Source organism: Gossypium hirsutum, chromosome D06, assembly GCF_007990345.1.
Source record: "Gossypium hirsutum isolate 1008001.06 chromosome D06, Gossypium_hirsutum_v2.1, whole genome shotgun sequence".
Lineage (NCBI taxonomy): Eukaryota > Viridiplantae > Streptophyta > Magnoliopsida > Malvales > Malvaceae > Gossypium > Gossypium hirsutum.
The window spans coordinates 2,734,997-2,789,212 of NC_053442.1; the positions used below are offsets into that span (position 1 = coordinate 2,734,997).

Sequence of the window (54,216 nt, forward strand, 5' to 3'; positions counted from 1 at the left end):
CAAATTAGACATGTACTTTCATCTTATTTTTGTAATTTTATTAATTAATTTAAATAATTAATATAGTTAATTTTTTAAATTAAAATATTACATGATTATACATAATTTGAAATCGGATTTTTAAATTCAAAAAGTTAGAAAGATTAAATTCCAAATGTACAAAGTATAAAGATTTAAAGTCATGGTTGTTTAAACCGATTCAATCGGTAGAGGTACCAATCTAGAGAGAGGCATCAAACTTATTGACTTGCAAACTGGTACGAGCTGGTAGAACTAGACTAAAAAACCGATTGAACCGGTAGAGGTACCAATCCAGAGAGAGACATCAAACTTATTGACTTGCAAGCTGGTACGAGCTAGTAGAACTAGACTAAAAAATCGATTGAACGCAATTTTTATTTTTTAAAAATATTTTTATTTTTATGTTTTTAATGATTCATTTAATTGAACCATACGAACCAGTGGTTTGACCAGTTCGATCAACATTTTGGTTCTAAAAACTTTGCTTAAAGTATATTTACTCTTTAAATTTTTACTCCATAATTTAACATAAACAAAAAATCAACCCAACACGAAGCATGAGTGGATCATACTAATTATAAATAAAATATATGTACAAAAGACATAAATTAACACAAAATACAATACAATTACACATTGATATGTATATCCTAATTACACATTCATCACAAATCTCTACCTTAACCATTAATTATATAGACTGAAGTATAATTGGCTAATAATTGTGGCTTAGCATTATCTTTAACACTTGCTTAAGCAACCAATTAAGACTTAATTACAAGAATCCAAAGCGATCAACTTTTTTTTCAAATTGGGTGCTTTTTTTTTTCTTTCTAATTTTTAAAAATGTTCCAATAATGTGTAACGTGGAATCATATAGAACACATACACTTAGATTCGATAGGTAGACATAATTAACATAATGAATAATAATATTAAAATTTGTCATGTGAACTGTTAAATTAGCAATTTTAAATAAAAATTAAGAATTGAATTTTATTTAATAATTTCATTATAGATATCAATAATTTCATTATAGATTTTGATCGTATCTGTTCTTTTTTGACACAATGTTTAAAATTACCCATAGTTCCTCCCCAACCTATAAATTGGAAGATAACACGCTTCAGCGCACTTAAACCCACGTCCTCCTGCATTGACAACAATACTCATACCAATTGAATTAAAATTCAATCGGGAAATAACATTTTATTTAAAATAATGTAATGCAACTGTCATTTTTGCTTTTTTTAGATAAACATTCCACCTTTACGTCTATTAATCAAATTAATTTGGATTCTTTAACAAGGGAAAAAAAAGATTAGGATCGCTGTTATATTTTGAGAAATTATCATCTTTTTTTTTATTCCGAACTTAATTTTAAGTAACTTGTCAAACAAATTTTATTAATTAAATTCCGTATTAACACTTGTTTTTTTAATTTATCAAATAACACCTTAAATAAAAAATTTCAAACATAAATTTCTATTTAAATCTAAAATCTCAAAAATTTCAAAATTTCGATTTTACTATTAATTCGATTCACTGCACTTTTGACTAATTTTTTAATGCTTATCATGATCATAATAGTAATAACACAATAATTAAATTGGTGATGTCAATAGGCATTAGTCACAGCAAATCCAAACATATGCATATATACTTTTATTATCCAAACAATAATATTCTATAATAGAATACCCACTCAATCTTTACAAATTTTCTTCTAATCCCTTTTGAATATGCTTTTGCCATTCTTGGCAAATGGCAATACTAATAATGGCACATAAGTATTCCTTGATTTGACTAATTAATTCCAAAAAGTTGAAGAGAATAATGTACTCTTTGTTTTAATTTATTGAGTTGGAATATAAAAATTTATTGTTTAGCTGATAAAATGTAAAATTATTTTAAAAATTAAATGTAATGAGAAATATTATTATAATTTATCGGTACGATGCGTATAGATATTGATGGAATTTTTTATTGATATCTATATTTAATAAAGTAATAATTTTTTTAATTATTATCTTAAAGATGTCGTCTGTTTTTTATCGTGTTATATCATACAATTCATGAAAGTTATCATTTTTATATGCCAAATTTGGTTTAACATCAATTATATTATTAGTTTCCGCATCATTTTCTTTTTGTTTGATAGAATATTAATAGAGTTTAACAAAATGTTTAGACGTACGATAGATACGTGATAAATAGCTTTTCATACCATATTGATGACATAAATTTTCTCAATTCATTGAAGGATTCTCTTTATAATTTTTGTTCTTCTCTTGTTTATCTTCATTTTTCACTTTTGGTGGTGAAAAGAGTTATTATGATTAACTTTTTTACGGTTACTACGTACATATCCACAATTGCATCTTTCAAATTTATTATATATTGTTTCATTTGCTTCAAGAAATAGAGCATATCTAATAGGACGTGCTTAATGATTTTTCATTAATAAATTATTAATTTGTTCAACTATAATTTTTATTAATAAATTATTAAACAAAGACCACTAACATTTAATTATCTTATTAAAATTAATTTATTTCTTTAAATATAAAAAATCAACCTAAATCCCTAATAATTTTTTGAAAACAACATTTTTTTTAAATTTACCCTAGAAATAAATATACATTATTTATTCATGAATAAAATATTTATAATGCTTTTTCGAAATTTATATTTATTAATATAATTATATATAATTATGTATTTAATAAATATTAAAATCCTAAAATATTCACTTTATAATAAAAATTAATTATTAAAAATATAAGTTAAAAGTTAGGCAAATAGAGTAGAAAACAGAAAAGACAGGAGACAGCAAATTACAGAGACAAGACATAAGAGCAAGACAGAAATACTTCACTTCACTTCCCTTTTTCTTTCTTTCTAAAAGAATTAAAAAAATAAAGCTTCTCAAAAAACAACAGTAACTCAGTCAGCCTTCAATCTTGAGTCTTTCACTGAGTCAAGTTTTTTTTTGAATGTGATACTGACACATTTAACTCACAACTACCAGTTAATTAAGCTCAAAGCTGAACAAACTGTGAGATCACTCGGAGTCTCACTCAGTCTCTCACCCACTCGTCCCCCTGCTCTGCTCCTTTGGGTCCCATTTACTGCCTCTCCTTTCTGTGAGTGGCGCGCGAAAGCAGCGCGGGAGCTGTTTCCCGATGCACTCCTCCGCCAGTCCCACCGCCCTTTGCCAACGATTCTTCTTTTATTATTTATATCTTTCTGTATTCATTTTGATTAAATTTAAAATCTAACGTATCTAAACAAAAGATAATTTTAATATTATCAAAATCGGATTAGATTGATGGGTTGAATTGAGGATAAGAAATTAGATCAGTTTAATCGATGTTACGTAATTATGAATTGAGAAAATTTTTGAATTAAATTGACAAAAAAAGAATAAATTAATTTTAAAAATATTATATAATTAAGCGTATTTAAACTCACGTTTCCATAGTTACAATAACTGGCAAATAAAAAATAAGATTCAATCCACAAAATGTGTTTTTGGTTTTTGTAATTTTGGCTCATTTTTATTGCTCAAGTTATAATTTTAAGTTATTGTCGAATCAGTAGTTTAATCAATTTAGTTAATACTATATAATTAGGAATAGACGAAAAATCGGAACTAAAAACCTAGCAAAAAAGATATAAAGTATAAACCCATTTTAAAATGTAAAATTATTTGGTACACTGCTACGAAGCTTTTTAAACACTACAAGCAGAATCAGGGATTGGCAAGTGTCCTATAGATATATAGTAAGATATTAAAATATATATTTAAAAAAGAGACACGTGTGAATATTTTAAAACTATTTATAGAATAATAAAAAATATACTGCGAGCATACCAAATACTCAATCTTTTAAAATATATTTTGTTTTTATACAATTTTTATTTTTATTATAATCTTCCGCATACCCTTAAATTTTTATTTTGTTTTTATATAAAAAAATTTAACAAAATTTAGACTCCTAAATTTAGTTGGGCCCTAAAAGATTTGGAAAAAATTAATTAGCTCCTAAAACTTTTATCAATTCTCATTAAGTTTTAATAAAATCTATCAAAATTTTTAAATATTCTCATTAAATCCTTCAATTAATTTTTGAAATTTTTAATTAAACCCTTTAGATCTTAACGTCAAGACTCGCTATTGCATGTCTAAACTCACATTCTCATCATTACAATAATAATGATGTCAATTAAACTGAGATTCAATCAACAAAATATATATATATTTTTTAAAAAAATTCTTATTTAACTATCTTTAAATTAATTGCTTAATCGATTCAATAATTTAATTGATTTAATCACTTATCATATTTTTTAGAATAATAAGATTCTTTTAATATTATTTTTTTATTATTCACAAAATTCAAACCCATAATTTAAAAATATCAAAAATTTTACCACTATTCTTAACCTACTTTGTGGAGTCTGCAATATCCAATCACATCAAAACTGTAAAACTCCTTTCTTTCTTTTTTCTTTTATAAAATTTGACAGACACCCAATTTTTCCCATTAATCCATGAGGATTGAAGAAAGTAGGATTCTTTTTACAAAAGGGAAAGAGACTAACGTGCGCTAGGGAAGGAGATGGTAACCTACACTATACACACCCATGTGGGAAAATGGGGTCCACTGGAGCCAAGTATTTAGTAACAGGGGGATGACACTATTTTTGGGTCTAATCAAACACACCCCTAACCTATCATAACCCACTTTACAATCTCATTAATTCACAAAACCCAACACTTAATTTTTTAAATTCAATTAATCAAAATAAATAGTAAAAAGTTCTTTGAAATTTAAAAAGTTTAAATTTATGAAGAGTATAAAAATTTATGAGATATTTTGACCTTAAATTTATTTCATCTAAATTGATTTAAAAAGTTAAAAAAATTAAATTTGTTCAATTCAAACTCGAAAATTATTTGAACTTTAAATGACCTAAAAATGTAATTTGAACTAACTTGAATTTTAAAAAAAATTAGTAGACTAAAATAATAGCATTGTAATGAACTTGTATTTGACGAAATAATTTTAACAGTGTTAATAGTTAGACTTAAATTTTAATATTTGAAAAATAAAAAAGATTAAATTTATGAAAATAAAAGTGTAGAGACTAAACTCTAAGCTTGTGAACAATATAAGAAATTATGACATATTTTAACCTTAAACTTATTCCATCTAAATTGAGTATAAAAAAAAAGTTTTTAAAACATCAAACTTGTTCACCTCAAAGTCGAAAAATTATTTGAATTTATAATGACCCAAAGAAGTAATTTGATGAAAAACTCATCTAGTAAGGTTAAATGACATCAATCTAAAATAATTTAAACCTAACAGTGGTCAGGCACAATAAATTCTGAATGAGAGAAAATAAGCTTGAACGTTGAAGATAATATTGTTGAAATGAACAGTTACAAACCTTGAACATAAACAATAAAACGAGCATAAAAAAATACCAAAACAAATTAAACCCATAATTAATTTAAATTCAAAATAACTAAAAAAATTAAAATCTAAATTAATTAACCTACATTAATCCAATTCAATCTAACACAATACACCAAAAAGACAATTCCACTTTAAAATCAACTCAAGGTGGACAAAAGTATTTATATATATGACTATAATGAAGTTGTACATGATTTGATGCGGAGAAATTTCATTAATGCACTATGTAAACTCATAAAATTATGTAAAAAAAGAGTGTCTTTTAATGTGAACCGACGGGTAACTTTTGGATAATAAAGTGTAGTACAATAACAATAATTAATGGTGGTAGTCTAGTAGGAAAGTAGATGGTGAGAGGGGCATAAATTGGATGGTAAAATTGCAATTGGGGGTCCTTTTTTGTTTAATTAATCCTAGTAAATTTGCTGTTTTCTCGTATATGCCCAAAAGTTCAATATTTGTACTGTTGACAAGAGAAAATCATTAATAAATGATACCTATTTGGGAAAATAAAACATGATGTTGATTTTTACTCTATTTAAGTTGGAATTATTGTGGGTTTAAAACTGTGTTTTGATTTGGAGGGGAAATAGGTAAATTCTGTTATTAGTCCTTGTATTTTGTGTAAGTTGTGGATTTAATCTTTGTACTTAAATTTGGTTAATTTTAGTCTTTGTACTCTTCAATTAGTCCCTACACTTTTTTAATTTTGAAATTTCAATCTTGACCCAAACTATAATTACCATATGTAAATTTATAGATTTAGTCCATGTTCTGCAATTGGATCATTTTGAGTCCCTATACTTTTCAAATTTTAAAATTGCAGTCTTAAAGCAAGCGACAATTATTAAATTCATTAACTGATTTTTTGTTAGTAATATGTGAAAATAGAAAGCTAACATAACATTACACATCTAATAATGCTTATAGTATCCGATTTTGGAAATAACATAATTTAAGTCAATAAATTTAATAGTTATCGTCGGGTCAGGATTATAATTTTAAAATTCAAAAAATATAAAGACTAAAAATAATCAAATTAAAGTAAAAGAACTATATCAAAAACTTGAACATAGTATAGGGACTAATAGCAAAAGTTTTTTTTTTTTACTTGGTGGTAGAATCCAATAAAAGAAAATGGTAAAAATTAGGCTAAGAACTTTCATTTCTCCCACCAAACATTTTTTTTTCTATTTTTAAATAATAAAAGATGAGAATTATTCAAAAATTAAACTCAAAATCCATGTCTCGATCACAAATATTTTGTCACTTCACTTAATCACTAAAACCTAGTACTTCTGTTTATGTCTGAACCTTTGGGCCTTCTTTAGACATGTTGCAGCTTGAACAATGATAGACTTTAATCGCTAAAACCTAGTACTTCTGTTTATGTCTGATCCCTTGGGCCTTCTTTAGACATGCTGCAGCTTGAACAATGATAGAATTGGGCTATTGTGGGTTCTTTATTTATATATAGGTTAAATTCGATTACTAGTTTTCGTACTTTACAAAAACTATGGATTTAATCCCTATACTTTAATCGTTTTTAATCCTTTCTTAATTTTAAAATTTTAGTCTTCACTAAACAATAATTTTTAAATTCATTAAGTTTTGTTAATTCCAAAAAATTGATGCACAAAACATATCTGCTTATTATTTTCACTTATTACTCGTTAAAAATTCAATTAATAGATTAACAGTTGTTGTTTGCATCAAGATTGAAGTTTCAAAATTCGTAAAGTATAGAGACTTTGAACGATCCAATTGGAGAATATGAATTAAATCTACAACTGTACACATAATACAAGATTAGTAATTGAATTTAACCAAGCAAATTTAATTGTTATTGTTTGGGCCCGGACTAAAATTTCAAATTCTAAAAAGTATAGAGATTAAATCCATAACTCTCGTAAAGTACAGGGACTAATAACAGAATTTAACCTTATATATACATAGCAGAATTAACTGGCATTGGAGATAGAGTTAGTTAAATAACTGAAAAAAGAAACATGCTTTTATTTCTTCACCTTTTTATGTTACAATGGAAACAATCAAACTTTTGCAAACAAACAACCCATGCATTTGATAATCACAAGCATTTGTATGATGTGTGTGTGTATATACACGTATGTACGCATATACGCGTGTGTGTATGTATGTATGGTTTTATGGAAATAATGGATGATCCATGAGGAGAGATCTCATTACCTCCTTTGTTAGGTTTGTAGGGAATTCATAATTCAACGGGAACAACCAGTGGGGTATCACCCTTGTCGACGACGAAAGTTTTCACGATCTTCTTAGAGGGAGTATCGATTTCCACGGCATACTTCCCATGAAAGCCTCGGAAATTGAATTGTCCTTGTACATCTACTTGTCCATGAGCATGAGACAACCACTCGTGTTTAAGAGCAAGAAACCTTTTACCGGTTTCATTAACATCGCCTTCGGCATTCACCAAGTGTGCATTATCCCGGCTCATGAACAGTTCCCAAAATCCCCACAGCATTACACCCTCCACGGCCGGATGTGCGAAAGCTTCTCTAAGCATAACTTCTAAATCTTCCCCTCTCACGTGTTCGTTGATTGAAGACACATCGAGCTCCGTAAACCAGATAGGAAGGCCGAGAATGCCTAACTTATCAAGAGCAGTACACACAACTGGTCCTACAGGGTTATCTATATGTCCTTGAATTCCGATTCCTCCAACGGGTGCACCTTGTTCTTGCAAATCAAGAATGTGTTCAATATACCTTTCGGGGCATGATCTAGTGTCGCATCCGTCTTCAATGTGATAATCATTCACGAATAATGTGGCAGATGGATCAAGCTGATTTGCAGTCTTAAACATGTTTGCTCTGATATCTTTGCCTAATCTGTCTTGATAATACGATCCGTGCAACATCTCATTGTTCACATCGTAGTGTTTGAACTTACCTTTGTAACGGGTGAGAAGGTCGGTTAAACGGTTTTGAACAGCTTTCATTAAGTCGTCTTTGTTCAATGCTTGAATCCATTGTTGGACCGTGGCTTGTACTTCCCAGAAAATACAATGACCTCGGGTTTCTATGTTGTGTTTTTGGCACAAAGCTACCATATCATCGGCATCTTTGTAGTTTAAGTTTCCTTGTTGCGGTTCGGTCCAATACCACTTCAATTCATTCCCGAACACTGCCCAGTTGAAGTTTTTCACAAAGAAATTAATGAAATCTTCGTTGTCTATATTCGTTCTGCTCATGCACGACCCAATAGGAAAACTGTTTTGCGTTTGCACGACTTTAACATTGGTCCCTGACAAACTGCTAGAACCAGCTCCCGAGAATTTGAGAACAATGTCACGCTTTCGGATCTGTATTCGAGCCAAAGACATTCATTACAAGTAAAATTTCAGCTAGGACTAATAGTTCGAAGATAAGTTTATCTGTTAGTTTCCGACTTTTTCATGATAAATGGTAACAATTCTCTGCTTATATAGGGTTCAAAAAAATTCGATTTCTGTTTTCTATAGTCTGCATATTTCGATATAAGTAAATACTAAAGAAACCTGAGTACCTTATCAGCTTGATGCCTCAGATATTTGAACCTTGCTTCTCGATTAACCGGGAAAATCTGAACTCCAGCGACCATTAAATCGACACCTGCACCTGGACCTTGGATATAAACCATAACCTTGGATGGTTGCTTCTCGATTCTAAAGGAACCACCAATTTCGTGCCATCTATCATCGTTAATCTCAACTTGTCCACCATTAACCCACTGGTTGTCCACACCGAGAGCAACGTTTACGTTTTGAGGACCATTTGCTCCGGAACCAATTCGAACCCAAGCTGATACTTGGTATGTCAAGAAAAGTTTCACCTTATCGGTGATCATCTGAGCTGGGCCCATCCAAGTTTGCGTGCGGTTTTTCACATGGATATAACGGCCACTTAAAGGTTCATGAACGCCAAGGGAAGCTCTGGCCATTGGAGGGAGTATATGTGGCGAGCCTGACCCGACACTCAAATTGCAGTTGCCAAGAGGAAACCATCCATTCGTACTGTCATCCAGTTGGCTATTGGTAATTATATTAACTCCGAAATCAGGATTCTACAAAAAGTAAAAACATATCAGTAAACTGTCCCATAAGTATATGTCACCCGGACTAGAAGGTGAGAGTCGGATGGAGGTATATGCCCAATACATATATGTTCAATGTTTTGTAAGTTTTTCTGTATGTTTGGAGGATCATACTCCGTACTAATATCCAAATACGTGCTGGACACAAGTACTATATTAAAAGCAATACCGGATTCCACAATGAAATTATAGAACTCACCTCGATAACTGGTGCAGGTGAAGGAGGAGTTTTCTCAGCATGCTTTACAACTAAGGAATTGACGAGAAGGTCGGTACCGGGAGGTGGACCTTCTAAATAGATGACTACTTTCGATGGGGAACCATTTAGAAGGAACTTTCCTTGCAATTGCACCCAATCCTTGTCGGTTGCCTGCACACTTTTAGATCAAAAGAAAAAATGATCAAGACGCGAACATGAACACCACGGGCAACCAAAGGTTAAAGCTTCACAGATTCCACACAAAACAATTAGAACAAATAAAGAACTTACTTGGCAATTCCGACGTACTGATCATTGCGACCTGGTGTTTGGACCCATAGTGTAGCTTGTACAGTAGCGGCAGTGACATTGTTACCAAATATCCGTACTACAGCTGCCACACTATAAGCAAGCTTTCGTTGCACTCTTCCAGTGATCTCCTGCTGGATTCCATTCCAGTTCTGCGTACGCTCAGTTGCAGAAGCAAAAGCTTTCCCGGATTGCGGAACTATCTTCCCATCTGCCATAGAATCATGTAAAGCAACCTTGCAGCCTCTTCCGGACCAGTTATTGAGGCCATCTTCGAATTTCGGGTTTATGATGATGTTATCATCTCCAGCTCCTATGCTTGCACTCTTTCAAAATAAAAAACAATGCCAAAAATATCAAACTAGGTAACGTAAGACAACGGATGAAAATGATGAAAACGAACATAACATAATGGATGTTACCTCGGATTCGCTTGAACTAGGACAGCTAATAACCACTGAATCGATAAGCAACTCAACACCGGGAGAAGGCCCTTCCAGATAAAATACAAGCCGTTCAGGCACGGCCAATAACGAGAATGTACCTTCAACAATTTCCCACTTCTCCTTTGACACAGAGGTTCTACAATCACAAATATCATTAAGCAAAAAGGTTCGAGTCTTACATACAAAGAAATGTAATGCAATGAAAGTAAAAGAAACATTACTTTCCAATTAACATATAGCTAGTAGCCGAGCCATGGTTTTCAAGCTTCAAAGTCGCCAACACATCAGTAGACCCTGAAAGTGGTCCCGACACTCCAACACAAGCAGAAACCGAGTACGTAGAACCCGGCAAAACTCTGCTCGTGATATCTTGTTCCAAACCCTGCCAACATTTGGTTCGATTCGTGACAACTGCATAATTACCACTGGACCTCAATGACGACAACGGTTTGCCTCGGTCACCACACTCGGCCGAAACAACAAAGCCGTTGCAACAATTTGTATGCCAAGAGTGCAGTCCATTAGAAAAATCATGATTCACTATTATATTAGCAGCTTGGTTCAAATTCTGCCAAAAGAAAATAAAAGAATCAACATGAAAAATACTTCCAAACCACACAATTAATCATTAAACAGCAAACCAGTCCTTTTTTTTAAGGTTTAATCCATTTCTATTATTAAAATCTGGTCTATGTACGCAAACAGGCACGAATTTGCACATACTTTTAGCCAATTAGTCTCATTTTAAAGCCAAAATCAAGGAGAATAATATGAAAAATGGATACCCTTTTAAGCCAAAAACAAAAAGAACAAAAGAAACCCACCTCAGAGCAGCCACTGTTAGACATCAATTGTGGGTTCTCCATGGTTTCTTCGGATCTCTAATAACAAACACCAAAAAAGGGGAAATGAGATGAAATGAGAATCAAATAAAAACAATTGAAAATTATAGAAAAAAACCTTGGAGGGATGCTTATGTTGTCGACTAATGAAGCAGCAAATGGGAAGACCCTTCATTTATAGAGGCGCTGGTGATTCAAAACCCTTTGAAAGTGGAGTCTAAGAAAAGGGCGGGACCTAACTAACTCGACCAATCAAAGTTATCGAACCACTTTACTCTTCGGTCAGAAAAAAAAAAGAAAAAGAAACAGGATAGGGCCCGTTGACAAGTGACTCACTTCAGTTTTGTCTGGTTTTTTTTATGGTCTTTCTTTGTCTTGCAGACTGGGTAACATTGCAATTTGCATGGTGAATTGGAGTAGAAGGTTTTAAAGGAAATAGGAAGTGGTTTTGTTCTGTTCATTGATTTTAATGTTTTTTATTGAATAAAAATGGAGTCTTTGATTATAAGGGAAATGCTTTTTGATGCTTGAGAAATTAGGTGGGGAAGATGGGATTTCACTGACTTTTATTAGATTAATATGTTGTTGTCCAATGATTTTGAGTTTCAAAGTTTAAACCATTGATTATTTCATTTCTGAAATTTAAAGTTTTGATTTAAGTTATTAAGATGTTAAAAATTTAAAATTAATGTTATATGAATTTTTTTATTTCTATTGTCTTTTTAACCGTTCAGTTTTTTTAAATAAAATAGTTTTAAATATTATGAATCTGTGAATAAAAATTTAAATATTTTTTTTTGATCTCCGACAATAATCGTCAAATCAATTTGGATCTAAAATATGTTCTTCTACTTACCTTACCAATTGTTGAATTGTCGTTTAAAACTCGCTAGTGAAACTTTATTTTTTTAAAAAAAAACCCTTAATAGCCCGTCACTTAGTTTAGTGATTTAAATGAAATTTTTTGAATAATTTAGTGATTAAATTGTAACTTTTTTCAGTTAAGTGACCAAAATAAAAATATACCTACAGTTTGTTAATTAATGGTGTAGTTTACCCAAAATAAAAATAAACAAAAAAATCTAATTATTTTGTTAGAAAATTTAAAAGATAATAAAAAATGTTAAAATATTATTTAAGGCTATGTTCTTTTTGTTCGTTTGAAATTTAATCATTTTGCTTTTATTTTCTCTCTATTTTTCAAATTTCAAAATTCAAGTTAAATTGTTAAATAAAAAAATTACTCATTTGATATTCATGTAATAAGAAAAAAAATTTAACGTTGTTAACAATTCGACTAGCAATTTGTATTCTGAAAAGGATAGGGACTACATTCCTTAAAATAATAAAATAGGGAGACTAAATTTCAAATGTAAGAAAAGTATAAGGATTTAAAATATATTTTAACCTAATTTTTTTAAATAAAAGAAACGTTTTTCTATCGTTATCATCTTAGGATTTACCTTAGAATTTTAAATGTATTCACAATAGTAGAAGATAACAGATATTTATTTATTTTCATTTATTTTAAAATCTTAATATTATCGTTCATATTCGAGTTTCGTAACAGTTTCATTCAATAATGTCTTTCAAGAGTATTATTATTATTAAAAATAGATTTGTGTTCACCTTTTGATAACGATAAAGCAAAATATCTCATAAAATTAATTTACAAAACAATAATAACAATTAAAAATCTTATCACACGTGTATATATATGTAGAAACCACATATTTAGAAGATAAGTGTGTTTAAAAATAACATAAATTCTCAAATGATGGAAGTAATGGAGCGTGCATAACAAAGTTAAAATGTATAAATAAATTAAAATAAAATTTTAATTGAGCGGTACACTTTAAATGTTTCATTGTAATTGATATGGATTCAAATCCCATCTTATGCATATTTTTATTTTTTTTTAAAGTTAAAAATATTAAGATACTCTCAAATAATATAACTTGTTTTTAATATGGAAAGTCAACCGGAGATCAACTCAATCAGTAATTTTATTAACAATATAGATACATAAATTTGGTGAGAGAAAATATTTTATATTAATAAATCCATTAAACATGGATTCAATTCTTAAACATGTTAATCTAACAAAATAATACCAATATTTTTAACAATTTTATTTACTAGTTAGCTAGTTTGGATGGGCGGTGTGTTTACCTCCGGTGAGGTTAAAAACAGCGGTGGCGGTGAGATTGGATACTGTAGCGGTGAGATTAGAAACAATAGTGGAGTGTGTGTTTGGATTCAAACGCAGCTGTAGCGGTGAGGTGAGAATAAAAAATGACTATTAAGGACATCAGATTAGAATTTATATATAATAGAATTTTTTAAAATTATTTTACATTTTAAAAATTATTAAAATATGTGAATTTATAAATACATTTAATAAAATATTAAAATGTATCTTTCAATATTTTAATGAATTATATAATCAATTTAAATTATTTATTAGATAAAATGATAATTATTTTTTATTTTTTATAGTTAAATATTTTTTATAACAATGATAAATATTATTTTCACAAATAGTAACATTATACTTTGATCAAATTTTAAAGTATCTAAACGAATAATTTTTAATAAAAAAATATAGTAACATAAGACATAACAAGTTTCATTATTACTAGAAATTAGGTTATGATACAAAATATTTTTACAAATATGAATTCATTAAACTAGTTGCAATGGTTTCCCTTAACATCGTGATTTCAATGTCACTTTCTCTATTAGAAGAACTCGATTCGCCTCTATCAAAATGGCCTAAAGAGACTGGCATGTCGGGTATATTCTCAAATTCTCGAAAATCCTCATCATTTGACCAAGCATGTCTTCGAATGTAATTATGCAAAACTATTGTTGCAATAACTATTAAAACTTGCTTGTTGAATGAATAACTTGGAATATCTATTAATATTGGCCATTTTTTTTCCACACTCCAAATGTTCGTTTAATCACAGAGCGTAACGAAGAATGAGCATGATTAAAGATTTCTTTTTTTTCCAGATACTTGATGATTACCTCGACGAAAATCTGGTAAATGATATCATTCCCCCCTATATGGACCTAGAAAACCTGCCATTTGTGGATATATTGAATCCACAAGATAATATTTTCCTACAAAAAAGTAAAACATAATATCAAGTTTAAAAATAAATTAAAAATTTTAATATTTTTTATGTAAAAATTAATTAAAAAATTAAAGTTCAACCTGATGGAGGGTGTGGAAACTTTAACTCTTGTTTTCTAAGTGCTTGCAAAAAAATTCTACTATCATGTGCTGTTCCTTCCCAACCATGAAATGCAAAAATAAAGCACATGTTGAAGTCACAAACTGCCATAATATTTTGAGTTGGTTCATCTTTCCGTCCGATATAAGGTATTTGACAAGAAGGCGAAATGCATGCTTTTATGTGTGTTCCATCTATGGCCCCAATACAATCCTTTAAAATAAATACGAGTAATGAGATAAAAGTTAGAAATAATTTATATTTTAAAAATATAAAGATTGTGTAAATTTTACCTTAAAGTGAGGTCAATATCTTGTATCATGTCGAATATGGTTCGATACTTCCTCGAATTAACATTCAGTGGGTTTAATTGTGTTTATTCTCATTCGAGCAAATATATGCAATATATCAGTAAAAATTCGACTAACAATTTTCCCAGATCGTTGAAATCGCTCTATTGCATTTGAATTTGATTCTCTATTTCTAAGAATGTACAATATTGATAATGCTAACTTTTCCATCGCCGATACTTTCCCATTCTTTAAGCCATAATTTGTTTACAAATCATGCAACAAGCTGTGAATTATATTTTTTGGCATCCTAAAACTATTTATGCAACGATCATCGTGCCAATTTAATACTTTGTCCACCCACATTTGACCTGTATAATTTGAATCCAAACGCGGTTGCATAGTGAAATAAGTTTCATGGTGTACCAATACACTGCTTAACACATATTCTTCCTCTTCATGATAATTGTTGTGCTCAACTTGGGTAACAATTGTGACTATTCTTCGTTGAGCTTTTGCACTTAATTCAGGGGTATCACAATTCATATCAAAACTATTATACATATTGTTAAATTCATCCATAACCTGAAAAAGTAATCAAATAAAAATAAATTAATATTTCGTGGCATTCTATACAACGCAGAAACTTGATTAAAAGCATAGCATAAAAATACCAAACATAAAAAGTATCATACATTAGTTTTACATATAAAAAAAATAGTATAGTTATATTACAATAATAATTTTAAGGAGCTTATGGTGGAGGTGGTTGATGGTATGGTTGGAAGGGAAATGAGGATGTTGCTACCAAGGATGAAAATGATGCAATTGGATTTTGTTCAGTATACTCACGTCGAAGCCACCAAACCCTATCATCTAGATCTAAGTTCAAAAACACTTCTCGTTTTGGAACATTTTGGTGGCAAAATAGTACAGTTTATCTTTTTTTTGGAATTTCATCTCCCAAAGCACGCAAAGCATCCATTGCATTTGAAATAGTATATTGAGAGTGAGGAAAAATAATTTCATTCACTAACTTCCTTGGACTAGTCATACTCTCATACAATTTCTCAATTTGAGTAGTTAATGTATTTCTTGATGATTTTCTACTTGAACTTGATTTTTTTCCTTTACCGTGTACAGCCCCAAGTGTTTGCTTTCTTCGATTAGGAATTTCATGAGAAGGGTTTGATGGTACCTCATCAGGAGGAATACATTCATTCTCGTTACTACATTCATCTGAATCACCAAATCCCTCATTAGTTGCATCATCTCCCATAGGAACCCCACTTGAAAGAACACCAGATGAAGGTGCCCATGCGTTCTCTCCAGTGGCTACAATGCCAGCAAACATTTGCCACATTAACTCATTCAATCGTGGTTCAATTCCTTTCTTCTTAAATCCTTTAAAGTTAGGATTTTCCTACATAACATGTTAAATGTTAAATGTTATACTAAGATTTTTATAATTGTAAATTATTAATTTCAATAAACTTTATGCATTAAAATAATGATAAAGTTAACACTAACCTGTATTTTTGCAGCCCACCATTCTTCGGTAGCATCGACCGTCTTTTTAGATGGACACCATCTAATACCTGTAGATTCCTTAAGCAACTCACTCCATAATCTCCATTCCTTTTTTAATGTATCCCACTTATTTTTCAATTGAGGTTTTCCATATTTTTTTTGTGTTTTTGCTTGAAAAAGAGCAATGACATTTTCCCATCCTTTTGAGTTTAGATGAGTTGTCGGTCTATTACCAGCATTGACTTCATTCACGCAAAGCTCACAAAATATCAACGTCAGCTCATCACCCCAAACAGCTTTTGTTGCTAAGATACTATCTCCCTCCACAAAATTTCGTGTATTTACCATCTATTATTATTTTGATTTTAAATGTCAACCGACATAAAACCATAAATATATAATTAGATATAATAATATAATTTCATAAAAAATAAGAATAATACACCATGAATAGATGAAAGCCATAAGATGAACACTAAAGAAAAAATTCTCAAAGATCCATGGTAAACAATAACGAAGATATAGAAAGGATAATTTTTTTATTTTTTGGTTGTGTTTATTTTTTATTTTTTGCTTAAAAATAGAGTCTTTGATTCAACTGGTTCAAGTTCTCTGCACATTTGGGGTTGTTCTATATCTTCACAATAAAGTTAATTCCCTAATTTGTTTCACAAATCCCATAATTTTTTATTATCATGATTTAAGTTCAAAATTAGTATCTTTCAAGAAAAATATTGCATCTTCATGCTTCAAATAATTCGAATAAACCGAATATAAACTATATTTTTTATTTTTAAAATACACTACATATATTTTTTTATTTTTAAAATACACTACATATATTTTTTTATTTTTAAAATACACTAATACAGTGCAATTTCCCCATTCCCATTTCCCCTCTTCCACCGATCAAAGTCTCAAACCCCGTGCCCTCCTCCCATTTCCCATTCCCATTTCCCCTCTTCCACCGATCAAATTCCCAATCCACCTCCACCGATCAAAGTCCTGATCAGAGGTTAGAGGCAAAACGGTCTACCTACAATATTCTAACAGGCAAGAGATTGTAAACAACAAAACCACGGTGAATATCGCCGGAAATGTTCTTTTGGTAACAATCGAAGGTCAAGATGCGCGGCTTGTTTCCATTGATGTTTTGCATCTGGTAAGGAAGATCTTTGGTCTTTCTTGCTTTTTTTTGAGGGGTTAAGAATTTCTAAGTTTGATCTGAGTTTATGTAATTACTAGGATTTGTGTGGCTTCTGTCATGCTCTATAGAAAAAAAAAAGCTTTCTGTTGTTTTGACATGAATATGAATGAATTAGCAGGATCATGTCAAGAGAATTATCTCCAATGGCAGCTTAGTGCATCCGGAGAAAGAGCACATGTGTGTTTGTCTCCTTTCTCCTTTCCTTAACACTACCTCTCTTCCCTACTCTTCCTTACCTCCAAATTCTGCCTTTTAGTGTTGGGCATGGGTACTCCTGATTCCTGATTTAATAACCATTCATTAATGTTATTAGCATTATTTTTTGTTTGTTGATGCCTGTTATTCAAGATTGAATGAGTGGGCTAATCAATAATAGCCTGTGAAGATGAAAAAACCCTCTGTTCCTTCTGTGCTCATGCAGTTGTACTTATCTCTTTCCATTTTGGAATTAAACACTATTTGTAGTTGTTAATGTAGTTGTGAAATCACGTAGCAATAGTTTAAGGGACTAATCGTTACAATCTAAATGTTGTTCTCTAAGATCTAGACAACTATATCTGCTTTTGGGAAGTAAGCTGGTAATTTTCATTGATACTATTCTACTAGAGAAGAGTACTTATTTTTCTTGGGAACAATGTAATCTACAAAGTATAATCTTCATAGTTCTTGCATTTGTAGTTTACTTCGCTTCAATTTACTTGAAGCAGCTAAAGCTTTATGTTTTACCTTTAAAAGAATAGTGATTGTATCTGATTTTTACTCAGAAGATGGCACAGTTATTTATCACATAATACTTGATAAAATTGAAATTTGAGCAGCCTGAAGTGTAGCTTTTGTTTTTTTTAAGATTTGAGGATTCTTAGCACATATAGGTCAATTTTTTCATCCTTTTTCTTTTTATGCTTTACTTCATTCTAGTACTTCGGCAAAATCATAGATTTTACATGTTCTATAATTTTTGTTAACATCATTAGAAAATCTGAAATGATGCAATTGTTAAGGTGTATTCTGTTAATATGTTCTATTATTTCTGTCTTGATGCTTAAGACCTGGTATGTTGAAGTTATCTCCATTCCTTATTTTCTGGCAGATTTGTTAGTGGAAATTATAGGTTGTAATGACTTTTTAGAGTCCTTTTACTTGATTTATTTTCCATTCATCTTTCTAAATGAGTTAATAATGCAGGTATTTTTAGCTTTTGGATTTGTGCATAAGATTACTATCTTTGAGAAGACAGCTGGATTTCAGGTCAATGAATTAAATCTCCTTCTTCCTAGATTTATTGGTTTGCAATTTTTATCATTTATAGCTTGTTTGCAGTTTTTGATCTGTTTAATTACTTGACTTGTGTTCTTTGTTTATATATAGTCAGGGATATATATATTGAATGGGGACTGATGCTATTGAAGCAGGGGAGACTCCGTTTGACTCTTATCCTAGTTCCTTTGAGGTACAATTTTCGAGTTCCTTTCACTTTTTTCTGTTCTAACTTTGAATCTACTGTATAATTTGATTGTTGTCGGGAACAATTACATGCATTTGTTTGTGTTTTTTTTTGCTTAAGCAAGTGTTGAAAGCCTTGGAAATTCGGTTTGTGCCCTACAAGCTTTAAGTTATAATGTTTTTGAGTTTACATGTTTAGGAAATTTCATTGTGTATGACTTAAAATTATAGTTAGTAATAATATTACTAAATAGTGTGTAAAGCATGCTAAATGATAGGTCCAAATATCAAAAGATAAAATGTTGCTACCTATAGGATAAGGTCAGTATATCATTTAGAACCAGACTACTCAAAAGAAAAGCAATAACAATAACAATAACAGTGAGTGACAACAAACCATCTCACCCTAAAGGAAGAACAACACTTTTTAATCAACCATCCAATGTTGCAAACAATCTGCACAAAGCCATTGCTTCCAATTAGGTCAAAACATCCATCCTTTTACTTTTAACAAAGAATTTAACTTCGAGGAAAAACTGTTTTAAAGAATAAATATACCTTGCATCACTATATAGATTACTATCTGAGAGTGCAGTATTTAATGTAGACTTCCCCTGTTAATTGAGAAAAAGGGTAAATGTTGAGCATGAGAAAATAGAGGGAAAAAACACAAGATATCTCTAACTTGTTAGTCTGATTGAAGAAACAGAATATCCTAAGCTCCCACAACCAAGAACAAAGCAAAAAAGAGGGGAGAAACCATCAAGAACAAGGGAGAAACCAGCAAGAACGAGGGGAGAAACTGCTGTTTTGTTCCCAAATCTGAAAACAAATAAGATTGGGAAAGAAATTAGTTTAACATCTAAGGATAAAATGGTAAAATAACAAATTAAAGTATGGGTATTTTTGTCTTCTAAAAATACCTACTGCCCTAGCTAGAACTGACTGGAGCTTTTAGCACCAGTGGAGATAAGGTTGTCCAGTGCAACAGAAACGTCTCACTGTGCTGGAAGCCAAGACATCCAAACAGCCAAACAATTCACTGTGGTGCAGTGAGATTGAAAATCAAGCTAAAAAATTTTAACGCACCGTATTGTGTTTGAATCCAAAGGAAGCCTAACCCATCTTGAGATATGTATTTAAAATTTTATCCAAACCCACCCATATTTATAAATGGATAAGTCAAGCCCATTTTAGGCTAGCCTATATTTTTAAAATTTTTTAATTTAAAATTTTATATATTTATATTTTTCATTTATTAAAACTTTATATGTATATGCAATTTAATATTTTTATTCTTTATATTTTAATATTATTTATTATTATAAATTTAATTTTTATGTGCTATAAATTACTAATATATAAAAATAACACACTCTGATATATTGGAAAATGGGTTGAGCTCGAGACTTGAATCTTCAAACTCAACCTTATCCTATATTTAATTTTTTTTCTCAAGCCTAGTATTTTTGTCTAAACCCTTCCAAAATTTGATCAAGCTTTCGAGCTTGGACGATTAGCTCGGTCCTTGAACATGTCCATTTTGATCTAATGTGTTAAAAAACGGCATAAAGATAAATTTAGCCCCTAACATTTACTCGTTTCTTTTTTATTTTGGCCTTTATTTTTTGAGGGGTCAATTTGACCCTTAACCTCTAAATTTTAGTCAAATTGCTTGTTTTTGGACGGAAAAACTAACTGAACTGTTAAAATTTTAACGGCATTGATGTGGCCATTAGTGTGGTAGTGCATGTAATTCATAAAAATTTAAAATAAATAAATAAAAATTTAAAAATCAACAAATTCCAAAAAAGTTCATAAAAAATTTTAGAAAATTTATCCATGTTAACGGTGAAGTACATGTAAATTGTCACATGAGTTGTCACGTCAATACCATTGTAATTTTAACTGTTCAATCAAATTTTCCATCAAAAACCAAGCAAATTGACTAAATTTTAAAAATTGGAGGCCAAAATGATAAAATGAATAAACATTAGGGACTAAAGTTATCTTTATGCCTTAAAAATATCAAGGACTATTCTTTTTATTTTAACATGTTAATCCAAGTCATTTATGTGGTAAACACATTTGGTATTTAGCTTATATATCTTCAACATGCTCCACGCTAAATTTATAAACGTTCAAACATTAACACAATTGATGGAATGACTTAATTAACATGATACAAATATTTTTATTTTAAAGACTAATTTAAAATCTGGGTCAGAAGATTTTGAAGTTCAAAATGCATTCATAATTCTTAAGAATGATTAGATGATTGAATGAAATTAGGGCATAGCGTGTGGCAAAGAACAAAGAAGCATCCTCATGAATGATGGTCTAATTGACCTTTTTGTAACCAAATTCGGATAAACCCTCAAAAGAAAACGTATCGGCATTACTAAATTACGGCACCAGCTTCCTTTTAACGAGTTAAGTTTTTTATAATCAGACAGGATTGCCTTTTTCATTTCCGACCAATTTCGTAGACTCAAAAAGATATTATTTCTGTCAATTGAGTTTTAGTTCGATTAACATCGGTATTATTGTTGTGCAAGAAGACGTGGGTTTAAATGCACTGAAGCGCATTATCTTTCTATTTAAGGGTTGGGGAGGGGTTATGGATAGTTCTAAACATTGAATTAAAAAGAGCAGATATGATAAAAACCTATAATAAGATTAAAATACAAAAAAAAAATATTGTTCCTGTATCAAGTTGTTAATGCCAACAACCCATTTTGTTTTGTTGATGGAAAAATTTATTATACAAGACCAGACAAAATTGGCTGCATAATCTTCTCTTTGTTTCGGTTTTAAATTGATACCAAATAATTTAAATTCCGTTTATCTATTGTTTTGATCTTAAATTGAAACCAAATTTCAGTAACTTCAATGGTTTTCAGCCAAAACTAAGTTGTATTAATCTTGTAACGTATACAAAGGATGGTTGTGCTAGTTATAAATAAGGCCATACTCCAATACTAACAAGTCAAGTCAAGTAAGGGTGAAGTTAGAAATTTTTTTAGAGGGTCGAGATTAAATTATATATTATTGTAAGAGTTAAAATGTAATTTAATCCTTTTATTGACTTATATTTTTATAGTTTCCAAAAGGACTAAATAGAAATTCTAACATTTTGAGAAGATCAAACTATAATTTTACCATATATATAAGTTTAAGATTTTATAAATTTTGAGATTTAAAGCTCCAATTTTTCATTTTAGAGGACAAAAGCCCTTACTTCCCCTTGCTTAACCACTGAAGGCAAGGCCCAAGAAAAGCCTAAACAAACTTATCATTAAGCAAATCTAGCAAACTAGCACACCAAGGCTAGACACTAGACAGAAGCCAATGGCCGTGCGTCGAGCAAATCTTGATTTATGGGTTTTTATTAATTTTGGGTAATAAGTATTAGGTCAAAATATATTGTTAGTGAGTAGTAATTATATTTTGATAAAATTTAAGATTTAACTCCTGTATTTTAAAAAATTAAAAAAATTCAATTTTCTTACATTTTCAAAATAAAAATTTTAGTCTAATCATTATTATCGTTAAGAGTTTCAGTTAAAATTTGTCAAATTAATATGTTTATTTCTCGTCAATTATATGCATTGTCATATGAGAGTAGTCTAATCAACATGTTAAATTGACAAATTAAATCAAGAAAGTATGAAGAAATAATTTTTAACTTTTTAATATAAAGATTAAATCTCAAAATTTATCAAAGTATAAGCACTAACAACATATTTTAACTTACGTATTACCATGGAGTTTTTACCAATTTTCCCCTAAAATAGAAAATTCATTAACAAATTAAAGTGATGAAGAGCTAAAACTTCAACATAAGAGAAATGTGAAAGTATATCATGCTGGTACATACAATTATTTGTAATTTGGTTCACGTCAGCCATCATTAAGTCATATTATTCCATTTGTTTTCAAGACCAATAAACTTTTTAATTTAATTTAATGTCATGTTATTCAAAAGGCTCCTAGCCAGTCGCCATTAACACATAGCAGAAGGTAGAATCTCATATATGTATATATATATATGTGTTTTTATAGACACATAAGTATGGATAGAATTATGGTAGGATACCTACTAGTGTTGTAAACGATAGTTATGTGGGGGCTGGACTTTGGCCCAATGTCTCGCTGCCATTGTTTCTGCTGTCTCAGTGCTGTATAATGCACGTAAACCATAATGCTGGTGATCAATAATGGAGATAGATGCTGATGTTACTGTATGCAATAATGGAGAAATAATCAAAAAGGGTTTCAGTATCAGAATTCAGAGTTAAAAAAAAAGAGCTACAAAAATGTCATTTTTGAGGTTAAAATATTGAACGTACAATACATTTAATTTATGGAAAGTTTGCATGAAAATTTGTTCTCAAAACTTTTTTATGGCAAAAATTTCCAACCCGAATTATAAGCTTTAATTTGTCTTGTTAGTATTTGAGTTATGAGTTTGTTAGCTCGAGTTGGATTAAATAAAATATTTTTATGGTGTGATCACGATAGTAAATTTATTCGAAGATTTTTGTATTAAGAGTCGAATTATTTTTATCTTTTTTATTAAAAAAACTAGATAAATTAGTCTTTGTACATAGATCAAAGAGCAAACTGGTTTTTCTGTTAAAAATGTTATCTATTTCTACTATATTCAAAACTTATCTCTGTATGTTGGCACAAGGTACACATGGCACGTAACGTGTAATTGTCTAGTTATTCCGTCAGTTACGCCGGTTTTGTAACAGTAAAAATGGACGAATTTTATAACATAAAGAAACAATTTCTTCTTTGATCTATCGTACAAAAATTAATTTATACATTATTTAGTAAATGGGTAAAATGTAATTTGATTTTTAATATAAAGGTCTCCATAATACTTTTACCATCACAATCAATAGTTTCTATACATGAATTAATGAATTAATTTGTGGTATGAAATATAAACATCCATAAATACTATAATGTACATTCATGAATTAGGTTGATCATAAGAATAATTTTACCTTTTAAGTATCAAAAGTAGAATCAAGGGCGAAGATAAGAGTAAGTCTCTCTATTTATATTATTACAAGTTGGCATGACTAAAAGAATAACTAGATAGTGATATTTGACGTGATTCGTATATCTCATATTAATGTATAATGATTAATTTCAACAGTGAAAATTGATGAAAATTTTAATTTATTCTTTGATCTAAGGTACGAGAGTTTATTTATCTATTTAAGTAAAATGCAATTTGATTTCAAATGCAAAACTTCCATGATATTTTTACCTCGTACTCTCCTAAATCAGAATCAGTCCTTAAAATTTCTGAATATGGAGCTGAATCTCATTGTGTAACAACATTGAAAAAACACTAAAACATAAAAGGATATTAGTTTTTATGTTTTTGGATGAAGAAATGGTATCATAAAACAGTGGTGTAATTGGTAGGCATAAGCAGTTAGGATTATTGCAGAACACATACAGATACAGTGTTTTTTTTTTTGTGTGTGTTAAAAGACAGGGAGCTTCAGTCCCAAGAACCATGGGCGACCTTACTGCTGCTTATAGGAACGTCTGTAAAGCAAACACAAATAACTCTATTTTTTCAATAACTAATCTTCTATATTCGGTCGGCTTATTAAGAGATAGATCTGATCACGAATTTTAAAGCTGGTTCCATAACGATAAATGGTTAAAGTAAGAGTGATAAATAGAGAAGCGGGGATTTTGCCTTTGGGCATGTTGGAGTGGAACTGGTGAAGACTCACGAGTCACCGACTCTGTCAACTGAGTCAGAATCCAAAAAACCCAAAGTGCTTTCTGGAATGTAAACGTGGCAGATTGAAAAGAATAGGGAAAACATTGACATTACATAAACCCCATTTGGTTAAATCTCCTTTCTATTTTCTGTCATTTGGTTTGTAAAAGGATCTTTCTTGTTACTGTTTTTGTTTTGGGATAAAATACCAATTAGTCCTTAATTTTGATATATATTTTTTAATTTGGTCCCTAAACTTCTTTTGAACTACATGATGACTTTTCTCGTACTAGTCCTAAAAATTGATAACTTTTCCCAATTTTAGTTCATGTGATAACGTAGCACTCTAATATTATTTCACATTATTACATAAAAATTAGGCTTAATTTATCATTTGGTATCCAAGTTTAATATTTTTTTAATGTGATACCTACGTTATTTTTTGGTCAAATCTGATATTTGTATTTGACAAAAGCTATATATTTTAGTACCCAAAAGTAATGGTGTTAACCTTTTGATATTTAATTTGGGTTTTAAGATTGATTTGATGAAAGTTAATCGCTAATGTTATTGAGTTTGAAGTTTTCATGATTTTGTTAATAGAATAAATTAGATTTACTTGTGAATTTGTCAAACTCAAATACCATATTAGAAAAAAAATGTCAAACTCAGATACTAAATTATGTGTTCAATCTAAAAATATAATTTTTTTCTAAACTTTGACGTGGCACAATTTTAAAGCACCACATCATTACAAGAGCTAGAGTTGGATAGTAATGGTGCCTAAAGACCAAAATTTTTGGAAATTTTCTTTACTCCCTTGAATTTTTTTGAAAATTTTAATTTGGCCCTCTAAATTTTTGAAAAATCTCATTATTCCTTTTTTGAAAAATTTAATTAAAATCTCCTCTTTTTTTTGGAAATTCTTATCGATCTCATAAGTTTTTTAAACACTTTAATTCAACCCCCTAATTTAATTTTTTTAAAAATTCTCATTAAACTTTTAAAATTTAGGAAAATTTTAATCAACCTTCGGAACTTAATCCCAAGATCCACCACTAAGAGTGACCAAAATTGAGAAAAATTACTGAATTTAAAGACTAATGTGAACCAAAAAAATTCAGAGACCAAATTAAAAAAACTTATCAAATCCAGAGACTAAATATTGAATTATCCCTTTTGTTTTCACTTACACCATTTTCATTTGTCTCGCCATTTTCATTTTTTTCACCTTAGTTTTGTTTATTTGGTGGCTCATGAAACGAGGTTGAAGTCCTCTCCCACACCCCCCCCAGTTTGCTTTTAGCCCTCATTACAGTCCTCCTTTTTGCCCTTCCACGTTCCATCCTTCGGACATATATATATAGCATTACACAGATTCATCTTTTGTTTTGTTTGTTTCCATTGCCAATGCCACCTATATTAGATTTCCTTGCTTTGAGGTCTTCATTAATATCCCATATCTCTCCTCTTTAAAAATCTCTCTTAATGACCAAAATGAACAGTTCTTCAAGCAATAAACACAGACACTTCATTATTTCCTTGCTGTTCCTCATGGCTACATTCATGGCTGCTCAAGGTAAAATCTTTGTTCCTTTTATTCTCAAAAAAGGAAAAAAAGAAACCCAATTTTTATTCATGTCTTAAAATTTTTATATTTCACTCCATTTCCAGGAAGATCACTTTCCATCAAAGTTGCTAATGAGGTATATATTCATGAACTCAATTCTTTTTCTTTTCTTTCTTTTTTTTATTTTCTCGGCATCCAAACAGAAATGACAGAGATTTTCTAAAACAGATAGGGAATGAACAAGACAAGGCATTAATGATGAGGAATCTAATAGGATCAAGACCACCAAAGTGTCAAAAAAGATGCAGTTCATGTCCACAATGTGAAGCAATTCAAGTTCCAATCACAACACGATCAGTACAAAACACAGCTACTGTAATATTTCCATTTGCTTATTCTAAAGGCAATGATATGTCAAACTATAAACCAATGTGTTGGAAATGTAAATGTGGGAACATGATTTTCAATCCTTGAATTAATTTCTTCATATTCAAGTAATTAAAACCCAGTTTTTGTTTTGTTTTTTTGTGGATAAAAATTAATATTCTTTGTCGTTTTTTTTTAACTTGGATTTTCTCTTGCATGGTAGCCATATGTGTTTTTCTACAATGCACAGTATTTTATTTAGTTACAGTTAAAATTTTCTTTCATTAATAATGGCAAATGACGACATGGGTGATTTCGTGTGTTACAAGAATTTTTTTTTTCTGTCTGTAATAACATCAGTAGAGAAAGCTGAGAACCTGTTTTTGCTGCAGATTTTTTTTTCAGACAGGGTTGCCTCGAAGGGATAAATCCTTAACGACCCTTCATCATTTATTTTTGGTTATATTATTCTATTAGTCCTTGTACTTTACGAATATTGTCGATTTAATTTGATATTTTTTTAGTCTTGTGCTTTTCAATTTTTTGAAATTTCAATTCTCACCTTGATTTAAGTTCTTTTTGTTCTAAGAGGTGGAATAGAATAATCGGGTTGAAATGTAATGATCATACGCTTGTCTTTAAATTCATTAAGTTATGTTATTTACTGATGCGTCAAACATATTATTTTATATATAGTACTATTTCAGTTTGTTATTTCCACAAATTACCCGAAATACTATTGCATCAAGACTGAAATTTCAAATTTTGAAAAGTTTAGAGGACTTAGAATGATGTGATTGGAGAATATGGACTAAATCTACAACTATATGCATAGTACAAGACTAGTAATTTAGTTTAATCAAATGGATTTAAGCATTACTATTTTGGGTTAGGACTAAAATTTCAAATTTTGAAAAGTAGAGGAACTAAAATTGAGTTTAATCAAACGGATTTAACTACTACTATTTTGGGTTAGGACTAAAATTTAAAAATTTGAAAAGTACAATAACTAAAATTGACTAATTCGAAAAGCGTAGGAACTAAAATTGATCAAATTAAAGTACATGGGTTAAGTTCACAACTTTTGTAAAGTATAAGGACTAATAGTATAATTTAACCTTTATTTTTCACTTAACCTGAAAAATGTTTATTATTTTTTTGTTTTTGATTTACTTTCTTTCGTATAAGTGTAGCATTACGGTTCTTAGCCTTTATTTTAATAAGAGTATAATGTGCTTCAGCACACTCAAACTCACGTTCTCTTAGACTGGCGATTAGTGTAAAAACAGTGGTGGTGGTGAGATTAGATATTGTAGAGATACTGTAGCGTGAGATAAAAAGTAAGATACACAATTATCCATCCAAATTCACCCTAAGACTCAATCAACTAGAAAATGTTTATTAAAGAATGATAAATTTGTATTAAAGAATCTGGGTAAAAACACTCTCTAATCTCTCTCAAATTCTATACTAAACATATTGGTCCTTATTAAAAAAATAAAAATAATTTAATCTTCATTAATTTCAAAAGTGAGCAACTAAAGATAATTAATTATGCAAAACAAATCTATTTCGTCATTTTAAGTTTGATTAATATAATAACAAATTAAGCTTGTAATGTTCATATATTCTGTCAATTTGATCCTAATTTTAAAAAAATTATTTGGAAAAAATATATAAAAATTAAAAAAATCTAAAAAGTTCAAAAACAATACCTAAAAAAGCTTTAACTTCAAATATATATAATAGGCAAAATGTGTAAAATTTGAAGGCTAAATTTTTTATTATAACAATCAAAATTAAGTAAAATCAATGAAAAATATTGTGATTAATTGTTCTTAGATGCTCACTTTCAAAATTGAGGACTAAAAGAGTCTTTTTACAAAAAATTTATTAGGAAATAATTACATCCCATAAGAATGTGACACTTGACAAGTTCTTATTGGACACCGTACACTTCTTTTAAATAAAATAAATAATAATAATAATTTAAACACTTGACAAAAGGAAATTAAGAGTGAGTTTGGATATGCGGTGCGTTTAGCTACGGTTAGTGTAAAAATAGCGGTGGCGGTGAGATTAGATACTGTAGCGTGAGACAAAAAGTAAGCTAAATGCACCGCACCCAATCGCAATATAAGTTAGAGTTCAATTTCTTAATAAAACTTAAAATAAATAGTAGTGATCATAGCAAGGTAGTCAATATCATATTAGTGGGCGCATTGCTTTTCAAGTGGAACTAGTATGTTCTAGTATTGGTCTGTTTCGGTGTATCGTTTCGGATTTATCAATTTTTTTTAAAAAAAAGTAATATATTATCTAAATATATTTACAAATATCATACTAAATCATTTTCAAATATAAAATGTTTTTCAGCTTTTTTTTAAATATTTTTGTTCCAATTAAATATTTAGCATAATAGTAAACAGTTAATTTTTTTTTATATTTTCTAATATTATTCATGCACCAATCGACGCACCATATTTTAATTAGAGTAACAAAAATTGATTGGAACAAACTGATGCAACCAATACAGACCAAAATTTTCATTAATGCAGAAAAGAATATTACTTGTTCCAATTTAACATTAAAACGGTACACACCAACTATTACACTGGGAATTAGTGCGAAACCGACCACTATGATCATGCTTTTAATAAAATGCAAAAAAAAAAAAAAAGTTTATCCTTCTTGTAAAATGTTAATGCAAAAATTGCCAAAAAGAAAATGCAGCATTTTAGCATGGTCCTTAAAAAAGATCTGTCTAGAGACTAGTGAAGGACTTATCATGTTTTTTTTTTGTAAAAAAGGACTCATCATTTTCATTCATTACTCATTTAGTCCATGGACGAGAATTGGTAAATATTGGATGGGAACTTTGCATTGGCTCATTCATATCCATTTTTTACACACTTTTCCTGCTCTCTTTTTTTCTTTTTCATATCAGAGATGACTGGTGACAATACCTAAACTGTAACTTGATGTTGTGATGAGAAATTTGTCTTTCATAAAAATAAAAAACAATGTTTCCACATTTTTGATTGCTACCTTTTTTCGAATTTCAAATTAATTAAGTTGTTCAAATTATACGAAAGGACAATTATAAAGTAGCACCGAGACTATTGAGAAAGAATTGGCCATATATCCGTAATTGATCACTCATCATTGTTGGAAAGTTATCCGGTCTTTAAGAATCAACTCAGTTTTTTTAGTTCAAATTGAGTTAAATTTTATGGTTCGAAAAATACGATAAACTCGAATAACAAATTTATATAAATACCCTTTGAGTCTTTGGCAATTTTGAAAGTATACAAATTGATCCTTTTTAAAAAAAATATTTTTAAAAATTCAAAACATTTATAAAATATTTTTGCCAAAATTTTATAAAAATGTATTCAAAAAATAAAGAAATACTAAATATATATAAATGCTAAATTATATTTTTTTTAAAATTCAAAATGATAAATTTGAGGCCTTAAACAAATAAATTATCAAATCAAGTTTATCATACAAATTATCTCTTCTTCTTTTATTTTATTTTTGTCTTACCTTGTTTTAAAAGAGTTTTTAAATATACATGATATTTATATTCTTTAACTTGGAATTTAATCATGTTGTCAACAAGATTTCATTATGGTCGGTCTATTTTTTTTTAAATTTAACTCGAACAAATTTATTCAACTTGGCTTGAATCTATTTCACTCGACTCCATTAGAGAAAAATTCAAGTCGAGTTAAGATGATAAAATAGGATCCATCAACTCGAGTTTTTTTTCACTCGATTCGACCGGATACTCAACTTTAGCTAACGCTTCCCTATCAAACAATCAAATTTCCCACCAATATTCGATATATCTTTAAACTCATCATGATATGTTATGTCATTGGTAAAGGTACCATGAAGGCAACTGTATTAAGAGTTAGATTTTATTTTGTCCCCTTTACTAAAAAATGAGCAAATTAATCATTGTACATTAGACCAAAAAGCAGCCTAATCCTATTAAAAAATTCATCCATTTCTATTGTTAAAAATTGGTCCATATATGTCAACATGGAGTACAAGTTTATTCTGCGAGTTACACCAGCTTTTAATAATAGAAATGACTAATACACTCTTTAATCTAACTCTTAATACAAAAATCCCTTGGTATATGATAGAGGGTAGTTGAGAGAATGAATTTAACTTAGGTTATTTGAAACTTTGAATTTGTATTTATGCACAATCACCATTAACTTGATTTACACCTTGAGAGGCAAAAGCTCGAACTTTAGTTAAAAAGTTCCTTTTTTTTTTCCTGGTGCATGGCAGTAGAGCCCCACCATTGACATAAAGAAAAGGAGATTTCACTGAGGTTCTCAGTTGAAAAAAAAAGGCACCACCACTCCGTTCATTTCACGCCCTTTCGCCTGCAACCATATTACTTCAAAGATTTTGATAAGAGTTGCATTAATTTTCACCCCATGGCAGTAAATTTTGGATTACTGGGAATATATATATTGGACTCTTCAATGAATGCTAGCATTATTGATCTACAGTGATGTTTCCTATGTGGATTAGGGAATTTTGGAATGTGTCACCGACACTCGTAATGTTATATAATATATATGGTAAAAGTATTAGAGAATCTGTATTAGGAGTCTTGAATTTTGTTCTCTTTACTTAATAAATGAATAAATTAGTTCTTATACATCAAATCAAAAAATAAATTAGCCCTTCCTATTAAAATTTTATCCATTTACATTATTAAAAGATAAATGATTGACGGAATAACTAGACGACACTACGTGATGTGTCATGTGTACCTCATATTGATCTACAAGACCAGTTTTTAACAGTTAAAACAAATAGATTTTTTTATAAAAAAATTAGTTTGCTCTTTGATCTAACATATATGGACTAATTTATCTATTCATTGAGTAAAATGAGTAAAATATAATACTACTCTAAACATAGTGCCTACAAAATACTTTTACCAAGATAATATATACTTGTCGATAGTCATGAATATGATGAAACCCCACACCACCAAACCATACCCACACATGAAGGTGAGGCCAATGAATGAAACAATTGACATCCATGTGATAGCTTCTCTCTGTTTCAGTGTGTGTTGCTTTTTCAGCCTTCACTTCTCAACCCTTTTGTCTCTCTTTGATAACCTAAGCTTTAAAACCTAAACCCCAAAAGTGGTTGTTTCAATGGCTAATCCATTGTGCCCTCCACACTCTTCTTATCTTACCATTTCCTTGGACAAAGATTTGTTTTAGAAAATATGACTGTTGCTGCTGCTGCTGCTGCTGCCTTTCGAAACTGAAAGTACACACTTTTCTTGGATATAAGTGAACCCAAGATTCCAGGTTACATAAAAAAGATATCGTTTTTCACTCCTTTACAAGTTTATATATATATATAAAAGGATCTGCCGTTTCTAAAGGGTATCCTTTCTTTTTCTCACCTTTTTTCTCTGACCTATAGTATGTTTTATGAGTTTTCTGCCTCAAATTTGAATGGTTTTTGTCTGATTTTAAGTTGAATTCTGAGGAGGATTTGTCTGAGAACAAAAGGGTTTACCATGGTTTTTTCACTGTTGTTTTCATTATGGTCCCCATAGAGAAAAAGGGGTTACACTTTCCTAGTTAGGTTTTAGTTCAAAGATGTTTCTTTGAATATTAATATTACTAAAAATAAAATGAGCTAGCCAATGAACTACCAGTTTAATTGGCTTCATTGTTGTTGTAATATTTTCTAAGTAGTTGTTTCAAGAGCACATTTGTGTATCTTCCAATTTGAAAACAGAAGTTTTCAAATAGATCCTTTGAATGTAGAGCATGAAACTTATCATTACAATATTAGGGGACGAAAAAGGAAATGACAAAGTTTGAAATCGTGTCATTTGCTATAGAGAAGCTTTAACCATTATTCCAAACAAGTCTTGACAATGAGTAATTTAGTTCACAAATACCAATTAGCTACATTTCATGTGGAGAGAAGGTCTCATTAATGAAATGAGATCTTTCTTTTTAGAGTGAGGCAACAATCTACCCTTTTGAAATAAATCTTTTTTGTCAAAACCATGACATCCCCTATCCCTATTCATGCTTCCCTTGTGAACCTTTTACCCTATCATAGTTGGTAAACCCTATAGAAAAAGGAACATACATTTTGTGTATCAAAAGTTAAATTTCTTTTTATGAACAATAGGGGATTAAACATATAGAGTTTTGCAGTATCTTTATCTATTTGTTAATCCTTCTTTGACAGATATTAAGGTTTGTAATTCAAGGGGTTCACCATGCTAAAGCAAGCACCTAGTAGAAACCAGAGGTATAAAGGGTTCAAAGTAAAGCATGTGCTCCAAATATGTGCCTTGCTTGCACTTTGCATTTGGTTGTTCAACCAAGCTAGGAACAGTTACGATAACAAGGGAAGTGGGATTTTCCAATCGGTGACAACCGAGCACAGCCATGCAATTGTAAAACTTGGGAGGAAAGACCTTGATCCTCAAGGGGAAGGGTCATCATCTGCGGATATTAATGAAGAAATGGAAGAAGAGGTGGAGGAAGGTAAAGTCGAGGAAAGTGAAGATGATGGAAGAGGAGGTGGGGATGATGAGATCGACGGACATGATCAAGAGAAAACAGAAGGGGAAGAAAGTGAGGAAGTTGAGGATTTCATTGATGAAGAAGATAAAGATAAGGAAAACCAACTTGAAGATTTGAGTTTATTGGAAGATCAATCCATGAGAAGTTGATGAGCAGCACAAGATTGAAGAAGATGATGAGCAAAGAGGTGTTATTGAGAAACTTGGTGGCTTACCATCTTAGCTCTCTCACTAACACCAAGTGAGAAACTAGGTGTTAGTAAGAATTGGGTCTTTAGATTCTTTATAGGAACTGTACAAAGTGTTTTAGCATTAACCCATCACTGTTAAAGAAATATGTCAAAGATTGGCAATGACTAGGAAGAAAACAAACCATATTTGGAGTTGTATCAAAAAGATTATATAACTTGTAACAGTATCAGTTCAATGCATGCATCCTTATAAGAATCAATGCATGTATCAATCTAGTTTTTAAACAGCTCTTTATCAGTAAGTATTGATCGAGTACATCAATTCAATGTCGATAAGTAACTAAAAGTGAATATAAATTCAGTTTCAGGGATGCTTAACATGCCTCTGTTGATGTGCATTCCACTGTAAAAGCATCCATATAATCGATGTCCCTGATTTCCAGAATAGAAAAAAGAAAACATAATTAGTTATAAGGCAAAAATGGCAACTTCCGCTTAGTTGTATAGAAGTCAGAGTCCCGTGGCAAATGATTACCCAAAATATTTTAAACCAAATCATCGTGTTTGATGAACCAAATAATTCTAAAATGAAGAAAAAATATCATTAAGGCAAATTGAGATTTCTGCTAAAGATGTTCATGCCAATAAGTATAAAAAATATGAGATCTTTGGCAAACATATATTTTATCATTTCAAGTCTGTTTTAAAAAGGAAAATTTTCAGCAACTTAAATAGAAAAACTTTGGTAAAAGTACCATGGAGGCCCCTTCAGTTTACATTTTGCCCCCTCTACTCATAAAATGGGCAAACTAGTCAATGTATGTTAAATCAAAGAGCGAACTGGTCCTTCTATTAAAATTCTTATCCATTTCTACTGTTAAAAACCCGTCCCTGTATATTATCATAAGGTACACGTCACGTATCATTGTTTGGTTATTTCGTCAGCTATGCCAGTTTTTAACAATATAAATAGATGAGGACTAGTTTGCTTGTTTATTTAATGTACAGAAACTAATTTGCTCATTTTTTTAGTAGAGGGGACAAAATGCAATCTGACTCCTAATACTGGGGCCTCCATGGTACTTTTATCAAAAACTTTATGTAAAAGCAGTGCCTTGGCATGTTTACTCTCATAAGTCTCATGAACAATATACCTGCAAATATGCCAACAGTTGTCAAATTTGAGAGGGCCATTGTGTGATAGAAAAGGTATTCAGTCAAAAAGTGACCAAAGGCATAGATGAATGACAAAAATGTCACCAAGTATAGTGGCTTGTTTTCTAAGTTGAATGCGCATACGAAGCAGAGAGTACAAGTCAAAAGTGTCCAAACTCCAAATGTCCTCCCATGAACTTCAGTCACTGCATATATCATTAGAAACAAAATGGAAAACCAATTATCAAGATCTCAAACAACTTATTATTCCTCAGCAAGAAACTAATTGAACCCTGAGACAGAAAAGCAGAACAGCTTATTGTCACATTATTTGCAAAGGCTGTTCTATTAGCCAAAAAAGAAATGGAAGTGCTTTTGCTTGTACATACTGCTAGAGAGTTAGCAATTTTATTAATAGGAACGGAATGTATAAGGAAACATATCGCTGCAATGATGCCATAGCTGACTAATTTTGATATCTCACGGTTAGATAATCATATGTTCTGTTAACTCCCTGCGGATATGAGGTTGAAGAAATTTAAAAGAATTTAGAGCTTTTTAACAGCAAAAGTAAAGCTACCTATTTAGAGGATTTCAATTCCAAACTCCTTTATTTTGTTTGAAATATATACTTGATATCATCAACAAGAATTAATTGGTAAAAGTACCATGGAGGCCCTTGTACTAGGAGTTGGATTGCATTTAGCCGTTCTCTACTAAAAAAGTAGGCAAATTAGTTCTTAAACGTTAGATCAAAAAGTAAATTGGTCATTCTGTTAAAAATTTTATCCATTTCTATCGTTAAAAACTAGTGTCAGCATGAAACACACATGGCACACCACAAATTACTATTTGATTATTCTGTCAGTAATACCAATTTTTAATAGTAGAAATGAATGAATTTTCTAATAGAAAGAACCAATTTGCTCTTTGATCTAATGTACAGGGACTAATTTGCCCATTTTTTTAGCAGAGGGAGCAAAATGCAAATTGACACCTAGTACAAGGGCCCCCAAGGTATTTTTACCGAATTAACTTGGGAAGATAAAATATATCATTAAAACATAGCTTTAGGGTTTTTTTCATGAAAAACCTTTTTTCCCCTGAAATAGTTTCCCCATTGCATTGCATGCACAAAAGATCCTGCAGAAGTGCTTTGTATTAACTTAAATTTTAGGTAACCCTCCATCTTTTTCCCTTTAGCTATAACATATCATACGATTGAAAGTGAAAACCTTACATGCATGCCCCTAAAGACCATCAAAGGATCAAGAACATTTTCACATTATACTCCAAGTATTAACTTTTCTGACGTTAGTCAAAATCCGAATTTCCACATCTTTCTTGAGCTCAGAAACCTTCTGAGCCAAACCGATTCTTTCTAAAGATCCATGATTTAATAGTTCCAACATGTGTTCAAACTTGAATCAAACTTTGCATCCTCATCACTAAATTTCCTTCTTTGAAACCACCAGTGACCCCTTTGCTGCCAACATAGTCTTCTCTTCAACTAAGAGCTTATACATGCACTTAAAAGAACCATACTTGAAGCTACAATAAAATTCTCAGATACCCCAAATCACTTTTATGTTTGTTTACTCCATTTCATACATCCAAAATCTTTCTTGGACAATGGCGCCACCAAAATCCATTGCATGCTTACCAAATTCATCCACCATTCTCTTATAAGTCTAGATTTGTCCACATTTTACGAACTAATACATTTCAAATCCATATCATTCTTGGTGTTGCTACTTTGACTAAGGTACAAATATGAATCTTGCACTCTCCTCAACCCTCATTCCTTCTCATCAACCAAGACAAATTTCAAGTAAGATCCATAATCAGCATCGGACTATCAAGCAAGAATCTCAAATCCAATACACCTCTAGAAGAAAGAACTAAAAAATCTTAGATAATAGATTCAATGAAGCAAACATATTCCATTAATTTAAGCTAAATACCAAATTGGCACACTAACTAATTCTTTTTCCCATTTTTCCCTATAAAAATCATCAAAATCTCTAAACATTGGGATCCCAAAATTACACTTTTTCCCATATTTTTTAATCTGGGTATTTGAAGCTACCTTTATCTAACTTAAACAGACAATCAAACACTTGGCACGCACACAAGAACAGCACATTGTCTCTCCATGGCTTATAAAAACAAAGTTTCTTCCTTTTGTTTAAAAATTAAAAAGATTTGTTATTGTCGGAGTTAGTGATCTTTTCGTGAAATGTATCATCAAATTCACAGAAAACCAAGCATCAAAAAGTAAATATTTAAGAAAATGAAGAAAACAGAGAAAGAAAGTTTTACTGGAAGTGCTGGAGAAAACAGCGAGACGAAGAGCCCAAATATCGAAGAAGCCGAACCAAACGGAGGCTAATCGAAGTGAACCCACTAGCATTAACCACCACCCCAATGCTTTCATCTTTTTTGGCTTACCTACTGTTTAACACTTCAACTGGATTTTGTAGATCCAGTTCAAAGTTTCACACTTTTTGGATAGTGACTGAGCTAATTGGCTATTGTTTTTGACTAATAGCAGTTCAACACGAGAAAATCAGTATATTTATAATGGAGTAATTGTATTAGAGGTCTCTAAACTACTGATTAGATTTTAAATTAGTCTAAACTTCAAATTTTTTTAATTTAATCCTTAAAATATTAATATTTTATCAATCAGATCATTGAATCATTGAAACATGACCATTTTACCATTCAATCGGGTTATAACAAAAAAAAAAAAAGAATGGGGCACAATTTGGAGCCTAAAAGTGCTCCCCAACGAAAATCTTGTAGGGAGACATCGAAGTTTCTCAGCCTCCTACCCAAGACGTAGGCAGGGCGTAGTCATAAATTTTATTTAGGCTCAAGATAAAATTATAAAAAAGATTTAGGGACCAATGTTAAAAAATTTCATTAAAATGCTTAAATCACATTATCTATATTTTAAGGGGAAAACTACTAAAATAGTCACTTTTGTTTACCTCAAGTTACATTTTAGTCACTTATGTTTGAAATGTTACCACGTTGTAATATTTTAGTCACTAAGTCATTATTTGTCGTTAACAGTGGAACAGTAAGCTGACATGGCACGTTAAATAATCATTTCAAACAAAAATTTTAGGTTAATTTATACAATTAGTTCCCATATTTTTTTCGTTTTGAGCAAATTAATTTTTTTTTATGTTCTTTTAACTTTTTTTTTATTTTTTCATTCTCTTCTACTTTTTCCTTTGTTTTCCTCCGTTCTCAATTTCTTTTAACGTAGCTTTTTTTATGTTTTCCATTTGTTAAAACTAGTCCCTATACTTTTATTTTTTGAACAATTTAATTTTTTCAAGTGAGACGAGCTTGTTGACTAGTTTTAACAAATGGAAAACATAGAAAAACTACGTTAAAAGAAATGAAGAAGGGAGGAAAACAGAGGGAGAAGTAGAAAAGAATGAAAAATAAAGGAAAAAAATTAAATTGCTCAAAATAAAAAATATAGGGGCCAATTGTAGAATTTAACCTAAAATTATCGATTGAAACGTGTCAAGCCAGCTTACTGTTACACCGTTAACAGAAATTAACGGCTCAGTGACTAAAATGTTACAACACGATAACATAGGAACATTTCAAACATAAGTGACTAAAATATAATCTGAGGAAAACAAAAGTTACTATTTTGATAGTTTACCCATTTAAATTATTTATATTTTAGGGAGGACAAAAGGGAAAATTTCTCATTTAACCAAGATAGACCTTGCCTGCACCTTGGCTTTGCCACTAAATGCAACAACCATTCAGATTTGTTAGAGCACATTCTCTCCTTTGATCCTCCAACCCGAGCAACTTAGCAAGCTTCACCCTTTCATTATGATCTTAATCCAGTGAGATTTCCATCTTTTGCCCAATGGTGGGTTTCAATTCATTATCAAAGGAAAACCAAAGGACCAATCCAAGTGTGGAATGAAGCACTCCAAAGTTACTCCTCCTTTCTATCAATAAATCCACCTTTGACTCTGATTCCATCCTCTCGAGACTCAACTTGGATCCTCCTTCCACCAGAAGGTGCAGTACATATTAACTGTGATGTAGCGTTGTCTTTTGCTTCATCCAAAGCTGGAATAGTGGCTCTTGTCCGCAACCATCTAATTAGAAGTGTAATTATTGGAGCCATCACGCTAATATATTCCTTTTTGGTGTTGGTGGCTAAAGCCTATGCATTGATGCTTGGCAAAGTACATATTAACTGTGATGCAACGTTCACTTCTGCTTCATCCAAAGCTAGAATAATGGCTCTTGTTCGCAAGAGGTGTAATTGTTGGAGCCGCACTAATATATTCCTCTTCGGAATTGGCGGCTAAAGCCTATGCATTGATGCTTGGCTCTAAGCTAACCCACGATCATCATGTATTAGCAACCATCCATATTTAGAAAAGTCAAAGATATGGGTATCAAAATGTTGGCACTGGAAATAAGAGATTTAAGGCACCGAAAGTGGGATTTAAATTTGGCATGAGATATTTATAATTTTTGGTCCCTAATTGTATAGTGACTTTGCAAGTTGATCCATAAATCTCAACTATAAATAGGCCTAACTATTTCTCATTTTCAATCATCCCCCAATTTGCCATTCTCTCCTTAAGGCATTGTTCTCTCTCTTTATTTGTAAATTTTCACTTGTATTTTGAAGTGAAATATATTTGTTAGTGCCCGAAGACGTAGGCAAAATTTGCTGAACCTCGTTAAAATTCTTGTGTTCTTTATTGTTTATTTTGCATATTTTGTGAGTGTGATTATAGTGATTTATTGTGCGGTTAAATTACGATAGAGAGATATTCTAGCTAGGAAAGACCTGATACTTAATTGATCCACGTGATCCACCTCTCTTTCCTGATAATTGAACTTAGTGTGATTTTTTAAAAAAAATCAAAGGAAAAAACCTTGATAGGACAATTTGGGTACATAATGACTAAACGTCATTACTAACGTCAGTAGGTGATATTTATTTTGGGGTCTACAAAGCTATAATGGGGAAAATGAAATAAGATTAGGAATATCCGACAACCCAAACATAATATTTTGATTATGATTTTTCACCAAATATTATGAATGAGACATCTAAACATATAATGTCCCAATTTCTTTATTTCTATCCATCTGGTTTTCTCTAGAATGTTCTTTTATGAAATGGGTTAATGTATAATTTAATCCCTGAATTTGGTATTTTTTTTTTGTATTCATACTAAGTTATTTTTGGTAAATGTTAATTTGAAAATTTGGAACTTTTTTCAATTTAATCCTTAAATTGAAAATTTTTAGGGTATCATGATATGACATTTTAATATTGTGTCACGTCATCACTTGAAAATTTTAAATATATATATTTTTATATAATTTTTTTAGCTAATTAAGGTCATCAACATTTTAAAAAGAATTAAATTTGATCGTTAACATTTTTTTAAAAGGAATCAATATGATGTTCTTTTAATAGAAATGCTAACTAAAGTGTTAAACTTTTTTTAACATGGCAGCCTACATAGTAATTCACGTGTACGTCATGCTATTTTTCTGAATTCTTATGAATATTTTTTATTTTGAATTTTTTATTTTTTTTTATTTTTTTGAATATTTTTATAATTTTTAAATTATTTTTTGGCGTGGCATATAAGACAAATAGTGTCATATTAGTATGAACTGTATGTGAATTACCACACGGGTTGCCATACCAATATCGTTAAAAAATTAATATTTTAATCAACATTCTTGTTAAAGAAGAGCAATTTGAATATTTTTAAGAGATTAATAACCACATTTAATAAAAATAATAATGACCAAATTGATAAAAAAAATTGTAGATATTAAAGTCTAAATTTATCAATATATATTTTTTAATAATCGAATTATTCAATCCATTTCTTAGTATATGTTGTGTTTTAAAATTCATTAAAGATATTTTATTTATAATCATAAACTAAGGATTATTATTAGGTATTATCATTGAAAATTAAAACAAAATTAGAACAATAATAGGTGTTTTATTTATTTATGTTTTTAATTTAATTTTTTTGAATAATCTTATTATAGGTTCTAATCATATCTATTTTTCTTTACATAATATTTAGAACTATCCATAACCTCTCCCTAATCCATGAATAGGGGATAATACGCTTCAACGCACTCAAACTCATATTCTCTTATATTAATAATAATATTCATATCAATCGAGTTAAGACTTAATCTCCCATTTTTAACGTAATTTTTAGTTTTTAATCCCAATATACCAAATAATAGTGTACAAACAAACAATAAGTAACAACAATTTCATGAAAATGAGAAATAGTGGTTAAATAATGTGGATTGAAGCAGCAATGATGGGTGCATGCTCCATTGGTAAAGCCATGATTGCAAAATGAAAAAAAATAATTGATAATATCATTAATAGATATAAGATATGTATGTGCAAAAAAAAATGTAAACCATCATTTACACCATAATAAATGAATAAATAATTTCATAAATCCCTAAAAGGGTCAAATCCCAATCCTCACTAGTTCTTCCCACTAGCCATATTAAAAACCTTGGAGAAAATAAATAAAAAAAACACCCAAAAAAGTACTTAGATTGGAGTTGAGGAGAGTTAACAAATATAAATATTAATCTTTTTATAACCATCTCTTAAAATTTTAAATATTACATAGAGGGAGTTGTTACACATTTTTTTTTAAATATGAATATGTTATAGAAAATTAATTTAATAAAAATATATTTTGTAGTTTTTAATTGTTGATGTTATAAATAAAAAACACGTTATAACGTGGATATTCAATGACCTAAAATCTTAACTTTTACCAACAAGATCAAAGCTTCATTGGTAGTGTGATTAAATTAGAGTTTTTTTTATTATAAAATTATCATTTCTGAGTGAAGTTTTTTCTTTTAAAAAATTATGTAGTTATGGCTATAAATGTGACATACATACTTATTTATACTATATATTAAATCCTTAAACATTTAATTTAGTTGATGTTACGAGTTAATTAAGTACTAACTCAATTATGAGAGTGAGACGGGTGGTGGAGTAGAGGATGCTAACTGTAAAGTGGTGGTGGATTTAATAACATTCGCTTTTGTCTCGTTCCATTGTCATCCCTAAATTTGTCCTCACATTAGGGTTTAAACTTTGTTTTATTTAAATTAGTTCTCAAACTTAACAATTGTTCTCATATTAAAACTTAAATTTTAAGGTTTTCAAAAAAATATCAAGAACTAACTTGAACTCAAAAATATTCAAACTCAAATGTGAGAATAATTATTGAGCTCAAACACCAACTCAAGGATGAAACCCAAATGTAGAAGTAATATTCTAAGTTGAGACTCCGAAAAGAAAAACCAATTCTTTTCCATTGAAATTACTAAAATGAGGTGGAAACTTGGAACATAAACCATTTGTGGGCGGGGGAGTGAGGCAAAAGAGCATGGCAAGGAGCTCCAAATCTCATAGGCGAAAACAGCGTGATGGATGTAGGGTAGGGTGAACCACTGGTCCCCAGTTCTCCCCCATGGTACCACACCACGTCATGTGATAGTGATGCTCACCCCCACCACGCTCTCACCAACGTTTTTTTGGGCTTTCACCCCCACCACGCTACCATTGTTTAACTTAACAACCCTTTCACTTTCCAACAAAAGCTGACACTTTTCATTTACTCTATTTATCTTATTTCTCTCTCACCCCCTTCCCCACGCATATATAACTGCACCAGTCTCATATTTTTATTAAATACATAACAAAACCCTTTTTGACCATTTGGTTTTACACACTAGAAAGGACTTTGAACCATTTTATGTGCAGTGCCAGTGTGTCGTGCAGAGCATAGCACCCACATGCTTCTCTGACCTCCTTTGACGTCCCTTCCCCTGTTTCAAGTTTTGAAGGGTAAGGTCATGGTCCTCACTCCTCATATTGGTCCACAAATAAAATAAAATAAAACTCAATCGGACCCATTTGTAAGTAGGCAGGCAGGTGCCACCAAATCCAGTTCCTACCACTTTCCATTTTCAGCTCTTACCTTCATATTACACATATATATACACCTGTCCACCCTTCCTAAGAATCCTCTGCTCTTGAAACACCGACCCTAAAATGAGAATGATTTAAGTCATAACAAAACCATGATTTTAGTGAAACATAGCATGCTTTCTAATTTTCTTTTTGTGACATGATACAAGAGGTAAAACCCATGCCAAATAGGTATATTGATAATCCCTTTAACCATCACTCTATATAAATTAAAACACAATAAACTATTTTTGAATAGTGAATATGAAAAGGTTATAATAATTGTTTACCCTACCCTGCCTCTGCTACATAAAATTATCATTTTACTCTTGTATATATAATTATTATAATAATAAAATTGTAATAATGTACTACAAAAATAATACATTTCATGTTTAAATATTTTTTTAAAATGTTTATTTGATTTTAAAATATTAATAGCAAAAATTAAATTAGAATGAGACAGAATAGGATGAATGCATCCCACTATCCCATGAATATTATAGTGATTCGGCAACATTCACCCTATCCAATTCCACCATACCCCTAGTGGCTAGCCTTAACCCCAAAAATGATAGAATTACTTTAAAACCCATATAGAAATTGTAAAAACACAAATTAATACACTGTCAAAATCTCATTTGAACCCTCCACAAAGTTGTTCCGTACGTATCCCTGCCCCCTATTGGCAACTCTTAAAACAGGGGCTACCTCTCTTCTCTATGCCTACACACTAATGAAAGCGGATTACAGCACACAGCACCCATTCTTCAATTATAATATAGTAAAACAGCAGTAACGTGCACTCCCACCATTGGCCCTTGTTTTGTAATCAAAGACAAATAAACAATCATTAAAAAATAAAACCAGGATTAGAGCATAGATTATATATAAAACAAAATCGCCAACTACAAATTGACGTTACAGCCCATCATCTATCCTTACATTCTAGTTCAAATACAAGCATAGTTTTTTTTTTCATAATAATTATAAAAAAAAAAAACAAATCACACAGTTAAAAAAACAAAGCGTGCTTCCCTTGACTTCACTGTACAGTTTTTTTTTTTAAGTTAGAGGTAAAAAAAGAGGAAATTACTGAAGCTTCTTTGGTAAATAGTAAAAATCTCTTTTAAGGAAAAAGGTAAATTAAGAAAAGTAAAAGACCACTTACTTTCCACCATGGAAACTAAAACCTATCCATTAAGGGAAAAAAAGGGGGGGAAATGGGGATTAGACAAGTATGTCGTGGGGATTACTTAGCTCTTTTCTCAACCGTTGAGAGAAAAGCCGGCATGCATCCATACTTAAATCAACGGCAGCTGCTAACGCCACGTAAGCAGCTGCATCTTCCGTACAGTTCACGTGCTGCACGCTAACTTCCACGCAGGGTTTGCTACACTTGCCTTCTCCTTCCACGCGAGCCGACATTACGAATCCTCTGTAAAGGCAAAATGGCCATAGTCCGTACCCGTAATCCCCGCTGCTTCTCGGGCTACAAGCCGGAGACGTCGCGTTCACCGGCGTGTTCCGCCAGTTTGAAGCTCCTCCACTGTTGCTGCCGAGGTCGATGACGAACTTCCCGCCTTTCCTCGAACTAAGAGTTGATTCGGCCAAGACGATAGCCGCCGATGCGCTCATGTCCGGAATGAGCTCGAAGCGGTAACCGAGTCCATCGGAAGAACCACGTTCACGCCAAGCTTCGAGACGGCCCCAGGGTTTCCAGGTGCCATCTCCTGGACGGAGAATAAGCCATGAACCGGGATTAGAACGGCTGACTCGGTCCGAACCGGGTGAAGCCACGAAAGGTGTGACCATTGAAGCGGCGGCTACAGGTGAGCCGGATAAGTCGTGGACTGTTATTGACCATCCTTTTCGCTCTTTCCCTGGCCTTTCCCTTTCGCTCCCAAACGAGCTTAACCAACTCCGAGAACTACTTGGCTCTGACTGTAACGGCCTGTACGATTTTTAACTGAAAAAAATTACTCCACAAGCAAAGCACAGACTAACTCAACAGTAAAAAGTTAAAAAGTTGTCATTCTTAAAAACTTTTTAACTTTGCTTTGCCGTACTGTATGGCATTCAAAAATTAGTAACTAACCTAGATCTTTGATTCCGGTCACCGGTATTTCGAAAACTGAACTTGCAAGTGAAAACGGGTTGCCGGATATTTCCACGGATCTGAAACACTTGAGGACTACATTCCGGTTCGCCGTCGAACTGAAAAACGAATCTCCGGTCGGGTTCCGCTTTAACATTCAAGTGAAACTGAGCGGAGGAATTTTTATTACCTTCTTTCCCGACTGAAATCCAGCCATTGTGGAAAACACAAGCCCTAGAATCAGTTCCCGTCAGATCCAAAGGCACCAATACTCTCCCTAACAAACGACCGGAGTTAACCCCGCAAGTAGCGCCGCTCCGACCGGTATAGACAGCGATCTTAAGGGAAAGCTTAGCGGAAAATATCGACTTCGCAGCGAGTTTATCGATATCTGCTTTGCTCAGGTGGAAAGTAGCGGCAATAGACGGTGGTTGGTTATCGGGGAAATGATTCTCCGACGGAATGTACGGAACAACAGCGGTTTGTAAAGGGAAATTGTTAAGCTTAATCTTGCAAAAACATGGCGACCACGATGGATGAACAACGGACCGAGCCGGTTTAGACGCAACCGGCACTTTCAATGCTAGATTCCCCACTGTAAGCCGTACGAAAGGGCAAGGGTCCATTCCTTTTTCTCTTTGCTCTTGCCCTTCTTCTTCAAAACCCGCACTCTTGAATCTATGATTAGTTCTATGTACTTGTCACACAGAGATAAAAATTGAAAAGAGAGGGTTTTAAGCTTGAAGCGAAAATGGAAGACTGTGCATGAAGGTTACATGGGAAAACGAGAAGGGAATGGGGTTTCGAAAAGTGGGAATGGTAACAGTGGTAAGCCTTATAGCCTTCATTGTTGTCTGGTTGTTTTCTTCTAAAATCTCTCTTAATTCTGTTTTTAGGGTTTGTGACAATTTTTTTTTAGATTAAAAGACGAGTTTTTAGAAAAACAGGGGGCAGATTGGGGAAGATGGATGATAGCTGGCAACAGGCTGGAGTCAATTGCCAGAATGGATGGAACGGAAGCTGACGGTAAGGTCAAATTTTATTTAAAGTCCTTGTATTATGCATTTATTTTAGATTTAGTCTCTACTATAATTTGATCATTTCTATTTTCGAAAAATTTATTTTCAGTCCCCAAGTTATTTTTCATGAATTCTGTGAAATAATTTAACATGATTTATTTTTTAAACATGTAATGACATGATATATATTCTTTGACTTTTTTTTTGTAAGTGTTATATTCGCTTGGTTCAGTTGGATTTTTGGATTTTCTGAATCATCCATAATAATTTGGTTAGTTTAGTTCTCGATTTTTCTATAGTAATTTTGAATTTTTAGAATTTATTTTGAAAAAATAAATTTTGTTTTAAGGCTTTCAAATATTATTTGGCAAAGCTTTAAAGTATTTTCAAGTAAATAAAAAATAATCAATAAATTTTATATGGAATTTTTTTAAATTGTGTAGAATTTTAAGTTATTTTCACTATTTTAAATATAATATATATTTGTAGCATTAAAATAAAATAAATTATAAATTAAATAAAAAATAGAATTTAATTCGAGATTTAAATTAATTGCAATTTTTTAACTTGTATTTTATAAAACTTCTAAATACCTCAGTTGAGTCAGTTTTTTTTTTTTCTTGCTCAGCTTTAGTTTTTTGCATAATTGGATTTTTTATATTAAAAAAAAAGAAAATGGTAAATAATTGTACAATTATACATGAAATACCGATATATATATGACTGTCACATATGTTTTAAAATAAGGACCTTAGATTATTTGATGGAATTCACAAAAAGAAATTAATCTCTTGACTAAAAGTATACATTCCGAATTATGGGACTAAAAATGATGAAATTATAATAAAAAATTAAATTTGTCAAAAATGTATAGTATAGGGACCTTTCTTGAATTTTACCCAAAGGGTAATATCTTATGAGGTGGGGGAGCTCCTTCTCTCTCTCTCTCTATCCCTTTCACCTGACCAACTAAAATTGTAGGCTCCATATTTTTTAAGTCGTATGACGAAAATATCCTTCCTCTCTCTTTTCATTTCTCACCACCTACATGGAATCTCACTTCTTCTATGCAAAAACAAAATGGTTGAGTGGGATTAATAAATTTAATCAATTGAATTTTAATTCAATTGATATGGGTATTATTGTCAACATAGGATTATATAAGTTTAAGTGCGTTAAAATATATTATCCTCCCATTTATGAGTTGAGAAAAGGTTATAAGTAATTTTAAGACTTACATAAAAAAATAGATATGAGTAGAATTTATAATATATTATTTAAAAATTATTATTAACAATTTTTTTATTAACCAATATTATGAAAATATAAATATAGAATATTAATCATTAAAATTACTGATTTAATTGTTGATAAACTTATTTATAAGTCGATTGTTATAAAAAAAATTCACAAAAAAAATTAATTATTTAAGTATGAAGTAAATATAAATTGTTAAGTTTAGATACTTCACTATATATTATATTTAAGTATTTAATTGAACCAGTGTTATGAATCAATAGAACACTGATTTAATTAAGAAATAATTAAAAACTAATTTTTTTATAAAATAGCAATATGTTTTATGTTTTTTTTCGTATTTTTAGGTAAAATCTATAAAAATAAATTTAAATTCAAAATAAATCTAAAAAAACTCATATATAATTACGCTTAAACTTAAACCCCCATTAATCTCAACCAATAACTCGTTTGTTTCTACCTCTTTGGTATAAAAAGAGTGAGTTTCCTGTGTAATTTTTTTATTAATCTCGTGATAAATAGATAAATAAGAGGATAGCATATTTTAATACACTTATAAATTTACGTTTTTTAATATTAATAAAAATACTTATAATAATAGTTTGATTATGATTCATGAGGTGGGACCCGAGTTTTTGATAGAGGGATTTGGGTTCGTCCGATCTGGAATTGGGTGGGGTTTGATTTTATCTACTGGTTATTGGATGAGATTATTAATGGCTGATTTTACAGGGAGTATTTCATGGTGCGGACACGTGGCGTTGGGAATTGTTTTCTCTATCTGTCATTGCCCATGTCATCTTCCCAATTTTAGTATTCACTAATCTTTTTCTTTTAATAGTATTCAATAAAATTACACATCTCATGCTTAATCATCAAATCTCATCTCATCTTATTTTTATTATCTTCTTTTTTTTAAGGAAAAATTTTAAATTCTAGTAAATATTTATACATTATTTAATTTTTATCTTTTAATTATTATATATAAAAATAAAATGATAATTTTATATTACGAAGTAAGGCTGGATCGGATAAACAATTATCAAAATCTAATCCATACACACTATAAAAAGCAAAAAAGATATCACTCCACCCTTCATCTACTTTTCAAAAGAAAGAATTCTACTCTATTCAGAATAAATCATCTGAATTCATCAGATTATTTGGGTTCTATCATTTCTAATTATATCATAACAAATATATAATGTAAATAAAAAAAAACTTTTTTAAAAATATATCAAGTGTCATTCAATTTTATCCTTTTTTGTTCAATTTTTAGACCATCCTAGTTCATTCCCTTTGCAAAAGAAAATTTTCATTTTTTTTCAAGTACGTCCTAGGAGTAATAAAATTTGGGTTATGAGCTCTCCTACTCCTAGGTTAAATCATAAATTTGACAGTGGGCAAAACAATTCATTTTTTCTATTATTTTTGGAAAGGGAGGGACCTATAAGGGCAACCATAAATTTTGTGATTACAGTTTGATATAAATTTTATTAATTTTTAAGAAAAATCAAAATATAATTTTTTTACTCCATATTCATTTTATGATTTATGTTTAAAATTCATAACTAAATATCATCTCCAATATTTGAACTTGAGTCTGCCCTTATGAGTACAATGTGCCTTATCATTACTAGGGCTGTGCATAATTCGGTTAACCGACCGAGTTCGGTTAATCGAAAAAATTCAGTCGGAGGTCGGTTAATTTTTTTTATTTTTTCGATTAACGGTTAAATCGGTTCAAAACCGGTCGGTTAACCGAAAAAAATCGGGTAAACTGAATTTTGCAGGGTAGGGCCTAAAATAGGTCAAATTAAACCCGACCCAATTTTTTCTCAAGCTCAACACCAAACTTTTTGGGTAATTTTCGGGTAATTCGGGTAATTTTCGGGTAATTCGGTTAATTCGGTTAATTCGATTAATCGGGTAATTCGGGTAAATTTTAACCAAAAATAAAAAACACATAATTTTTGGTTAATTCGGTTAACCAACCTTATTAACCGAAAAAAATTCGGTTCGGTTAATTTTTAAAAAAAAAAATTCGGTTCGGTTAACGGTTAAAAATTTTGGAAGGTCGGTTAATTCGGTTATAGCAATTTCGGGTCGGTTAACCGAATGAACACCCCTAATCATTACAACTAAACATTTGTTAGTATCAATATGTAAAAAAATTTTATATATTAAATTAACCAAAGTGGGACTAGAGGTGTTCATGGGTCGGGCGGCCCGGCCTGGCCCGACGGCCCGCCCAAAATATGGGAGGGTTTGGGTAACAATATAGGCCCGAAATATGGGTTTGGGTAAAAAAATGAGGCCCGATTAAAAACGGGCCGGGCCTCGGGCACCACTTTTTTTGCCCGGGCCCGGCCCGAATAATAAATATTTTTATTTTTTTATTTTTAAAATACTTTTAAAATACTTTTTTTTTTAATTTTTTTAATTTTAATTTTTTAAATACTTTTTTTAATTTTAATTTTAATTTTTAAAATAAATTTTTGGTATTTATTTAAAAAATGGGTCGGGCCGGGCCCGGGCTTATGAATTTTTTCCAGGCCGGGCATAGGAAAAATTCTAGGCCCTATTTCGGGCCGGGCCCAGCCCGGGCCAAAAATTTTTCTAGGCCCGGCCCGGCCCATGAACACCTCTAAGTGGGATGAATACCTTTATCTACCCTATGAATACACTCTAGAGATGTTTATGTATTAAAACGGGTCAGAATTCATTTGTAAAAAAAAAAAGTTCAAGCTTGATTTATCTAAAAAACTCGTTTTTCTATTTAAATAATAATAAAAATATATTTTAGTTTGATTGTAAGTATAAAAAATAATATTATATATTTTTATTTTTATTATTAATAAATAGTAAAGCAAGCAAAATTAGACCAACACAAAGTTAAAAAAACCCGATCGATGAACACCTCTAATATGTAATATTTATTCTCCCATGCTTGTGAGATAGTAAACAAATAGGTTAAATGATAATTAGTATGGGCAAATTACCAAAAAAACCCTATCTTTTGAAAATTAACCGAAATGGGTCTGGTATTTTATTATTTACCGGAATGAGTCATTTTCCCCAAAATCGCGTCCACGTCAACGCGATGTCAGGGGACGTGTCAGAACATCGCGTCCACGTAAGCACGCTGTGCTTACGTGGACACAAATCGCGCCTACGAGGACGTGATTTGCTTACGTGGATGAACAATTTATATTTTTTAGCTTGGAAAACTTTGAAAGGCCATAACTTTTCGCTCGGTTGTCCGATTGAGACGATTTTTTTATTTCAAATAACTTTTCGAGATCTACGCGCTGACAAACAGCCAAAGGCGGTTTGCCGCAGTTTTCATCGAAAAATATCCTTTTTTGCCCCTAACTTTCGATTTTTTCTGTTTAAAATTGAATTTTGAAACATTCAAATCATTATTTTCCTTATTTATTTGAATTAAACACCGGATTTTTTTACAGAATTGTTGTATTATTTTTTCTGATTTGACACGTGTATGGAATAGGTCCGATAAATCGTTAGAACGTAAAATATAATTAAGATAATAACAGTATTTCTATAATATGTCAATTAATTAGTTTAACTTAGTTGGTTAAGATGTTTGCTCTTTTCCCTTAGTACCTTGGTTCAAATCTTGTTGGTAACAATTTTGAATCTTTTTTGTACTTGTTGCTATTGATGTAATATTGAAGAGTTAATTGATTAAAAAAATAAATACAAGTAAAAAAAGATTCAAAATTTATTTTTTCAAAATACCAAAAAAGCCCTACATATTTAAAAATTATCGAAATGGGCCCAGTATTTTATTTTTTTGACCGTTGGGTACTGTTCACGCGCGGGCCGAAATCGCGTCCACGTCAGAGCGAGATGCTGACGTGGACGCGATTTCCCAGAAAAAGGACCATTCCGGTAAATAATTAAAAAATGGGCCCATTTCGATAATTTTTAAAAAAAAGGCTTTTATTGGTAAATTGCCCAATTAGTATCTTATATATTATATTCTAGTTTTGTACTCTCTGCAACACATAAGAAAATTTTATTTCTTTAGATGTGTTTCAATATAGAAAGATAATATTTTATATTAAATTACATTTTAAAATAATTAAATTAAAGTATTGAAATTATATTCATAAATTTTTTAATAATATATGTAAATATAAATTTTCATTAATTACATATTTACTGGCGAATTTGCTTTGGCCTCTTAAAAATAAAAATAAGAATCAATTGAGTTCTCTTATAAATTGAGAAATTAAAATTAATATATAACGAAATTGTAATTTAACCCTAAAAAAATTCAGTTCAGCCATCTTATAAGTAAAGAAATTATAAATTAATATATAGTAAAATTACGTTTTAATACCCTAAAAATAAAAAAAAATTATTTAACCCCTTCAAAAATTATAAGATTATAAATTAATACATATAAACTTATATTTTGATATATGAAAAAGCTATAATTAAATTCCGACCCTACTAAAAAATTTACTATTTCGCACCTGCACATATTTATAACAACTAATAACACTTTATTTATTAACATATTTATTCCAACCCATAAATAGGAAGATAATGTGTTTTAGTGCACTCGAACTCACGTCTTCCTGTATTGACAACAATACTTATACCAATTGAGTTAAGGCTCAACCAATAATTTAAATAAAGTTTCTAAAGTCATTAAATTATGTTTTATAATTTTACAAGTAATTAAATAAATGTTATGAAAATATGTAACTTTTGTTTCATAATTACACATAGATTATACTTAAATACTTGTGATATATAAATAAAAAATAGCCATAACCAATGCATGTTTAATATTTATCAAAGTTTTATTATTTTATAGAGGCGAATATAGGGGACTAAAAGGGCCTCGGCCTCCTCTAAAATGGAAAATTGTTATTTAGGTTCTTTAATTTTTTTTAATTTTAAATTAATAAAGGTAAAATTGTACTTTGGCCCCCCTTAAAATTATAAAAATATAGTTTAATCTTTTGAAATTTATAAAGATAAAAAATATAAAAAGTTAAAATTTTCAAAAAATTATTCTGACTTTATCTTGTTATGTTACATTGTTGTCCTTAATTGAAAGAAACATAAAAGGATGTGAATTAATTAAGGGATGGGACATAAGGTAAGGTATGAATATGATTGGGAACCCACAATGATGAATTTAAACCAAATAATAATTTCATTAAATACAGTGGATCTATATAAGTCACCATTAATCCAACTAGCTTTATGGTTGTACATAATACATTACATTTAAAAGTTCTTGCTTCAACATTTGGCATCTTTCAATAGTAATAATAATAAGCCGATTGAGTCTTAACTCGATTAGTATGGGTATTGTTGTTAATGCAAGAAGACGTGGGTTTGAGTACATTGAAGTGCATTATCCTCTTATTTATGAGTTGAGTAGAGGGTATGAGAAGTTTTAAGTATTGTGTTAAATAGAACAGATATAACCAAAACTTATAATAAGATTATTTAAAAAAAACAATAATAATAGATTAAACTCTCAATTTATATATATATATCAAATTGACCCTTATTTTTTGAGCTAATTTGACCCTCAATCTTAAAAAAAAATAAAGAAATTATTTTTTAAAAGAAAATGTTAATTAAAATATTAATTTTTTAACGGTGTTGGAATGGTAACCTGTGCGACAGTCTATGCATGCTTCATGTTGATATGACATTGTTTGTTTTATATATCACGTTAACAAAATAACATAAAAATTGTAAAATAAAAATTACAAAAGAAGAAGCTAGGAGTACATGTAAATTGTCATGCAAGCTGTCATATTTAAAATTGGCTTTTTAGTCAATATTCATGTTAACAAAACAATAATTCGACTTTTTTTGAAAAATTGATGATCAAATTAAAAGGTTTATGGTCAAATTAACAAAAAGATGTAAACAATGAGGACTGAAATGAACATTATGCCCCTGCTATGCAAACATACATCCATACTCTAAAGATGTGGTTTATTCTATATCTTGTGTTTGTATCATACGTTTATTTATTCTGTATTTGTATAAGTTATTATTGTAATTCAATTTATATAAAGAAACTATTATATGTAAGTGTCATATCTCGGTTCGTTTTACACATTTTTATATAATAATTTAATTAAGAATAAATCAACCTGTAAAAACGGATCTTAGATGTATTAATTTTTTTAAAATTCCGTCACGCACACTTTCCATATTTTTCAACAAAAGATGCTTGATATGAACATTATTGTCATATCGATCTATCCAAAGCATTCAAAACTTTGACATATCGGTTCATCTCCTCCATAGTTGAATGTGGTGGAGGGTTGATTTGACAAGCTTTTCCAACTATGTGTTTTTCATATGATTTCCATGTAATTCGTTATTGTCCTTATTCTTAAATGAAACAATACCCAATAATTGATAGCACTTGTAGCTTACGTCGATGTTACTAGCTTTGATTACCACATGCCCATTGATCACAAGGACAATTAATAAAGCGGCATATTCTATTGTTATAATTGTTTCTCCACGTAAAAAAAGAAATTTACGTTTTTCTAACCTCTATCTTTCCAACAAGACGACAAACAACTCCAACATCACACTTCGTTATCATAGATACCACATATAGACCATCAAGGCTTTCAAGCGGTCTTTGATACGTGCATTCCTCTATTTAGTAGTCCCATTGTTCAAAATTAACCATATTTCGGAAAACTCCCTCAAACATCAGAACTTAAACCCCCAATACAGATTAGTGAGACCCCCAACAAAAAGAAATTGAAAATGATAACGAAAATTAAGGCCCGGTTCAAAGGTAAAACCAAAAGTGAAAATGCAAAATCTGAGCCCAAAAAATGATGATTATAAACTTAAACTTAACCTGAAATATTGATCATATCAATATAAATTCAAAACCCAATCTAATTCCATTTCTAATTCGATTTAAGTACGAAAATTAACGATTTAATTTCAAATCAAGCAATTTAAAATTAGAAC

The 54,216-nt window shown here is 30.5% G+C and overlaps 5 protein-coding genes across 8 annotated transcripts; 1 reads left to right on the forward strand and 4 right to left on the reverse strand.

Annotated features, from left to right (window-relative positions):
- Positions 1-7,506: 7,506 nt before the first annotated feature.
- LOC107907282 (endo-1,4-beta-xylanase 1) lies at positions 7,507-11,919 on the reverse strand. The gene is made up of 8 exons (XM_016834590.2): positions 11,544-11,919; positions 11,408-11,464; positions 10,805-11,151; positions 10,560-10,719; positions 10,120-10,463; positions 9,829-10,006; positions 9,063-9,599; positions 7,507-8,859 (listed from the first exon to the last, which is right to left on the reverse strand). Exons 1-8 carry the CDS (start codon positions 11,598-11,600, stop codon positions 7,744-7,746), a joined length of 2,796 nt encoding a protein of 931 aa, XP_016690079.1. The 5' UTR covers positions 11,601-11,919; the 3' UTR covers positions 7,507-7,743.
- A 3,189-nt stretch (positions 11,920-15,108) lies between these two features.
- Positions 15,109-20,090, reverse strand: LOC121218189 (L10-interacting MYB domain-containing protein-like). Its single transcript, XM_041094996.1, has 7 exons — positions 20,061-20,090; positions 19,898-19,959; positions 19,696-19,751; positions 19,543-19,593; positions 16,488-16,835; positions 16,156-16,380; positions 15,109-15,542 (listed from the first exon to the last, which is right to left on the reverse strand). The coding sequence occupies exons 5-7, from the start codon at positions 16,833-16,835 to the stop codon at positions 15,225-15,227; spliced, it is 891 nt and encodes a 296-aa protein (XP_040950930.1). The 5' UTR covers positions 19,543-19,593; positions 19,696-19,751; positions 19,898-19,959; positions 20,061-20,090; the 3' UTR covers positions 15,109-15,224.
- On the forward strand, positions 17,404-27,007 carry LOC107907283 (EPIDERMAL PATTERNING FACTOR-like protein 2). Of its 3 annotated transcripts, XR_005914391.1 has the most exons (7): positions 17,404-17,649; positions 17,813-17,871; positions 18,880-18,942; positions 19,063-19,144; positions 26,401-26,474; positions 26,570-26,601; positions 26,694-27,007. XR_005914391.1 is itself a non-coding variant. In XM_041094997.1 (5 exons), exons 2-5 carry the CDS (start codon positions 19,092-19,094, stop codon positions 26,937-26,939), a joined length of 405 nt encoding a protein of 134 aa, XP_040950931.1. In that variant the 5' UTR covers positions 18,886-18,942; positions 19,063-19,091; the 3' UTR covers positions 26,940-27,007. The 3 variants fall into 3 exon arrangements, 1 of the variants encoding a protein (XP_040950931.1); XR_005914392.1 differs by having other exon boundaries at positions 17,422-17,649; positions 17,810-17,871; positions 19,063-26,474; XM_041094997.1 differs by lacking the exons at positions 17,404-17,649; positions 17,813-17,871 and having other exon boundaries at positions 18,886-18,942.
- Positions 27,008-33,816: 6,809 nt separating this feature from the next.
- Positions 33,817-37,617, reverse strand: LOC107907285 (ergosterol biosynthetic protein 28). 2 transcript variants are annotated; one of them, XM_016834594.2, is made up of 3 exons: positions 37,101-37,617; positions 34,778-34,984; positions 33,817-34,055 (listed from the first exon to the last, which is right to left on the reverse strand). In XM_016834594.2, the coding sequence occupies exons 1-3, from the start codon at positions 37,213-37,215 to the stop codon at positions 33,988-33,990; spliced, it is 390 nt and encodes a 129-aa protein (XP_016690083.1). In that variant the 5' UTR covers positions 37,216-37,617; the 3' UTR covers positions 33,817-33,987. The 2 variants fall into 2 exon arrangements, with proteins under 2 accessions (XP_016690083.1, XP_040950932.1); XM_041094998.1 differs by having other exon boundaries at positions 33,817-34,026; positions 37,101-37,328.
- A 6,073-nt stretch (positions 37,618-43,690) lies between these two features.
- Positions 43,691-45,940, reverse strand: LOC107907286 (uncharacterized). Its single transcript, XM_041094999.1, has 2 exons — positions 44,936-45,940; positions 43,691-44,791 (listed from the first exon to the last, which is right to left on the reverse strand). The coding sequence occupies exons 1-2, from the start codon at positions 45,559-45,561 to the stop codon at positions 44,068-44,070; spliced, it is 1,350 nt and encodes a 449-aa protein (XP_040950933.1). The 5' UTR covers positions 45,562-45,940; the 3' UTR covers positions 43,691-44,067.
- Between the last annotated feature and the right edge of the window lie 8,276 nt (positions 45,941-54,216).

Bases quoted from the DNA above. Each gene is read 5' to 3' on its own strand.
- LOC107907282 (XM_016834590.2), bottom strand. From the start codon at position 11,600: ATGAAGGGTCTTCCCATTTGCTGCTTCATTAGTCGACAACATAAGCAT. The intron at 11,152-11,407 runs GTGGGTTTCTTT...TTCTTTTGGCAG, and splicing joins CTAACAGTGGCTGCTCTGAG to AATTTGAACCAAGCTGCTAA. The intron at 10,464-10,559 runs GTAACATCCATT...TTATTTTGAAAG, and splicing joins CTAGTTCAAGCGAATCCGAG to AGTGCAAGCATAGGAGCTGG.
- LOC121218189 (XM_041094996.1), bottom strand. From the start codon at position 16,835: ATGGTAAATACACGAAATTTTGTGGAGGGAGATAGTATCTTAGCAACA. The intron at 16,381-16,487 runs GTTAGTGTTAAC...CATGTTATGTAG, and splicing joins GGTGGGCTGCAAAAATACAG to GAAAATCCTAACTTTAAAGG. The intron at 15,543-16,155 runs GTACCATCAAAC...TTACTTTTTCAG, and splicing joins AATGTATTCCTCCTGATGAG to GTTATGGATGAATTTAACAA.
- LOC107907283 (XM_041094997.1), top strand. From the start codon at position 19,092: ATGCTATTGAAGCAGGGGAGACTCCGTTTGACTCTTATCCTAGTTCCT. The intron at 19,145-26,400 runs GTACAATTTTCG...CAAAATGAACAG, and splicing joins CTTATCCTAGTTCCTTTGAG to TTCTTCAAGCAATAAACACA. The intron at 26,602-26,693 runs GTATATATTCAT...TTTCTAAAACAG, and splicing joins CCATCAAAGTTGCTAATGAG to ATAGGGAATGAACAAGACAA.
- LOC107907285 (XM_016834594.2), bottom strand. From the start codon at position 37,215: ATGAAAGCATTGGGGTGGTGGTTAATGCTAGTGGGTTCACTTCGATTA. The intron at 34,985-37,100 runs GTAAAACTTTCT...TGATATATGCAG, and splicing joins TGTTTTCTCCAGCACTTCCA to TGACTGAAGTTCATGGGAGG. The intron at 34,056-34,777 runs GTATATTGTTCA...TCTGGAAATCAG, and splicing joins AACTGTTGGCATATTTGCAG to GGACATCGATTATATGGATG.
- LOC107907286 (XM_041094999.1), bottom strand. From the start codon at position 45,561: ATGGACCCTTGCCCTTTCGTACGGCTTACAGTGGGGAATCTAGCATTG. The intron at 44,792-44,935 runs GTTAGTTACTAA...AAAATCGTACAG, and splicing joins GACCGGAATCAAAGATCTAG to GCCGTTACAGTCAGAGCCAA.